At 42.9% G+C, this 59,571-nt stretch overlaps 1 protein-coding gene across 1 annotated transcript; it reads left to right on the top strand.

Annotated features, from left to right (window-relative positions):
* Positions 1 to 16,881: 16,881 nt before the first annotated feature.
* On the top strand, positions 16,882 to 51,099 carry LOC118834200 (zinc finger protein 420-like). Its single transcript, XM_036741646.1, has 6 exons — positions 16,882 to 16,911; positions 17,545 to 17,671; positions 18,086 to 18,181; positions 19,959 to 20,127; positions 20,438 to 21,491; positions 48,931 to 51,099. Exons 1-6 carry the CDS (start codon positions 16,882 to 16,884, stop codon positions 49,612 to 49,614), a joined length of 2,160 nt encoding a protein of 719 aa, XP_036597541.1. The 3' UTR covers positions 49,615 to 51,099.
* The last annotated feature ends 8,472 nt before the right edge of the window (positions 51,100 to 59,571 follow it).

The raw sequence follows: 59,571 nt of genomic DNA, 5'->3' as shown, positions 1-59,571 counted from the left end.
CAGGGCGTGCCGAGTGCGGAGGGGGCGGGGTAGGACGGGGTCCCAGCGCCTGGTTTAGCTGTCTGAGTGAAGGGGGAAGGGCAGGAGCGCTGGCGAGGAAGATGTTTGCGCGTGCGCAGTGTTGGCCGCCCGCAGCTACGTCCCGTATTCAGGGAAATGGCGTATCTGGGCTTAGGAAGAACGGGGTCTCAGCGCTGCAGCCAATCAGCGGCGCCACTGGTCTGTGGAGGCGCATGCGTAGTGTCCTAGGCTGGGTGCGCGTGTCTGTCTCCTTATGAACCTGCGCATGCGTGGTGCTGCGCCTTCTTAGCTATGCTGACCTCTTGTCAGGCCTCAGGGTCTTTCCGCATCTCCAGGGCTGGGGTCCTCAGGGGACGTTCTCGGTCCTGGGGCTTCATGAGAGCTGGGGGCCCCCGGGGGCGGGTCGGGGTGGGGGTGGGGGTGGGGGCCTCTGGAGGGCTAGGGCTCCTGGGGGCTGTTCTGGGTCGGGGGCTTTGGCAGGGGGACGGAGGTGTCTGCCATCAGGGCTCTGCAGGAGGAGCCCTGGGTATGGGGGCTGTCTGCAGGTGCGGGGTCTGGGGACTTCAGCGGGACCAGGACCTTTCTGAGCTTTGAGGCCGGGCGATCACACGTCCTTTTCCCTCCCCAGCACTGCCTCTTCATTCTGGAACGGAGGGATGGCCCCCAGGCCCTCAGTGTCACCCACCTGCCAGGTGAGCTCCGGGGCAAGGGTTGGGGTAAGCTGAGGTCCAAGCAGAAGGTGACCGGAGGAGGGAACTGCACCTGGGCCACCCTTGATGGACATGAGGGAGACTGGTTCTCCCGACCCAAGAGTGTAACTAGCCAAAGAAGGGAAGAGGCAAGACGTGCCAAGGCTGGAGGTTAGGAACAAGTGTTGAGTCAAGTCAGGAAGTACTGATGAAACTCTAGCTCTGTATCAGGCACTGTGTTAAGTGCCAAGGCTGCAGAGAAAGGCAGAGCCAGGCCCTCCTCTCAAGAGCTCACAGGGTCTTAAGTGAGGCAACATGAAACAAGCATGAACAAACAAGATATATACAAACAGAGGGATGGCTTTTTGCAGATAAAGGGACTTCAGCTGCTACTTGAAGGAAACTGGGAGGCAGACACAGAGGGAGAGATTTCCATGTTTGAGGGATAGCCATTGAAAATGCTGGGAGACGGAGTGTCCTTTATGCAGAATAGTAAGAAGGCCAGTGTACTAGATCACAAATTGTGTATTAGAAGTCCTCTATTTCATTAAAGATCCATTTTTTACCCTGCAGGATTATACTCAGTTTTTCTGAGTAAGTTATTCTTAGCTCTAAGCCTATATCTTTTGCCTTCCTGAATATTATATTCCAAGTTCTCTGCTCCTTTATAGTAGTGGCTGTTAAATCCTGTGTGACCCTGACTGGGACTCCTCAGGTTTTGAATTCTTTCTTTCTGGCCCCTGGCAGTATTCTTTCTTTGACCTGGAAGCTCCAGATTTTGGATATAATATTCCTAGGAGTTTTCATTTTGGTGGTTTCTTTCATGAGGTGACCAGTAGATTTTATTTCCACCTTATCCTCTGGTTCTAAGGGATTTGGGCAGCTTTCTTTTATGATTGTTTGTAATACAAGGACTAGGCTCTTTTTTTTTTTTTGGTGATAGCATAGTCTGATGATTCTTAAATTATCTCTTTTTGATCTGTTTCTAGGTCATTTGTTTTTATTAGGCAGGTGGGGCACCACAGTCACTGAGTGCTGGGCCCAGAATCAGGAAGACTTGAGTCCAAATCTGGTCTCCAGCTCTATGACCCTGGGAAAATCACTTCACCCTTCTTCTCTCACCCTTGGTTTCCTTGCCTGTAAAATGGGGGTTATAATAGCATCAACCTCCTAGGGTTGTTGTGAGGATCAAATGAACTGGCACCTGTAAAGCACTTTGCTTTGGAAATCTCAATCCATTGTATGGATGCCAGCCATTGTTAGTACTCTGAGCTACCTTACATCTTTTACTTTATGTGTTTTGATTTTGTTTTAATATTTCTTGTCTTTCATGTAGTTGTTATACCAGAAACGAGTGAGACACACCACAGAGTATAAGTTTTAAGTGGAGAATTTATTAGCCGGTGGCCATTGGGGAACTGCACCACAAATCAATGGCCACATTTGAAGCGACAGGGTAGTTTTTATAGGAAATTTACATGCCAGGTCACAGGGTGGTCTGGGGGTACAGGAACAAAGGCCCTGACAGATCACAGATTCTGATAGGTTATCGTTAAGTGGGAAAACCTTATCTATTGACATTCTTTGGAGGAGTCAGGGAGCCCAGGGATGTTTGCTAGACTCCAAAAGGTCTGAGTCCACTCTTTAATATGCAAAACTGGGGTGTGTAGTTAGGGGCTGGGGGCAGGGTTTTTTTCTAGCAATAGCTGGCTACTTAAGTATCACATCTCCCACTTCTTTTATGGAACATTTCAAATATTTGAAAAGGAATGACTCGATCCAGAGCACCTGAGGTTTGGGCCACTAAGACAGGGACAGAATTAACATGAGAACGAATAAGGTTGGAGATATGAGAAAGTAATCAGGAACCTATAGTTACAGACAGGATCAATAAAATGAGGGGACCAGCCAAAGTGCTAGCAGGGTGGTGAGCCAGGGGGACATTGGCCCCCTGAAAATCACTCAATATCAGCTTAGGCTACTGCCAGGTGAAAAGCTTGCAGTAAAAATTCCCTAAACGCATCCTGTAAAGCAGGGGTTTGGGAAGTAACTGAAGGCATGCATAAAGTAACAATAGAGGGCAAGGCTCAGGTAGAAATTCAGAGGCTTCTTCAATTAGAGTGGCTGTAGCAACCAGGGAGTCTAATTGTCTTTAAAACAGGCAACTGGCTAGGCAACTAAGGACTGCCTTAGGACTCCCAAAGCCTGTGCTCTCCCTTCATCAACATACCAAGTGAAAAGTTTGTAAAGACAAGAGTGTTGACAGGGGTCAGTTAAAGTATATACCTGTGAAATATTAAGCAAGGTGCTCCTCTCAGGATTAGGGTCTCATCCCTCAATGGCTAACAGGGGAAAAATACCCTTAAGTAAGTCTGATCTGGCCTTGTCGACAGAGGTAGGGGTATTTCCTGAGCAAAGTTTAGAGAACAAAGAAGCCCGGGTCCTGGATCTTCTTCCAGTTACTCATTAATTCAGGCTCTGGGTCTGGTCGAAATCAAAATACAAACGGTATAAAACGTTCCACATTTCCCCCTTTTGGTCAAAGGCAAACTGAAAGTTTCGCCTGAAGACCAATTAAGGTATGGAAAAACCTCTATCTTCCTCAGGGGTGAAGTTGGAGTCAGGTTTTTTCTTTTCTGTGTTTTGACATCCCCGGGGATGGGCAGAAATTGTAAACTAATTGTAAACAAGCAGAGGGAGCATAATAGCTAAAAATACTAAAAATACAGGAAAAACAGTCTTGGGAACACAAGGACTCAGAAAGGGAGCTGTCCTTCGTGCAGGTACTGGTCCAGATTCTCGGGAGGGGCTGCCTGTGTCTGATGCTGTCCCCTTCAGGCTCTTTGAAATCGCAGGGCAAGGTCTCCTATAGGCTCAGATGTCCACTCCTCAGATGTGACAGAAGGAGCAAGGAGTCGATATCCACCTACCAGGGGCTCCCAGAACACACGCGACTTGATGACTGAGAGAAGAAAAAAACACAACATAGGTCCCAGCCACGCGGGGCCAAGCCCAAACAAGTACAATAAGTAGTTCAGTATCCCAGCCACACAGGGCCAAGTTCAAACAATTACAATAAAGTTCTTCCCTCAATTCACAAAACTGCACAATTACATTGAGTCAGGTACAGACCAAACTACTTAGATAATTCATAATAGAGGGGGATATTTGTATGTCACATGTTTTACATTTACAAATTAGATAACCAAGAAAACTTAAACATGAACCATACAAAGTACTGCAATCATTATTAACAATGTTGACTAACATTAAATTCCTAGTAGTACAGCACATATAACATCATAAACCTTTTAGCCATGCCATGTCTTTTGATGGCATTTATAAATAATCCACAAACCATTCCTAACAAAACTAAAAATGTTTCTGATTTAATTCCAGCACTTAATAGCACATTTTGTATACAAGGTAACTTTAAATTACAGTCACAATGTCCATTCAAAGCAGTATTTTAATTCCCAGATGCCTGATTGCAGTTATCTGGTTCCTTGATAGTAAAGGAGAGTTCTGCTTCTCTGGTTCAGATCTAGAAATTCTCAGACAATTCTAACTTAATATAACTAGCAGATACTTCACGAAGGAGATATATTTTCACTTGTACCACTGTCTTATACAATTTTCTTGTGCTAGCATCCAAATTTAAGATCTTATTACCAAAACACACTTATCAGCTCGAATTTCCAGAATTGATAAATTTTGGAGCCAATCATACACATCTGTATTAATTCTTAGGGGAATCAATCTGATCCTATTGCCTCTTTCAAAATTTGCTATCCCTTCCTTTTATTAGACATTGATCGCATTACATCTTTGCCTTATTTGCTTTGTCTAATCATCTCCCCCCTTTGGAGGATGTTATCCCTATATTATTTCAATGTTTTATTTGGCCATGAACATAGGTTAAAATTGTAAGCTATTCATTGCTGTATCCTATTATAATAACTCAGAGATATTTCAATATTCAGCTATTACCTAACAGATTTAGCATAGTGCTTACAAAACTTCTTGTTAATATAAATTTGCTATGAAAGAAACGAGGGACAATGCATATATCTTAACAGAAGGAAAGAACTTCCTTAGCTCTGTTTGATTCCAGGCACGAGTCATATCTGATAGCCAATCTTATAGTCACCAGGTGCTGAAAGCAGGGCTTAAGAGTAATCAGGTGGAGACTTTCCTTTTCAGAAAGGAAATAGCAGAATTGGGAAATAGAGTCAGGAAGATCCTACCTAGGCTGTGTCCAAGGTCGTCTTCAAGACTTTTTCCCAGGCACAGACCTTTCAAGTTCTCAGCTTGCAATGCCTGCCAGTACTACTACTGGCTTCATGTGACCTATCCCTGTAGTCAGAGCTTAAAACAATATTAAATTGTAGTCCCATAAAATCTTAAATAGCAAATAAATATCCTTCAGATAAGACTGTCCAAATGTCATTGAGCAAATAATTATCAAATCAAGCTACATAACATTTCCATCTTCTAAATACTTCCTCACACTCTTTCCCAACTTGCTTAAACCATTTGAAACTATCATTCTCAGGACAGGGGAGGCTTAGCTAACTCCCGTTTGTCCCCAAATTTTCTTATCTGCCTTTCGTATCCCCTCAAGCTTTTATTTACCTTTCCAAATCTTTCATACCTATTACTCAGTCTCCCTTTACATTTCAACCATAAGACAAAACAACTCATAAGTTAATACTTCTACCGACATAACTGTGTATACTGGAATCCCATTCCAGCTTGCTTAAACAAGCAAAAGAGGTTAATGACTGACCTCACAAGTTGATGGATTTGTCCCTGTTAACTCCTTCTGGAGGAAAAAAGGAACACTTCAGGAATTAAGTCTTACACACATTGTTAAGCTCTAACTCTCGCTTAAAATCACAAAAACAATTTTCCAAAACACTTCTAGAATTGTTTACCTAAACTGAAGATGTCTCTGATTTAGTTGCAGTAATTAATTACACTATTTGTGTCAATACCTAATTGCTCTTATATCACTTTATAACATCTAAGAACTCTATTTCATATAAATACAGTATAACTTTAAAATCCCAGTCTTAGTCTATGGAATAATGATTCAACCTTACATTTATTAACAATATTGTCTCATAAAATTTCTCTTCCCTTTTTCCCAAATTGTTCTCATTAACACTTTAGAAACCATATTATCTTTCATTTGGCTATACATGAGTACCAATATAACCAGTCATTTGATTAAAACAACAGAATTTCACATATGTGTATTTATCCAATTTCCCATCTTTTAAAAACAACTTCTTTCACAATGGTAACAGATTCTGGCAGATAATTTCCCTTTTGTCACTACCTGCTTATTTCTGATTAAAGAGATCTGCCATCTCATCTCCCCCTGAGGGTGGGTTCTTTCCCTTTCAGATGGTGAGCTTCACTAATAAAAAACTGTATCCTTAAGAGCTACATCCTCCTTGAAACCCAATCTTATCCTAAAAACATCACCTTTGCTGACTTTAAAAAGCCAGGTTTGAGACCCCTACTGTTCTTTCTTTCAGTAAAAACTCAAATCCCAGTAATTGTTGCCTCTCCCCCTTCCTTCCCTTCTGACAGGTGGGCAAAGTTAGAACTCTTTCTTCTTATTTAAACTAGGGGGGAATGAGTAAGGAATGCAGACTGCTTCCTTACTCAAAAATGTAGAATAAGATACTGAATGGGCCATGCTTTAACCACCCTTCCCAAGACTTCTATAGATAACCATTAATTCGGCAAGTATAAGGTTCTCACCCAGAACTTGGAAACCTCACAGTAGTTTGAACTGCAACCAAATAGCTTACAGGTGGAAATTCAGCAGGCCTTCTGAAAATCATACAAAAAGATTTTACAGAGCATTTTTCAAAAGTATTTTCACTAAACTTTTATGAGGAAAATTATTTGGACAGCTCTAAAGTGAGATGAGTCTCCTTCTTAAAGCAAAATAACCTTCAAACATTTGGATTCATTCACATTCCCAAAGTGCCATCACCAGTTAGTTCATAAACCTCCAGATTAACACACATAAATACATCCTTAGATGATACAGGCCTGAAAATCATACCCTTATATTTTCAAAGTATTATAACAACTGAATTCTTTGTTATTACAGAATTTCTAGATATCACAAAATTCTTTAGTCAAAAAGATGTTGTAATGGGGTACCCAACTAAATTAGCCTTTATTACAATAACAAAGTTTACCAGGACCTTTAAAAATTTTTTTTCATAGGAATTCCTCTTAAATGGGACAGATGAGGGATGGTAGGTGAAGACTTAGCAGAAAAGAAGAAACACATAAAAAACTATGTCTTTCTTCCCTTCCCAAATGAATTGGTAAAGGCCAAGGGACTATAGATATGTGAGGGCCAAATTGCTATCAGTCTCCTTCCTGCAGCCTTCTCATAATTAGCATGATAACTCAAGGGAAGGATCACCTCGATTTGTATTCAACAAGGATGAAAGAATTTGGCCCCTTCCTCCTCTCTCTTTTCGCATCTTCCCTAGATTTTTGAACGCTACTTGAGGAAAGCATGAACGGTTTTTTCTAGTTCTCTGTCTAGTTCCTTTTAATTTTTAAGGCCCAAAACTTAGCATTGTAAAGAAATGATCATTGTCTACAAAGCCACAGTTTAACAGTTCACAATGTATCCTGAACTGACAGAGATCACAAGAGAACCCCAAAGGGCCTCTGCACAAATTCCTGACTTATAGCAAAAACAATTTCAATTGAACTTCCTTTTAAATAAAGACAAAACTTGGAAGTTTATAATTCTTTAAGTTACAGCAGTTGTCCGGCTTCTTAACCTAATGCAACTTTAAGCCCTAAACATTATTATGTGTGTAAAGTTTGAACTACTCATGTCTGTCTAGGTAAGTACATTCTAAACCAAATATGACAGTTTAAAATTACCAAATTCTCATCACATCCTTTAAAAGCACCCAATTCACATATATCAAACAACCGCATAAGTCTTCTCAAATTACAAAATCTAAGAATTTTAGAAATACAGAAACAATAAATTTCAGATTGCAATTCCAGATTATCACATGTAGGATTTATTGATCCTATTACTTCTGGTATTTCTATGTTAATACATTAATATACGTGCATAACATATATCAATACATTAATATCTTAAATACACTTTAGTTATTTAACTGTATATTCTCAATCAGGTAACAAGTTTCTTTTAGCTTCAGCTTCCACAGTCTTTCAATGTGGAGGGTGGGGGGAGGTATGTGGCCAGGAGCACATGGCAGCCAAGAGCAACATCCCCCCACCAAAAGTTTCTCTCTCTTTCTTTCCTAATTCTTGACCCAAAGCACCGCAAACATTTCAAGTGAATAATCAATTACATACTCTCCCAGCTTTTATTATTTTTAGAATCTAACCATCCCTTAATTCAGAGCCCATTTTATCAATTTAAGTGAGCGAATTTCTAGACCTCTATGCACAGAGAACCGTCCATCTCGTCTTTAAACCACCAGATATATGCTCATAAAAACTTTCTCTCATGGAAAGTGTGTTCTCATGGTTAATAACAGTATTATTAATTATTCACTTGTTACAACCACATATAACAGTTCCAAATTTTATCACATATAGAAATTATTCAACTTATTATTTTGGTATCCAAAAACTACTTCAAAGGTTAACAATCACATGAAATCAGAGAGATAATAATGTTGTGTCTAAAATATAAACAACCATCATTATTATTTCCCTTTGCAAATCAGGAAACAGGTCAAACAGAGATTAAAATACAGTTTGCGATTGGAACAAAAATGTGAAGTTACCTAGAGCAGAAGCTGGTATCCCAATGGTGACAATTCTGGGAGGCAGAAAGTCCAAATCCATCTACCTTGCCCTTCCCCCACGACCGCAGAAGTTACTGAGCCTAGGGCAGTTTGCAGCTGCTGAGGACAGAGTGGGCAGGATGCAAAGGACCTGGATGGCATTTCCAAGCTTTGCCAAAAGGGATGGGCTACCCAGGGGCACAGGAGTGACTGTGAGTCTGTGAATTTCTGTCCTTCTCCTCCTTTTTACCGGGTGGGGAAGGGTGATTTAAGTTTTCCCTACAGCTCTCCTGCGTTCTTCTAATCTGATCTGAGAGGAGAGGAGTTTGTTTTATCTGCTCTAACTTTTACTGCAGCCCTGAGACAGGACAACAATGGTGAAAAATCTCAATGAAGTAAACTTCACTCCTTGCTTACTCCTAAAAAATCTTTTGTACTAGAATCTAAGGGAGAAGATTCCCTCCTAACTGTGATCAGGGACAAAGACAAATGCGAGAGTCCCATAGAAAACTTTAGCAGAGGTTTTAGCCAGAAGGCATTCATTGGGAGGAGGTCTTTCAGCAAGACGAGCTCCTGGAATGAATTTACAGTTTCAGGAGTTCCCTCTCCCGGAATTCAACTAACCAATTTCCAAACTTTTTAACAATTAAAACCCAGAATTTGCCAAAATTTTAACCCTTTTTTTTTTCCATCGTGATTCCAGGTCGACCACATATAGAACCACAAGGGGAATGAGTTTTTGTTCCCCTAGTTGCAGCCTGAAATCTCTAGCTGCCTGCATTTCAGATTTTTTAACAAAACACAGACATTTCACAATTTGACATAGATACACGAACAGAGACGAACTCAAAACGTAACAAAAACACAGTGTGGATCGAACTGAAGGCTAAACAGGTTCCCCTCAGAGGAAAGAAAATGAACCAAATTTCCTCCTAAAAGGGTAATGATCTCCAATCTTCCCACACCCAACACAAAACAGAAAACCAAATGGCATGGATTGATTGAGGGCTAAACAGGTCCCCTTAGAGGAAAGAAAAGTGAACCAGATTTCCTCCTCAGGAATACGACCCCCAATCTCCCCACACCCCAGCAGGAAGAGGCTGACGTTTCAGCTCTTCCAATCTCTGTCCACCTTTCCCTCGTCAGGGGTGTCGTGATACAGAGACCAGAGTGGCTAGCCCAGAAACAGAAAATCTTACCTCTAGAGGCCTGAAAATCAGAATTCTCCGTAGGCCGAAAAGGGACAGGTCAGCAAAGGGCCCATTCTCTGAGACCATCTCCCCACATCAGAGTCCTAGGAAAAGAAAAAATTCAGGAGCCGGCCCTCTGAAGTGAGAGAAGGTGGATGGGGGGCGGGGCAGAGACTCCCTGTTGAGGTCCAGAATTCTGTGTGTGTCTCCAGGGCGGTAACACGAAATACCTCCTCATCTCGCTGGGGCCTCCAAAATGTTATACCAGAAGCAAGTGAGACACACCACAGAGTATAAGTTTTAAGTGGAGAATTTATTAGCCGGTGGCCATTGGGGAACTGCACCACAAATCAATGGCCACGTTTGAAGCGACAGGGTAGTTTTTATAGGAAATTTACATGCCAGGTCACAGGGTGGTCTGGGGGTACAGGAACAAAGGCCCTGATAGATCACAGATTCTGATAGGTTATCGTTAAGTGGGAAAACGTTATCTATTGACATTCTTTGGAGGAGTCAGGGAGCCCAGGGAGGTTTGCTAGACTCCAAAAGGTCTGAGTCCACTCTTTAATATGCAAAACTGGGGTTTGTAGTTAGGGGCTAGGGGCAGGGTTTTTTTCTAGCAATAGCTGGCTACTTAAGTATCACATAGTCATTGACTTCTATTTGGACCATTCTAAAATTTTCAGAGAGTTTGCTTCTTGGGCAAGGTTTTGTACCTTGTGTAAGCTGTTAATTCCTTTTACAATTCTTTCTTTTATAGTTCTCATTTCTTTTTCCATTTTTTTCCTTTAGTGCTTTTATTCTATTTATTAAAAAAAATCTTTTAAAACTTTTTTTTTCCAGTCTCTTCCAGGAATTCTAGTTGAACTTGGGCCTGAGCTATGTTTTTCTCTGAGGCTTTGCTTGTAGAGGTTTTGAAGTTGTTATTTACTTCTGTGTCTTGACCATCCCTGTCACCGAAATCTTTTTTTATTTGCTCACTCTTCTAGCCTACTTGGAATTTATGTTAAGTCCAAGGTCTGCATGCTTCTGGAAGAAATGGCCAGTCAGAGCTTGTGTCCTCTTAGGTCTTTCTGCTTCTTTCTTTTGATACTGAGTGTCTCCACCTTCAGAGACAGCTTGGGCTGGGTTTGTGCAAGCTTTTGTTTCTTTCAAAATGATCTGATCAGGACAAAGACTGATCCGTACCTCTTTGGTCTGAGCTCTGCAAGTTTTTGACCTAAATTTGGCTCTGAGCAGCATGTCTGTGGACTCTCCCCATTTGGAGTTCTGGGAGCCTGCTGCTGGATTCATTCTCTTGGCTTCCCAGGAGGCTCTGTTGGTTCAAAAGGACAGAACTACCGGCTCCCTTTGGGTCTGGAATTCCTTCCCCAGTTTTTCTGCTGCAGGCCTCAGACTGGTCTAGAGGCTGGAACTGACTGCAGTCCTGTTCCTAGTTTTGGAGTCAGTCTGCTGCTGCCTCTGGCTTCTAAACTCATTCCTCTATCACTCTACAACCTAGGGCCTACAAGGAGCTCCTGGACCTTAAACCCCACCCCCAGTCATTTTGCATCTATGACTGAGAACTGGATTGGGAGCCACAGAGCTGTCCTTTGTTATTCATTCTTGTGTTCTGCCCAAAGACCCTTCTAGACCTTGGACCACTCCCTGTGATGGCTTGTCCTGCTTCCCAGACAGACTCTAGCCTCAACATCCATGGACTTGTCTCAGCTTTTCTTCCTGTGGAGAAATGACTCTCAGGGACTTTTTTCCTTGGATTTTCCCATCCAAACCTGGCTTTGTTCATTTACTAGATCTTTCCACAGGAGTTGTGAAGGGGAGCTCAGTAGTACTTCCTGCTGTTGTGGCATCTTGACTGCCCCCAGGAAGATTGATTTGTCAGCTGGATGAAGGATGGGTGGACTAGAGGCGGGCAAACCTGCCCAGAGACTACTGCAATAGTCCAGGAGGTGGGGCTGATGAGGGCCTACACTTGGGGGGGGGGTGTGGTGTTGCATGTGTCAGAGGAGAGATGGTATGAAGGTAGAAAAGACCAGAATTGTGGACTGACTGGAGGTGGGAATGGGGGATGGGAGAGATTGAGGAGCTAATGGTGACACCTGATGCCTTTGTTTGGAGGCATCACAGGGCCCCTGCCCCCGGGGAGTGTGAGCATACTCCCAAGATACCTTGTGGAGAGGAGTCCTGATTGGTATTGAGAGGCTGCAGCTGCCTTTAGGTACCTCGGAGGATGGCCTCCTCTTCATGTACTCTAAAAAGGAGATGATGAACCACTCATTTCCTTTGCATCATCAGAAAACAGCATTATGGAGCAGAACAGGCCTGTGCCCAGCCCATTCTCTGCCCCCTGAGAATTTGACCTGTGAGGAAGCATTTCATCAGCAGCCTGGGAGCTGTTGCTTTGGCCTGAGCACAGAGCAGGGGCTTTGGCTGTGCCCAAAGGTCCTGAGAGTCTCAGTCATTAACAGCATTTATGAGACCCAAACCCTTGTATAGAGGAAGCAGGGAATATCGATTACTCTGGGCAGTGTCGTACCATAATGTTGCCTCCTGGCCTGATAATCCTGGACAGCACCAACCCAGGGTCATTGGGAATTCCTAAGGGTAAGTTTGGGAATCAGACCTAGAGAGAGCAGAGGCTTTCCTGATGCTCTTTGGAGAAAGAAGGTGCCCAGCACGTGCCTCCTGAGCACTGGGAAGGATGACCCAGTGAACCTTCGAGGACTCTGAGACCCCGTGGGGGAAAGCAGTCTCTCAGCCTGGTGCAGGGAGTCTGGTTCTCTTGGAGGGGGCTGTTCTTGGGCTCCTTGAGTGCTTGGCATGTTTCCTATCTGTTGATGGGCTCCTTTGAGGCCTGGAGTAAAGGCTGCCTTCCCTATAGGCATTGCCACCTTGATGGCCTAGGACAGAGCTGGAACGCTGTTAGGGCAAACTTGGAGAAATGTAGACATCAGTACCTTTTAAAGCTATTTTTAGAAATTTCCCAGAGTAGCTCCCACAGTGGACAGTGAACCAAAGAGAGAGCACTATCCCTCTCCATGCAGGTGCCTGGGATCAAATCCAGGCTGCATAAGCCCTGAAGCCTTGGGGACTGGGCCATGGAGTAAATTATAATAACATTTCATCTAGTTCCCCAAGCCCTGGTTAAGGTTTACCCTCTGCCTGGTGCTCCGCTGGAGGGTATGCACAGAGACAAAAGCACTTCCCAGTGTTAAACCTGAAAATTTGGTTGAAGGAAACAACAGAGCTAGGTGATAGAAAAATCCATGTTGTTTATTATTTTCCCTTAAAGCATAGCGGAGCTAGCTTACTTGTACGTACAAGGAGTCAGAGTATAAACTCTGGCTGCCTGAACAAAGCAATGAGAAAACTTATATACGTTATTTTAGCAGAGCTAGCAAGCCTGTATGACCTCATTTTTATGACCCCCATGTATGTTTAACCATGATACGAGAAGAGGATTTTCCTTAATGGAATAGATTGTAAATACAACAAATTAGATAGTTGACAGAGTGTCAGTTGGAATTACTAACCCAAGATCTCTGTGTTTAATTGGCCATTAACATTCCACAACATAGTATATGCCCATAAAATATTAAGATAAGGAAAAGTCACATAATTCAAGATAGTGTCTGGGGTCAAGGTTTTCACCCTTAATGGCCATGGACAGAGCAAGGAATGCTCCATCTGGATTTTGTTGATATAAGATAGAGATATCTCTGAGCTTACTCAGAGAACAAAGAGACTGTTAGGATCAGGCTTTTCTTCTGGTTAGGTAGTTCAGGCCCTGAGTCTTATTGAAATTACAAAAATGATATAAAATAGTATAATATTTTCCACACCAGGGACAGATGGAGTCCCTACCAAGAACATCTGGGCTTAATTGTCTGAAGGGTAAAGCCCTGACAAGTGGGGGGATGTACACAGGCCTTGTGTGGAGGTAGAACTTGAAGAGACACAGGGATTCTGCAGGGTGGAGACGAAGGGGGGGAGAGCATCGTGGGGATGGGGAGCACAGGGACAGCCTGGACCAAACCTTGGTAGCAGCAGGTAGCACCTAGGAGGTGACAGCTGCCACAGGGAGAAGTGGCAGGAGGAGCAGCAGCCGCTCTCATTGCCATCACTATGATGCTGTGAGGGAGGCCATGCTGAGAAGGGGAGTGACCTGCCTGAGGACCAGAGGGGCTGGGCCTACCAAGTGTTAGAGCTGGGCTGGATGGTTCCTTAGTGCCTGCACAGAGTAAGTACTTAGCAAACAGCACACACATTCTTACACACTGTCACACCCACAGATATGCTTGTGCATGTTGTCTCTCCTGAACTCCCCAAAGGCAGGGGCTGTTTTGCCTGGTGCCTGGCACTTATTAGCTGCTTGGCAAATGGCTGTAGGAGAACTGGAAATAAAAGATGCGGGTTGTTTGGGGAGTGGCAAAACAAGCTTTGGTACATGATTGTATAATGGGATATTCCTGTGCTGTAAGAGACAATGACCATGAGGAATACAGAGAAGCATGGGAAGACTTTGATGAACTGATGCAAAGTGAAGTCAGCAGAACCAGGAAACAGTAAACACAGTGAATACAACCACAAAACAACCCACACTGCTGGTTCCCTAGAAGAGGTCGGAAAAGGCTCCTCTTCCCCATCTTTGCAGCTGTGGGTGACTTTGAGCACAGAACTTCACACATGATGTCAGGCCTTTGGGATGTGCTGGTTAATCTTGCTGACCTATTCTTTATCATCAGGGATGGCTGCTTGGCAGGGGAGGGGAAAGGGAAACGTTGGGAAATGAAGGTGATGTAAAAGTCAATAAAGATGAACAAGATCCTTAATGCTTGTTGATGGATTGCTCTGATTTAACCTCCTGATTGTACAGATGAGAAAAAAATGCTGCCCAGACTGCTAAAGTTGCTTGCTACAAATCACACACAGGTAGTCTATGGTAGAAGAAGGTCCTCTAAGGTTAAATATTACGTTTTCCCTGTGCATCATGCTGCTCTCTCACTGGTATGAAACTCCCTCCATTTTTATTTTTCCCCCTATATAATAATATAACCAAAGGGGACCAAGATTAGTGGTTGAATAGCAAAACCAGGGCTCCAAGTAATTTGGTACAGGTATTGTGCATTTGTGAAAGGAAGATTGAATAGAAAGCTTGGAATGATTCCTTTTTTTTTCTGAGATATCACTCCCTCTTCTTGGGTTTATTTAGGATTTCAAATGTGCTGTAACTCACAACATTCCTTAGTGCTGTCAGAATCAAATTAAAATGCAATTGAGAAATAATTAACAAATAATGCTGTAAAACATAGATAATACTAACGTGGTTTTCTAAGTCAGTATGTAACCCACAAGGGTTCTTATATATGGTGTAGTGGGCCTCATTCTATTTGAGTTTGACACCACTGTTGTAAAACAGGTGCACCTTACACAGACTGTATATAGATTGTCAGTCTAGGAGCTGAGTGGGAAAAGAGAAGTTACTGCAAGACAGATTTCTTAGATGGCATCATAGTGTATACTATAGAAATCATTAAACTTGGAATCAGGAGTGAATGAATACATGAAAGACACACTTAGTGTGCATTTGCTACATGCCAGCACTGTAGAGATAGAGTCCCTGCCCTCTAGTGGAGAGAGACAACATGTACAGAGGAGCAGTGGCCTGGAAGGAGATATTTTGGTTTGGAAAATTATTTGTCCATTTTTGAAGAGGACAAATGACAAAACAGAGTGACGTCTTGACCAGTGTGTGAATTAGGTAAGGCAGAGCTGCCTGAAGTTGTCAGCCTCACTCTCCCTGAATCATCAAAGTCCAGTGGCAGGACAAAAGTCAAGATGACTGGCAATGGCCTAGGATGCAGTGGATGACCTTGGTGTCTTGGATGTTTGACCACACTCTGAGTGCTCCACAGCACCTGCTTCAGCTGCCTTCATGGCCATTAGAATAAATTGTTCTCATCCTTTCATTCTGTTAGGGGAAGTCTTCACATGGACCATTCCCTAACTCTCCAATGGGTTTGAGGGTTGTATGGGGTGTTCAGGGAGGACTAGCACCTCTGGAGCAAGAGCTTGCTGAGCCCTTCTCAGGGCTGCTCACCCTTCTTTGGTGTCTGCCTTATTCACCCAGCTCTCACCTGTGTCCAAGAAGCTATAGCATGGGCAGCGGTCACACTCTGGTAAACCATCTCGGCAGATGGGTTAAACCAGGTTCAGAAAGTTACTGGTATGGTGGTGTTGGGAGAAATGGGGACTAGATTGACTCTTTCCAGGAACGATAACAGTGCTGTTTGATTATAGCTCCAGAACAGGACTTGTGGGTCTCTGAGCACATGAAGGGTATGTGCATGAGAGGGCTGCTGTTAAGAAGAAGGCTAGAGCCTTCCTGAAAGAGGAGGTTACAGTTAGCACTGGGGCCTCAGCATGGGTGCGGAACGTCTCTGATCTGAGTGCATTGGCAGAGTGGCTGGCTATAGGATGGGCCTGGCAGGACTTGAGTCCTACCTCTGATACTTGCTGTGTGTCCATGGGCAAGTTACTTAGCTTTTCTGAGCCCGAGTTTACTCCTCCACAAAATGGGGGATAACAGTATCACTACTACTTGTGATGTGATAAAGGAGATTATGTTTATACCAATTCTTTGCAAACCTTCAAGACTGTATGAGTGTCACATCTTATTTTTGTGGACCTAAGGGTCTCATAGGATCCTTATAACACCAAGGTTCTGAGATTAAAATATAAATAGAAGCATGTGACTAAAACCTGTGGGCAAAAAAATACCTTTGGGTAATGAATTAGTTCTGTACTTTGCTGTTGTCTGGCTAGATTATGTTTGTAGAAATCAGGTGTTTTTGATGAAGGGGGAGCAGGCTGTATTGGAGATGCCTTAGCATTGAGTTAGCTAAAGTTGTACAAGTAGAGAACAAGTGACTAGGGAGTGTGTATGTCACATGGCGTCCTCAGGGGAGTGTGAATGTGGTGGCATCTCTCATTGGGCATTCGTGTTTTAGAAGGTGGATGACAGGATGGGGCCCAAGGATCTCAATAAGTCAGGTGATTACATTCACGGAGAGGCCTAGTATCCAGCCCCGGAAGAGGGATGATCCTGCTCTCATCAAATCATATCAGGAGTCTACTGCATTCGGGGATTTCAGGGAGTACATGGGGAAGCTGGACAGCTGGCAAAGAAGGGTGAGCAAGATGGGGAAGTGCCATATGAGGGTCAAATGATTGCTAAAGTGTATTTAGCAGAGAGAAGAGAAGATGCAGGGGCCATGACACACCCCAAGCCTCTTAAATTGCTTACTGTTCTGAGAATCTGTGATTCTTGGATTCATTTTCTCATTTATAAAATGGGTGATACTGCTTGTAATTCCTGCCTCGAGGAGCTATTGTGACACAAGTAATCTGTTAACCAGTCAGTGAACAAGCATTTCTTAAGCACCTACTATGTGCCAGTCACAGTTCTAAGCACTGGGAATACGAAGAAAGGCAGAAACAGTCCCTGTTCTAAGGAGCTCTCAGTGTAACAGAAGGCAGCATGCAAACAACTGCTTCAACAAGCTATAGACAGGATGAATGGGAGGTAATCAATAGAGGGAAGTCACCAAACCAAAAAGTTCAGCATACTTTTATGATACTAAAATTCTCATTTTGTTGCATCATTCAGAATCTAATACAATCTGCTCTCAATAAATGCCTGTCTTGGAATACCCTGGATGCTTAACACTGCAAGAAGTGGCCCATACAATGTCCACCAACTTTACCTCCTGAGTTTCATCACAGGGCTGTTCCCTGGGTAAGCACATGTATATTTGGTTTCAGGAATCAGTGACATTCAAGGATGTGTCTGTGGATTTCACCCAGGAGGAGTGGGGCCACTTGGCCCCTTCTCAGAAGAAGCTATACTGGGAGGTGATGCTCGAGAACTATAAGAACCTGGTCAGCCTGGGTGAGGATCACAGGCTCCCTAATCCCTTTGTGGTCTAAAGAGAGGTTATAGGGTTACCTGCTTACCTGTTCTCAGGTGAAGGGTCTTGGCTGCTGGATTGTGTCATCCCTGAAGTTACCCCATCCCCAATCTTGTGTTCCCTCAGGTCCAAGATCCTTCTTTCTTGTCCCAGATATCTTGACTATGTCAACAGTCTCCGTCCTCTTAGCAGGGATTGGGTCAAATGACCTAATGTTTTTTGAGCCCGGCTCCATGGTGGGGTCCATTCCTCCCTGCTTCCAGGCACAAGATCTAGAACATCCTTCAGTGGTCCTGCTTGTATTCCCAGCATGCTGTATTTCCCCAGAAGGGAAAAGGGACTAGGGTCAAGCTCTTTGGGGAGATTCTCTGACAACAGATCTTTTCAATGAACAGGCCTGGCCATTTACAAGCCAGATGTGGTCTGCCAGTTGGAGAGAGGGGAAGCCCCTTGGATGCCAGAGGGAGATGTCCCCCAGAGCAGCTGTGCAGGTGAGTCATGGTGACCGACGGTCATTTGTGGGGGAAATCCTTCTAAATGAGTGGCCAGGTAACTCTCCTGGGAGCTTCCCAGGCTTGAGCACCTTCTCAGAGCCTCCCCTTCCCTGCAGGAAATCACTCCTGACAGGACCCTCCTTGGTTTTGCCTCAGTTGGGACAGAACATTGGGGCAGCCTATTCTCTGGCCTCCCCCTCATCAGTTCATTCTCTCTTCATATACTTGTATTCCTTAAGCAATAGTAATCAAAAGGCCCTTTGGGTGGCTCTGTCCTTTAATTCTGGGTATAAAGTTTTGGTTGCTGTGTTATTTTCCCTAGTCACAGTTGTTGTACTTACTCTGATCCTGCTTTCTTCCATTTCCATAACTGACTGTCCATCCCCCTCATGTCTGTACTTTTCAGTGGTAAGCCTGTGGGGTTAACAATGCATGAATAAGCCAAACCTTGTTTAGGCACAACCCCCTCATCAAACACTTGGGTCCTCTCCAGGGCTCTCTTACCTTTCTCATACAGCCATTAGAATTATTTGTAGACTGAGGTTTTCATTTCCTTTCAGTCACTTCCTTAGGGGATGGTCCTAGCTGTGGGATCATTGAGTCAGAGGCTGTGACCATTTATGTTGCTCTTGGTCTGTGTGGCTGGGTTGCTTTTGACTTCAGGCTTCAGAAGGAGAAGGTTATGGGGCTAGAGAAGGGAATGGATGGGAGGCTGAATAAAGAGCAGGGAATTGTGAAGATGGCTTGGGAGTCTTGGGAGTAGTGTAGAAGGCCAGGGACTGAACTGGGGAAGCATAGATTTGGGAGAACTTGAAGGAGGTGGATTTAAGCTAAAGGAGGAGAAAGGAGTTCCAATCTGAAGGAGGGAAAGGACTGAAAGAGGATGTGTACTCTGGGGTAAAGAGAAGGTAGTTGGTAAGGCCAGGTAAGTGAGAAATACATTGGTAAAGATAAGGAAGGTAGTGAACATGGTTCTTACATTCTAATTCAGCTAAAATCCCACCTTATCCAGGAAACTTTTCATGATCCCCCTTAATGCTAGAACCTTCCTTCTCATGATTATCTCCAGTTTACCCTGTCAATAGCTTGTTTGTACATAGGCATTTACATGTTGACTTCCCCATTAGATTATGAGCTCGCTCTATGAGAGCATTGTTTGCTTTTCTTTGTAGCCCTAGCCTGACACTAGTAGGCCTTCATAAACTCTTGTTGACTAACTGACTGATTGAGTCATTGTGTTGATTGTTTTCTTGGCTCTGCTGACTTTCCTCTGCATCAGTTCATGGAGAGATTTCCAGGCTTCTCTGCATTCATCATATATAAATGAAAAATAAAAAATAGATTATTTTCATCATTAAAAATCTAAAATCTATCATATGAATGAAATCAGTGTAGCTAAATTAAGAAGTAAAGAATTAAACAGAGGAAAGTCTTTGTATCAAACATCTATGATCGCTAGTTAAACTGTATCTAGTGTCCAGTTCATATTGGGAACGGACAGAAATATGTCAGAACTAAGAGCCATTACCCAGTAGATTAATGGGCAAAGGATATGTACAAACTGTTTGCAGAAAAATTGCAAATCCCAGGCAACCATATGAAAAATACTATAAATGGCTTTGTAAACATAAGGCATTATCTTTTTTGTTCTACACTATAACCTTTTACAATCATATTTCCTGAGGTGGGAAGCTGCAGTACCAAATAAGTGGCAAGTAATTTTTTTCAAATAGGGGAAACCATATTTAAGCATATATATTTTTTAAATTTCCAGATTGGGAAGCAACTGAACCCAAGAAGTCCACTCCAAAGCTTGGTCCTTCAATGGAAGAATCTTCTCCTGAACAGCTCACAAGGAATTATTCCTGTGTCTCTAAGTGGGGAGAAGCTTTAGAACTTGATATCATGTTAAAAAGGAAGAAGCGTGATGAGATACAGTCTAGGCAAGTAAAATTCTCCCTGAGGAAAAGTCCCAATACAGTGAGAGGCCATGAAAGAAACAAACATGAATTGATTTTTAGTCTAGGGTGAATCCTTTTTTTTCACTGGAGAGTATCTGTAGGAAAGAGCTCTCCATAAATGTGATACCCAGAGGAAGAGTTTAAGTTGCAGTTAAGTTTATAATTATAAGTTTATAACTTAAGTTATAATTCATAACCTCTTAGATATGGTAGGATCTGTTTTTAAGAAAAAACTTAGAAAAGCAATGAATGTTGGAAAACTTTAACCAAAGATCATTATTTTCTCTCACAGAATTCATACTGGAGAGAAACCCCCCAAATGTGATGAATATGGGAAGGTTTTGCTCAAAGGCTCACAACTTATTATACATCATAGAATATATACTGGAGAAAAACCTCATGAATGTAATGAATGTAGGAAGGCCTTCAGCCAGAGGTCATACCTTGTTGTACATCAGAGAATTCATACTGGAGAGAAACCTCATGAATGTAAAGAATGTGGGAAGGCCTTCAGATGGAGCACAGGACTTATTAGACATCAGACTACTCATACTGGAGAAAGACCTTATAAATGTAATGAATGTGGGAAGGCTTTCAGCCAGAGCTCACAACGTACCCGACATCAGAGAATTCATACTGGAGAGAAACCTTATGAATGTAACGACTGTGGGAAGGCCTTTAGTCAGAGCTCACAACTTATTCAACATCAGAGAATTCATACCGGAGAGAAACCTTATGAATGTAATGAATGTGGGAAGGCCTTCAGCCAGAGGTTCAAACTTATTGTACATCAGAAAATCCATACTGGAGAGAAAACTTATGAATGCAATGGATGTGGGAAGGCGTTCAGCTGGCGTTCACAACTTACTCAGCATCAGAGAATTCATACTGGGGAGAAACCTTATAAATGTAATGAATGTGGGAAGGCCTTTAGTGTAAGCACAGGTCTCACAGTACATCAGAGAATTCACACTGGAGAGAAACCCTATAAATGTAATGACTGTGGGAAGACCTTCCGTCAGAGCTCTCAACTTATTGTTCATCAGAGGATTCATACTGGGGAGAAACCTTATGAATGTAATGCATGTGGAAAGGCCTTCAGACGGAGTTCAGAACTCATTCTACATGAGAGAATTCATACTGGAGAGAAACCATATGAATGTAATGAGTGTGGGAAGGCCTTCAGACAAAGACCTGGACTTATTGAACATCAGAGGATTCATACTGGTGAGAAACCTTATGAATGTAATGAGTGTGGGAAGGCCTTCAGTCAGAGGTCAAAACTTACTCTTCATCAGAGAATTCATACTGGGGAAAAATCCTATGCATGTAAAGAATGTGGGGAGGTCTTCAGTCAGAGTACAAAATTTGCTGTTCATCAGATGCTTCACAAAATCATAGAATCACAGAATCAACAAATTTGAGAGTTGGAAAGCAGCTCAGTCTCAGTGTCCTTACCTCTCTTATATGATAGATTATAACCTTAAATTATTCAAGGACCTCCCAATTACCATAGATTGAAAACCATATTGTTCCTCACTTTTCTTTAGGTATTAATATTCTATTAAGTATTTGACTCTTGAGCACCATTACTTCTGTGTCCTTTCTTCCCTCTTCTCTCTTTTTGGAGACCTCACACTTAGTTTTCCTTTCTCTCTGACTGCACCTTCTCTTTGCTGGGTCTTTTTCCCTCTCAGCCACTTCTTTTTGGGTATCTTCAAGAGTCTTCCTGGTGCCCTCTTTGTTTTCTCCTTTACTCTCTCTCGGTTGGGAATCTCATTAAGCTCTCTTAAACCAAGGTATTTAAAAAAGGAAAAAAAACTGTCAAGGAGATCAGAAGCCCAGAGCCTGCTCAAAGAAAGCAGAGGGCAAATTTGAGCTGGAGCCAGTGGTTCATGCCAAGAATTTTGACTTTATGTCTGGCCTCTTTATTTTTCTCTTTTGAGGAGAGGGGGGTTAAAGGAAGGATATAATATCTTCATTATAGCACCAAAGATCTTTATGTCCTTTCAGATTGGCCATTATGAGGGCCAAACATGCTAGGGACCAAACAGAGGAAATCAATATTAACTTAGATATGCCCACTGCTCTTGTGAATATTACTATAACTGGTAAAATTTCAGTAATTCCAGAGAACAAATCCATGATCCAAATTCTTTTCACATCCAGGATTAATGCTACTCACTACGTATTGTCTAAAATACATGTGTTGGGTTTTTTTCTTACATTAAATGTTGCCATTTTGAGATAAAACTCTTCTTCTGGTCTCATAGAAAAAATATTCAATGAAAACCTTCATCAAATTCTTTTTTATTTGTTACTTTCATTACTTCTTCTTTTGACAGTCATTTCTGGAGACTATCTTCCTCCTAAACCTCCTCATCTTCTTGTCTTCCCTATTTCTGCCAAGGGCACCCAGATGCTTCCAGTCACCTAGATTCCCAAACTCTGAGTCATCCTCAACTTCTCATTTTCCCTCACTCCGCACATTCTGTCTATTGCCAAATATGGTCTCTTTGCCCTCCACAGTATCTGTCACATCTCTCTCTTCTCTCCACTCATACCCTAGTATAGGCTTTTTCACTTTTCACCCAGGCTATGATAGTGGCCTCCTAATTGATCTCCCTGGCTCCAGGAGACTCTGCCTTCTCCATTTCATCCTCAGCCACCAGAATGATAGACCTGAAGCACAGGTCTGATGGCTTCCCTCCTCAGGTCAAGAACTTACAGTGGCTTCCTGTTGCCGTGAGGATGGAATTCAAACTCCACGTTGACGTGGACCTTTTCCTCACACAGGACACTCCATTCTCCATCTCTGGGACTTTACACTGCTTTTCCTTCATGCCTGGAATGCACATCTCCTTCACCTGCACCTTTTCCAATCACTTTGGTTTAAATTTTGGTTTGAGGGAAACCTCCAGGGGACTTTCCTTGATCCTGCCAGCAGCTAGAACCTTCCTCACCTCCAGGTTACTTTTATTTATTTATCTACATGTTCTCCCACTGAATGTAAACTCTGTGCCTCCCCCAACACCAGGCAAGTTCTGTGTACCCAGCTGGTGGATAATAAATGTTTAGTGACTTGAATTGACTATGAATTAGCTTCTTTGTGGAGAGTAAAACTCCCTGCCCATTCTGGAATTCATAATGTGGAGAAACCTGTACTTCTTAGTTCCCCTTGCTCCCCTTGGATGAAGACTTTGGCTAAGGCAGAAAATGCAGTGTACATCTTCAGCACCATTGAAATATATGCCTGGCTTCTTAAAGCCCTCTCTGGTGTCTTGCCCTGTAGTTTTTGGAACTACTGTAACATCACTCCAAATTCCATTTCCCAATGGATGGGGGAAGTTTGTGATATCTCTACTTTTCCCTCTTCCACCAGCTTCCTGCCTGAGATTGAGGCTGCCCATGAATGATCCTTGATTCCCGTCACTAAAGGAGCAGTGGTAGGAACATCTTTTAGCTTGATGCTCGCAGAAAGCCCTAGTCTTAACTGTCTCTGCCACATTGGCAGAGGTTTCAAGCTCCTGCCTGAATTGCTGCTTTAGGGGTCTACAGAGGATTCTTGGGACAGCTGCTCCTTCTGTCCAGATCTGACAAAAATGTGACATACAAATTACACAAGGATGTGATACACATTTTCTATCTGTGTTAGATCTGTTTCTAGATAGATAAGAGAGATAGAAGATAGTCATGTGTCCAAGGAATATAACTGAGAAACCCTTGAAAGAAGCAATATAGATAAGTAAGCACTTGAAAAACACTGTCAGATTCTCTGGTAATTAGAGAAGTACAAAATAAAACCACTCAGAGGTACATCTTTCCTTATATTAATAATGTATAATCACACTTTTACAGTGCAGTGAGATTTACAAACCTTTCACAGACTGAGTTGCAAAGGAAATCAGAGGTCTTTTAGCCTGATTTGACCTTGAAAAAAATTCCCCTTCCATTCTGCCTGCACAGTGGTCATCCAGCCTCTCCTTCAAGACCTGTTAATTCTGAAGTTTCACTCCACACTCGTCAAGTTGCCAAGGATGACAAAATATGGAAGAGCAGATGGTGGATGGGCAGTGGGCAGACAAGCTCACTGGTGCCCTGTTGGTGAAACTAGGAACTGATCCCAATGTTCTGGAAAACAATTTGTAATTCTACTAAGTCACTAAAGGGCACGTCCCTGTGACTCTGTGAGAAAGGGTCAGATGGGACTATCTTCTCAGGTCTCCAAGTCCTGCTTGTTCTTTACAATTCTGCAACATTCACTTTCATTTTTTTGTGTGCTGGTTCTCTCCATTTACTTTGTTGTAGTTGGTGTCCATTATTTTCTTGGCTCTGCTGACTTTCCTCTGCATCAGTTTATGTAGATCATTCCATGCTTCTGTGTATTCATCATATTATTCATTTATTACAGCATAGTAATACTCCACATTCATGCATTGCAGTATATTTAGACATTCCTTAACTGATGGGCATCTACCTGATTTCCAATTCTTTGGCTTCCTTGGAGTGTAAGCCTAGTAAGGTTTGAACTTTTAAATCACTTTATTTGCATAATCCCAAACTAGTGTGCCTGTTGTCCCACAACCTTTGCAGTACTGACTATATTCCCATTTTTTTTTTGTCATCTTTGCCAATTTGCAGGGCATGAGGTAGAACCAGAGGGTTGTTTTGATTTGAATTTCTCTTATTATTGGTGATTTAGAGCATTCCTTCATATGATTGTACTATAGGCTAGGAGATAGGAGGGAGCAGGATGTAATGGTGTCTGGTAAATAGTAGGGCCTTAACTGCTTGTTGATTAGTTGATGTCTCCACCATGGTCTGGACTCCTCTCCTCCCAGAGTCCTTTCAGGGCCCACATAATTTGCCCTTTCCTGATGGAATACCTGGTCCCAGCCCAGCATCTGTCTTCCACTTTATAGATACCAGGATGAAAGATGTGTTGGTCAGGGTCTTGCAGTGCCCAGGTTTCCAGGTCCATTCGCCACAGCCCCCTGCAATGGCAGCATTGAGGATCACTCCATGTGGTGGTCCTAGCAACAGAGAGCATAGAGAAGGCCCCCTTCCCTCCAAATCCTCGTCAGTGGGTGGCATAGAATCCTCTTAGGATCTCTACTGGATTCTGGCTTAGACAGCCAGAGCTGCCTCCCTCACCATCTCTGGACTCTGCAGGCTGGTTATGCCTCAGTCATGTGGCAGCAGGCATAAATGCAGGGGCCAGATCCAGGGAAGGGACAAACCTTCCCTCAGCCTAGGATGTCTGCCCATCCACTCTCAGTCACCACAGTGGTCTGAGTGGTGCTTGCTGTGAGCAGAGCCCTGTCCTAGCTCCTGGGGAGGGAGAAGCCAGAGACAATGAGATAAAAGTCCCGGCCTTGGGGTTTCCCAGCCTCATGTTGGACTTATGCTACTCCTATGCAAACAAAGTCAATGCTCCTCAGAGCAGACTGGGGGTGGAGGGGAATGGAGGGATGTTCCTGGAAGGAGCTGGGTGTGGGATCCATCTGAGGAGCTTCCTGGAGAAGGTAAGGGGTTGGTAGGATTGGGGGTGATCCAGGAAGGGAGGAGCATGCAGTAGGTTGGCCAGACTGAAGAGGACAGTTCAAATGTACAGCATGAGGACCTTTGGAGAGGGCAGACCCATGCCACAGACTAGGGGCTGAGGGAACCAGATGAGGTTCTTTGCTGCTGTATCCAGGACAAATTCAGGGGATAGGCCCTTCAGGCAAGAAGGCAGGAGAGGGGACTCTGGCTTGAGTCTGGGCAGGAGCTCATGGGTGGGGGTGGGGAGGTGGGGTCTACACCAGGGTTCTCACAAGGAATAGGGAGGATAGTGCAGACCTGAGATATGAAGGGGAGGCTGAATGTGGAGAGAATACAAGAAATGGAAGGGGAAGTGCAGGTCAGAGGCCAAGGCAGGAAGAGATTGGGGGGGGTGGGTAAGGTTGAGTGGGATTGGTGAGGACCTCTCATGAAATTGTGAAATCTAAATCTCAACCTTTCTGTAAATTGAATGGGATCAGCATGGCTCAGGGCTTCTGATTGACAGGTAGGTCTAAGTCTCGAGTTACTGAGAAATCACCTGACTTAAAGGAATCCAGAGTAGCTGGACCCACTTCCTTCCCACTACCACCTCAGCTTGAGCCTTGCCAAATAAGGAAAAAGCTGTTTTTCACTTCCTTGTTCCTGGGTTAGATTTCTTGCCAGATTGTGAGCCTGAACTCCACCAATGAGGGGGAAGGTCAGTGGTGGGAGGAGGATGGAACCTCTAAGGTATATAGTCAGGTTTCACTTCCTGTACTGGGCCTGTCCTACTAGCTTGCTGATGGTAGTGATGACGCCCTTTCTTGGGAGATTGTAATAAAAACGTTTTCTGTTTCTACCTGGAGAAACCTCTGATTTTTTTTTATTAAATGCTGGGTGGTTTCACCCCACACAAGATGGTGATGGAGATGATGGGAAGAGGCAATATGGAATGTGACAGCCAGTTCCTGGAATTTCCCCTGACTTCCATTAGAGCTAAGGAACCTGTCCCCTTGAGGGGGCACATGCAAAGGGGACTTGATTGTAGTTAATCCTGGTCCTGTTGGTGTTAATGCTGCAGTGTTTTTTCTCCACCCTGGATTGGAATCCTGGATATACACTGAGCCACAGAAGCTGTCATGGAATCATCTGCACAACAGGGGCCTTTGTGACCACAGACCTTGTAGTCTCAGATGAAGACTGTGATCCTTCTCCCCCGTTCCCGGGTTCCAGAGACAGCTGCCCCTGTATGTGGCTCCTCTCCCTGCCCACCAGTGGGGAGTACTGTGGGGCGCCCACTGCAGGACCCTGGATGCCTTCTGAAGACCCCTGATCCAGTCATCCCCACAGGTCTGGTGCCCTGGTGACTGCTGTGAAGGCCATTTCTGCTGGTCCCTGCTTGTCTTCTCTGGTGGGATTGCTCTGGTGGCTGCTGGATCTCCACTATGTTCCAGTTAAAGTGATCTTGAAATGGCAGCTCTGGCCTGAATGCCTTTGCACAGGCTTGCCCACTACCTGGCACATCCTCCTTCCACCCCTACCTCTTGATCTTCCTAACTCCCAGCCTTAGCTCAACTGATACCTTGTCTTCCTCCTCTTCCTCATTAGCATTTATGTAATGCTTGTTATGTGCCAGGCAGTGTGCTAAGTGCTTCTTACAAATATTTCTGTTGATTCTAATAATGGCTCTGGGAGGTTAATGCTGTCATTATCCTCATTGACAGCTGAGCAAACTGAAGCAGACAGATGTTGATTTGTCCAGGGTCATGGAAGTATCTGAAACCAGATCTGAACTTGGGGCTTCCTGAACTCAGGCCCAGTGCCTCTGATTCCTAGAGTTATTACTGTTCCCTCTCTCCAAAATTATTAGAGGTGGAAAAAAGAAAGATCCAAATGTGGCCTGGAGTCACTCTGCTGGACATTTTTTTTCCTTTACCTGTCCGGTTGCCCTTAGAGTCACTGTACCCTAGCAGGCTGAAGCTTAGACAGCTTGGGTGGCTCAAAAGGGATGAGCCCAGAAGACTGACCTTGATACAGTGACAACATTAAGGCCAACAGCTTCAGATGTGGTAGCATTGGTTAATGATGGAATTCAGGCTGCTCTAAATATTTGGGCATATGTGGGGCCTCTTCCTAACTTGGATCTCTTTGAGGACTATGCCTTGTAGTGAAATTTCTTTTCAGTATTTTTGAGGGGTCTCCTTTAGGCAGTCATTGACTTGTTTTTCATGGTTTTCTTGCATCACTCTCATTTCTCTTCCCAATTTTTCCTCTACTTCTCTAACTTGCTTTTCCAAATCCTTTTTGAGCTCTTCCATGGCCTGAGGCCCGTTCATGTTTTTCTTGGAGGCTTTTGATGTAGGCTCTTTGACTTTGTTGACTTCTTCTGGCTGTATGTTTTGGTCTTCTTTGTCACCAAAGAAAGATTCCAAAGTCTGAGTCTGAATCTGAGTCCATTTTTGCTGCCTGGCCATGTTCCCAGCCAACTTACTTGACCCTTGAGTTTTTCGTGGGGGTATGGCTGTTTGTAGAGTATGGAGTACTTTGTCCCAAGCTTGAGGGGCTGTGCTGTTGTTTTCAGAGCTATTTCTATACAGCAAGCTCTGCCACATCAGCACTACTCCTCCCCCAAGAACCTCCAACCCTTGCTGGACTCAGATCTAAGCTGGCTCTGCACTCCTGCTCAGATCTGCCACTTAATTCCTCCCACCAGGTGGGCCTGGGGCCAGAAGCAACTGCAGCTGTAGCTCTGTAAGCATCCTCAGAGCTGCACCACCTCCACTGTCCCCAGGGCGGTGGCCCAACCGCAAACTCCTTTCACTCTGTTCCAGAAGCTTTTCCCACTAACCTTCTCTGTTGTCTTTGGTGTTTGTGGGTTGAGAAGTCTGGTAACTGCCACAGCTCACTGATTCAGGGTGCTATGGCCTGTTCTGCCCAGCTCCCAGTCTGGTTAGTACGGGCGCAGCCCACGCTGGGCTCTGCTCCACTCCGCTCCCAGCTCCATGTGATAGACCTTACCTAGCGACCATCCAGGCTATGCTGGACTGAAGCCCTGCTTCCCTGTGCTATTCAGTGGGTTCTGCAGTTCTAGAATTTGTTCAGAGCCATTTTTTATAGGTGTTTGGAGGGACCTGGGGGGGGGAAGCTCATGCAAGTCCCTGCTTTCCAGCTGCCATGTTGGCTCCACCCCCTTTTTATTCTGTAGTGAAATTTCTCAAAGAATATGGACCAGGGGTGGGGAACCTGTGGCCTTATGGCCACTTGTGCCTTTCCAGGTCCAAATTCTATAGAACAAATTCTTTTATTTTTTCATTTTTTTGTTTGTCTTTTATATTTTTATTTTATTTTTAAAATACCAAAGAATAAAATAAGTTTCAATGAAATAATCCTCCCAGACTGACTGGTCCAATTAGAATATTAGTAAGCCATGAGGGCTGAGTTCTAACTTCTCCTGCCTTACTGTCTCCACTACTACACGAGGCTGTTTTGTGAGAATTTTCAGAGCTCGAATACTCCAGTCTGCTAACAGCTTTTGACAATGGTGTGCTGTGTTTCTGTCTGAAGTGGAATTTGTGAATAGTTGCGTAGCTCCACAGTATTTTTTTAATTGTCTGCTTAACAGCCCATGATGTCAAAGAAGACCAAGAGAATGCTGAAGGAAGAAAACAGATTTTTTAATGAGGATTGGTAATTTCAATATTATCTTGTTTCTGCTAAAGATAAGATGATTTGCTTGCTTTGTGATACTGCAATATCAACATTAAAAAACTTCAATGCTCATCAACATTACAACACTCATAAGGACCACAAATATTTTAAATTAGAGGGAGAGGTGTGAAACGTGCTGCAGAAATTAAATGAAGTAAAATGAAAAGCAAAAGCAAAAAGAATTCTTTCAAGCAGCAATAAGACCTAGAAATAATGCCGCTGAAGCAACTTATAAAGTAGCTTATATACTCAGGAAAAAAGGGAAGCCATTCTGTGATGTAGAAAGAATGAAAGAATCCATTGTCGAAGTTGTAGGATGCTTAGACCTGGATAACCTTTCAAGGTACAAACAAATGCCTCTTTCAAGGAGAACCATAACTGATCAGCAGCATGAATCAGGCTTCAACTTCATGCAATACTTCAAAAAGAAAACATATATTATTTAATCACTTTGTGTGAAGCAACTATTACCACTGACAGAACAGGTCTTATACTTCATTCAAGTCAAAATAGAAGATTTTCTTTGCCATAAAGAGTTACTTGCTTTGGGCACTCTGTGAGCAGAACACAGGGGAATAGATATCTTCAACAACTTTCAAGATAAATGGTCATGAAGTTGGACTGAATTTGGTAAATTTACTGAGTGTATGTACAGATGGTGTACCTTCCATGACAGGAAAACATGAAGGGTTTGTTGCACGGATAAAAAAATTATTAACAGATTCAGATGTTCTCATTTCTTTTCATTGTATCTTGCATCAGCAAAATCTCCGTGCTAAAGCTACTATTTTAAGGGACACTTTGCAACAAGTTATAACTATTATTAACTATATTCCACAAATGCAACATGGTGTCATCAGTTTTGTAATATGCTAAAGTTGAATGATGAGGTATTCAGTGTAGATTTGCTGTATCATTCTAAAACACATTGGCTATCCCAGGGACTGGTGTTAGCCAAAACTTTATCTCTGTGAGAACAGAAAGTTAAATTTTATGAAGAACAGAATCAGCAACATGAGTTATTGAAAGAGGATTTCTAGAGTTATGCTGTATTTCCACGTGATACCATGTCAAAACAATACAACTTGTATATTTCTTTGCAAGGTGTTTCAACAATCCGGCTAGCAGCTGTTGTGGGGGGTGAAAGACCAGCACAAACCCAACAACAAGAATGCTACCAGCATGCTGCAAAAGCACAGGTTCTTTTGATCTGCTTAGCTGAGCAAAGCTACGTGAAGGGGTTGACAAGCTTACTTTAATTCAGCATACAAATATCATTCACTTAGTTCAGGGGAAAAAGCCAGCATCCTGAACTTCAGAATAAAATACAAACAAATTACAAACATCAACAGACAGACCGTGTCTGATTCAAATCCCAATACATAGTTACCAGAGTTCAATAAAGTCTCAGCATCCGGGTTTACAAGCTGGAGGGCTCCTTAGCTGCAGCTGCCTGGAGTCTCTGCATCAGCACCATCACGAGTGAGAGCCCTAAACAAATTACAAACATGAACAGACAGACCAAATACAGATTCATAGTTACCAACATCTAGGTTCAGCCCAGGAGCTCATAATGAGGGCTGGCCCAGAGTCACTCGAGCCACCACTGCTGTGGGAAAGAGCTCCAAAGAATAGAAAGCCAACCCCTGGTTTTATATCTTTTTCAGCATCAGGGGTGAGTCACACCTGCGATGACCTAGAATCATCACAAAGAGGTGACTTAAACCCACGTGGTCTAAGAGCCTCTGATGTCCCAAACCTATCACTCAAACTCATGTGTAAAACTAGGCCCTCCCCTGAGTTAGCCCCACCTTGGGCCCCACCTTAGTTACCAATCCACACCCACATAGGTTAGGTTAACACCTAATAGGGGTTTGGGCCTGGGGCTTAGCACCTAGTAAGACTCAATGAAATACACTGAATTACTCAAAGGAAACAAACGCCAAACCCTTCAAGGGCACTTGTTGAACTAAGTGCTAAGAGCCCATTTGGCTTACCAACACGCAAGGTAATACTAAATCTATATAAGATATGTGGCAAAAAGTCCAAGCATTTTGAAAAAAACTATCTGATGAGCAGGATGATATATGTGAATCATTTGAAGGAGGGAAGGCAGGGCAATTTGGGTTAAGTGACTTGCCCAAGGTCACACAGCTAGTAAGAGCTAGTGGAGTCATCCTGACTCCAGGGCCGGTGCTCTACTTACTATGCCATCTAGCTGCCCCTATGCAAATCATCTGAAGAATATACAGCTGTTATAGACCTGTTAATTGGAGAATACGATGAAAGTTTCACTGACTTTGAGAATCATGACATCACACTCAAATTAGCATTTCAGCCTCACCTAGTTGATATCAACAAGGCATCCAAAGAACTACAGATGGAGTTGATTGAGCTCTCAGTAGATGGCATTTTAAAGTCATTGTTTGATGCTAAGAAAGATCCAAATGAAATATGGAAAAATGCAGTAGAATACCCACACCTTCAGCAACATGCCCAGAAAATGCTTTGTTTCTTTTTTTTTTTTTGAGGGGGGAAGGCAAGGCAATGGGGGTTAAGTGACTTGCCCAAGGTCACACAGCTAGTAATTGTGAAGTGTCTGAGGCCAAATTTGAACTTAGGTTCTCCCAACTCCAGGGCCCATGCTCTATTCACTGTGCCACCTAGCTGCCGCTAAATGCTTTCTTGCTTTTCAACCACTTATTGCTGCGAATCTACATTCTCCTACCTAACCCATATCAAGACGCCCTTAAGGACACAAATGACTGATACCCATGTAGAGGATCAATTGAAACTGCAGACCTCCAAGCTGCAACCAAATATTCAAATGCTTTCCAACAAAAAGCAGACACAACAAGTCATTTAAAGGTTAGCTGACTTTAAAATTAACAAATAATTTTCATTTTGTGGGGGGGCAGGGCAATCGGGGTTAAGTGACTTGCCAAAGGTCACACAGCTAGTACATGTGTCAAGTGTCTGAGGCTGGATTTGAACTCAAGTCCTCCTGACTCCAGGGCTGGTATTCTACTCACTGCACCACCTAGCTACCCCTCTAATTTTCATTTTTTGAAATTATTAAGTACATAGTAGTTAGATTTTTACAAAAAAAGTGTACATTTTAAAATATATCTTATTGAAGTTTCTTGAATGCAGCCTTATTTGATTACTGCTAAATATCGATAAGGCCTTCCACTCTAAAAAGGTTCCCCACTCCTGCAATAGACCTTTTATTCATTCCTCAGTACAACTTCACTCAATACCAATTCACGGCTCCACCCATAATATGTCAGCATGCTTGGCTTTTCATGCCTCTCCCACGTTTACTATTTCCTTCTTCTGTCATCTTTGCTTCTTTATTGGGTAGGAGGTAGAACCTCAAGCTTGTTTTGACATTCATTTCTCTTAATATTAGTGATTTGGAACAGTCTTTTATATGGTTGCTAATAACTTGGAATTATTCTTTTAAGAAGTGTTAGTACTATCTTTTGATGCTAGCCACTGGAGAATAGCTGTTGGTCTTATATATTTGTGTTTGTGGTATGGATGACACCAGCAGATACTATTTGTTTCCAGTGGTTTGGGACTTATTACCTCCTGCTCAGGCTCCGAAAGCTAGGGACATAACAGCTTCTGGGTGAGCCTGCTGGGAGGTAGGCTTCTGGGTGTCCCAAGGACATACTAGCATCAGCAGCAGTAAGGTGCAACAGAAGCTGCTATATACTTGGCTTCATCAGCTGACCCTTTCCTAGGTCCTGATACTGTGCTTGAACTCATTCTCAGTGGTTAGTATAATGTCCCTCCCCTTTCAGGTTCCTTATCCTCCCCGTCTCAGTCATATTGAAGCTCCAACTACCTCCTACTCCTGTCATCTCCTCATTCCCATCCCGGTCAACTTTATACCCCAGTTTTTCACCCTCAAATCTACCTGCTCCTTCCACTGTTTTTCATAACTTGTGCTCCAAAATCCACAAAACCTTTCACTCTACCACCCCATCTTCTTGAACACATGGAGAACTGTTTCCTTCCTGATGACATCATCATCAGCACTAGCTACATTTTTTCTCATCACCCTTATTCCCCAATCATTGGTCCTATGGGGGAGTTGGAATACTTCTTGTTTTCCATTGCCACTTATAGGTTCTCCCTCTATTGCCATCACTAGTAACCTCTCCTTGAAGGTTCACTCAATCCATGTCTAACACCCGTTCAAAATTCAAGTAGCTGTCATTTACCAACTGTTGGTAAACAAAATGGGCTCTTAGCACTCAGTTCAACCAAGTGCCCTTGAAGAGTTTGACCTTTGTCTCCTTGATTAGATTGAGAGTCCTTGGTGACCTCCTTGCCTCAGGGGAGGGCCTAGTTTACACATGAGTTTGAGTGACATGTTTGGGACATCAGAGGCTTTTAGACCATGTGCGTTTAAGTCGCCTCTTTGCGACAATTTTAGGTCATGTGGGTGAGTCACATGTGTGACTCACCCTTGACCCTGAAAAAGATATAAAACCAGGAGTTGGCTTTCTCTTTTTTGGAGCTCTTACCCACAGCAGTGGTGGTGCGCATGACTCTGGGCCAGCCCTTGTTATGAGCTCCTGGGCTGAACTTAGATGTTGGTAACTATGAATTGTATTTGGTCTGTCGATGTTTGTAATTTGTTTGTATTTGCTCTGAAGTTCAGGGTGCTGGCTTTTTCCCCTGAACTAAGTGAATGGTATTTGTATGCTGAATTAAAGTAAGCTTGTTAACCCCTTAATGTTGCTTTCCTTAGTAAAGCAGATCAAAAGAACCTGGGCTTTTGCAGTGTGCTGGTAGCTTGCTTGTTGTTGGGCTAGTGCTGGTCTTTTACCCCCACAACAGCTGCTAGCCAGATTGTTGAAACACCAACCTCCAGGACATTCCCCTTCCTTCCTCAGTGAATTCAGTGCCCAACTCCTGCCCTCATACCAGAGGACTTCGACATACATATTGAGACTGTTTCTGACCCTGAATTCTGTTGATGCTCCCTCAAACCCCCTAAACTGCCAGTTTGTCAACTTACTCATTTCCCATGAGCTACTCCCGCAGTCCACCTTAGCTATATAGAGATGGTCATACTCTCAATCTATCCATTTCTAACCCACAAGTAGACCACTTCTGTGTTCATGAATTCTGAAATTCCCTTATCTAAATACAGTCTGTTGTCAGTCCATCTCTCTTGACTTGCTCTTCATACATACTTCGTCTTCAGTCCCTCAACCCCTCATTAATTCCCCAGGCTGTCACCCCTGCACTGGCTGCACTCTCCTCTTTTGTCAAAACTTAAACTATTAACACAAATCAGAGAGAGAATATTTTCTATATGAAAAGAGCTGTTGAATAGTTCCTAGGTGTAATCTTTAAAATGTTTGAGAGATATTTCTGAGCAATAATTTTATTAATCGTGTTAACAATAATAAAAAGGGGTGACACTCTCCCCTTATGTGCACTTGGAAGAGTGGGTGTTCCTGAGAAAAACAATCAACTCTGATGGTTAACAATTAATGAGAGAAAATGAATATTACGAAGAGAGGTGGACCCATTCTAATGAGGGATTTGGGAAACATGACTTTGATCACTCATTTACTTCCAAATCACCCCCAGCCTTAGGTGATTTAATCAAAGAATTTATCCCCACCCAAACCTAAGTAGAACACAATGGGCAGGAATTCACTTAGATAAGAGGGTCTAGGTGGGGTAGATTTTTGGCAGAGATCAGTAAGGTCCTTCAAAGGATGGAATTGGAACAAGAAAATAGGACAGGGAAAAAGCCTGGATCTCCCCCATAGCTATTATTAAAAATCATCTCATAGGGCTGGTACCTTATATGAGAGGATGTCATCCAATTTCTGATGCATGAGAAATCTAAGAACTGGCAGCCCCTATGAGATGATCTAGGATGGCAAGCATTTTGATGTCCAGGTAGCTGGTGTAGGGTGTGTTCAGGGTTGACTGGTACCTCTGGTGAGATGGCTGCCAAGCCCTTTTCAGGATTGCTTTCCACCTTTGGTGTCTACCTGGTCCACCTAACTCTCAACCTGTGGCTCCAAGAAGCTGTGGCATGCATAGCAGCCACACTCTGGTAAACCATTTTGGCAAATGGGCTTGTGGAACATTTTATACCATTTTATATCATTTTTAATTTCAACCAGACCCAGAGCCTGAATTCATGAGTAACTGGATGAAGATCCAGGACCTGGGCTTCTTTGTTCTCTCTAAAAGTTTGCTCAGGAAATACCCTTCCCTCTGTCAACAAGGCCAGATCAGACTGACCTAAGGACATTCTCACCCCTGTTAGCCATTAAAGGATGAGACCCTAACTCCAAGAGAGACTACCTCGCTTAATATTCTACAGGTATATACTTTAATTGACCTTTGTCAACACTCTTGTCTTTACAAACCTATTCCATTAAGGAAAATCCTCTTCTTGTATCATGGTTAAATATACATGGGGGTCATAAAAGTGAGGTAAGATTGCTGGGTCTGCTAAAATACCATATATAAGTTTTCTCATTCCTTTGTTCAGACAGCCAGAGCCTATGCTCTGACTCCTTGTACGTACAAGTAAGCTAGCTTAGCTATGCTTTAAGGGAAAATAATAAACAACATGGATTTTTCTATCAACTAGCTTGTTTGTCTTCTTCAACCAAACTTTCAGGTTTAACAGGCTGAACCAGTTTGAGAGTAACCAAGAGGTCTCAAACCCATTGGTGAGTTAGGGGGGTGTCTACCCCAAGCATGTGAAGACTTCCCATGGTGGAATGGGATGATGAGAACAATTTATTCCAAGGGCCATGAAGGCAGCTGAAGCAGGCACTGTGGAGCACTTAGAGCTTGGTTAGACATCAAAGATGCCAAAGTCATCCACTGCATCTTGAGCCATCACCAATTGTCTTGATTCTGTCCTGACACTGGACTGTGATGACTCCGGAGGAGAGAGTACAACTTTGCCTCACTTCAATCCAATTTACACACAAATCAAAAGACATCACCCATACCATTTTACCATTATACCTATCTCAAAGTCCTGTGGTGACAGGCAAGGTGCGGATACACTGGTAGCTGTAGCCACAATCCTGCACAAGAGTGGCCCACACCGTAGGGTTGTTTCTCACTGGAAGCAGCAGTGGGATTTGGCAGCCCCCTGGGTGTCTCAGCAGCCTTTAAGGATTGCACCGCTTACCTCTTGGTGTGAGGAAGGGGCTAGAAAAGGTGCCCTAAAAACTGTCTGCTTACCCAACCCCGGCCTGATTACTGTGGCAGGCGGGGAATCCTACTCTGCGGTTGAAACAAAGAAATGTACAAATGTTTGCAAGACGATTCCACTCACCATCAGCACATGGAGTGTGTGCACACTTCTAGATGAACAGCTCTTGTTGCAAGAGAACTCAGTAGGTACGGAATCCAAACATCAGCCCTGAGTGAAACAAGGCTGCAAATGAAAGCCGGCTTACTGAAGTCGGAGCTGGATACGCATTTTTCTGGAGTGAAGGGGAGTGCCATGAAGCTAGCATAGGTTTTGCAATCAAAACTAATCTATCCAATGTATGCCTGAGAAAAGGAGTGAATGACAGGCTCATAACAGTGCAATTGCTACTTGCAATAAAAGGTCATGCCACCATCATCAGCGCCTATGCTCCCACCATGACGAACCCTGATGAGGTCAAAGAAAAATTTTATGAAGATCTGGAGACCCTTATCATCAATGTGCCAAAAGAGGACAAGCTTATAATTCTAGGTGACTTAAATGCTAGAATAGGCCCGGATTACCAGACTTGACAGGGAGTCCTAGGGAGGAATGGAGTTGGAAACAGCAACAGCAATGGTCACTTACTACTGAAGACTTGTGTATATCATGACTTTCTCATCACCAACACTGTCTTCTGTTTACCTAAATGCAATAAAACTTTATGGATGCACCTCGAAGCAAAAATTGGCATTTAATAGACTATTGTGATTGTAAAGAGAAGAGACAGACAGGATGTGAGAGTAATGAAGGCAATGTGTGGTGCCAAGTGCTGGACTGATCATAGACTGATCCTCTCCAAGCCAAATATTCACATTCAGCAAAAGCAGCACCCCCAAGGCAAAATGACTACCAGAAGAATTAATGTGAACAAATTAGAGCTCTTCTCTGAGCAGGAACAGTTTGTTGCTAACTTGGAGGGAAAATTGAGCCAACACAGAGTTGGCAATGGTGGAGCAGAAAAGGAGTGGGCAGCTTTCAGAGATTTGGTGTATAGCACTGCATTTGCTCATGTGGGTCAGAACACATGCAAACACTGAAACTGGTTTGATGAAAGTGATGGGGAAATTCAGAAGCTCCTAAATGAAAAATGAGAACTCCACAGGGTTTACCAGCAGGATAGCTGATCCATCTCTTAAGAAGGAAGCATTTAACTCCATCAAATGTAAAGTACAAGCAAAGCTTCCAGAGATGCAGGATTCTTGGCTCAGAAAGAAGGCAGATGACATTCAGTTTTATGCTGATAGTAGCAATCCGAAGTGCTTTTTATGCCCTGAAGGCTATTTATGGGCCAAAGACCTATGGTGCATGTCAACTCCTCTGTGCTAACAGAGCTACATTGATTAGTGATAAGGACATGATCCTGGAGAGATGGGATGAACACTTCCATAGTGTTCTCAACAGACCATCATCAATCAGTGCTGAAGCCATTGGCAGTTTACCTCAGATTGAAGTCAATCCCTCCCTAGCTGAAGTTCCAACTGAAGAAGAGGTTTTGAATGTCATTAGGCTCCTTTCATGTGGCAAAGCACCTGGTGCTGATTATATTCCAGCTGAGATTTACAAGGTCCATTGCTCATACAAAAGCTGACTGAAATTTTCCAGGTTATATGGCAAGAGGAAGTTATCCGCCAGGAGTTCAAGGATGCCTCCACTGTCCATCTCTATAAAGGTAAAGGAAATAGATTGTCCTGTGACAATCACGGGGGGGGGGGGGGGTCTCTCTGTTAGCCATTGCTGGCAAGATTCTTGCCAGAGTCCTCCTTAATAGGTTGATCCTTCACATGGAAGGTGGTCATCTACCTGAGAGTCACTGTGGCTTCATAAAGGGCCAAGGTACAATTGATACAGTTGCTGCTCAACGACTCCAGGAGAAATGCCAGGAATAGAACAAAGGTCTATATACAAAGTTTGTAGATCTGACCAAGGCCTTTGATACTGTTAGTCATGAGGGCTTATGGAAAATTGTGTCAAAATTTGGTTGCCCAGAGAAGTTCATCAGCATTGTACATCAACTTCATGATGGCATGCTTGCCCTGGTTCTAGGTAATGGAGAATGCTCTCATGCCTTCCCAGTCACCAATGGAGTGAGACAAGGCTGTGTGCTCACTCCCATGCTTTTTAGCATGATGTTTTCAATCATGTTGTCAGATGCTTTCAACGAGGATGAACATGACATTAAGGTCAACTGTTGTACTAATGGCAAATTCTTCAACTTGAAAAGGCTACAAGCCAAGACCAAAGTGGAGGGAGTGTTGGCACATGATGTTCTGTTTGCAGATGATTGTGTACTCAATGCAGCCTCTGAAGCTGAGATGCAATGAAGTATGGATCAATGCTCTGCTGCTTGTGCTTGTTTTGGCCTAATAACAATTAACACCAAGAAAACACAGGTGCTCCATCAGCCACTACCATACCATCCATATGTGGAACCATCAGTTATAGCAAATGGAGAAGTTTTGAATGCTATAGATAAGTTCACTTATCTTGGTAGTGTACTTTCCAGGGATGTACACCTTGACAAAGAGGTTGACACACGCTAGCTCAGTGTTTGGGAGGCTCTGAAGGGAAAGTATGGGAGAGAAGAGGTATTAGACTAGTTACCAAACTGAAGGTCTACAGAGATGTGGTGCTGACATTGTTGTGTGCCTGTGAAACCTGGACAGTCTACCAGCACCATGCCAGGGAACTGAATAGCTTCCATCTGAATTGTCTTAGGAAGATTCTTCAGATCACCTGGCAGGGTAAGGTACCAGGATAAGGTCCTTACTCCAACTAAACTGCCAAGTGTTCAAACTCTGCTTCAGAGAGCACAACTCTGATGGGCTGGCCACATTTTTCGAATACAAAATGTATGCTTGCCAAAAAAAATCTTTTATGGAGAACTCACACAGGGCAAGTGTTCACATGGTGATCAGAAGAGGTACAGGGATACTCTCAAGAACTTTGGAATTTATTGTGTGACATGGGATCCACTGGCACAGGACTACTAAGCATGGCATTCCCACATCAGAGAAGGTGCTGTGCTCTATGAGCTAAGCAGAATTGAAACAGCTCAAAGGAAATACTAGGAACAAGAAATTACTTCACCATTGCCTATATCCCTTCTGAAGCCCCAGTTGGCTACAGAACTTTCCTTCTGTAAACCTGATTAGGATGTTCAAGTTCTGTGTCTAGCTAGCCCTTCTTTACTCTCTGGGTGTGGCCTTTAGTTTATCACACAAACTCAGGATGCTTATTTGTAGGAAATAACACATAAAGGAGAATTAGATCAACATTTCCTTCAGCCAACTATGTTCCAGGCCTTATTCTCATCTTCCCAGATAGTAACAAGAGAGAAAACAGTCCTGGCCCTCAAGGTGCTTACAGTCTAACCTGTGGAGACAACACAGACACATATAGACAGGTACATGCAAAATAGATAAAAGGTGATTTTAGAGTAGAGTTTCTCAACTTAGGCTCTGTAAAGTTGCCTTTTAAACTTTATAACTATTTCAATATAATTATTTTCTTTTGCATTCCTACGAATTTTATTTTTTGTACTTAAAATCATTAATCTGAGAAAGGGTCTATAGCTTTTACCAGACTGCCCACAGGGTCCGTGACACAAAAACAAGCTAGGATCCTATTTTAGAGGAAAGGTACTGGTTAGTCAAATGAGCATTTATTAAGCACCAACTATGTACGAGCTGTTGCGCTAACTGCTGGGAACACAGAAAAGCAAAAGACAGTCCCTGCCCTTGAGGAGGCTGATCTAACAAGGAAGACAACATTCAAATAAATATGTATAAACAAGCTATGTACAGGATAAAAAGGAAATAATTGAGAGAGAAGGCACTAGAATTAAGGAGCAGTGGGAAAAGCCTTCTGCAGACGGTAGGATTTTAGCTGGGACTTGAAGGAAGCCAGGGAGGCGAGGAGAGATTTCCAAAGCCCCGGGGTACTTGGTAGCTGAGGATATCAGGCAAGGCTTCTTACGTGGGTGGCACCTGAGCCCCGAAGAAAGCCAAAGATACCCGGAGACACAGGGGAGAAGACAGAGGGGGCGGCCAGAACAAAGGCGTGAGAATCTTGCGTGTGAGAGACAGCAGGAGGGCTGGCTCAGCGGGACTGCAGTGTGCAAACGAGGAGTGGATACTATGTAACTAGGGAGGAAAAGGGAGCGGAGGAGTTTCTATTCGATTTTACAGGAGCAGACCGAGTAGGACGTGAGCAGAGGTAAGTTGAGGGTTCTTTCAAGCCGCCCCTTTGGTCGGTCAAGACCACAGTCTCAGAACTGGCGGAGTACGGTAAGTTGTGCTGTTCCGACCTAGGTGGCTGCTTGTAGTGACCCCATCAGAGCGCCCGCTCTAGGACGCAGGGACGTTCCCCGCTTCTTTTCAGCCGAGCACTCTGCATGGCGGGTAACTGGCACACAGTAGGTGCTTAATAAATGCATCTTGACTTGACATCTCCTCTAGCCTACCCCTCCTCTGAACCTTATCACGGATTCCCCTTACTACTACGGATAATCTCCTGATAATCAGGACTTAATTTATCTCTGGGTCTTCAATTAGACCCCTCTCCAATCCAGCCCCAGGATACGCTGCGACTACACTTCCCAGAAGGACTTGCGGCAGCGTCCGGCCGCTCCGGGAGGGGTTCCGACGCGATTTCCATGGAAACGCCACTTCCAACCCCTCGGGGACGCAGCCCCGCGGGGTGCTTTTTCGCGGCCTCTTTCGCGGACCTGTCGCTGGGGTCGCGGCAGGGCCCAGAGCCCTGTGTCCCAGGCCTGCGTGGGTGGAAGCCCGAGGCCCCGGAGCGGGGGTGGGGGTGGGGTGGAGGGGAGCCCGCAAAGCTTTTCGCCTCACTGCGAATCTTGGGCAAGGAGACTGGCTGCCCGGTCTGCACAGAGAAGCGCGTGCGCAGGCGCAGTACATCTCCTCGGCCTGCTGAAGCCACGCCCCTCCGGGAAGGCAACGCGCCCATTGGACAGCCCCAGCGTGGTGCCTGCGCTCCTTCGGCCCCGCCCGCAGACCCGTGGTCAAGGGTCCTTTTTTTTTTTTTTTTTTTTTTTTTTTTTTTTGGTTCCCGTAGGACTCGGCCCGCCTTGCCTAGAGGGGAGGGAGGCATGGCCCCTGGGCCAGAGGTGAGCGAGCTGGCCAGCCAAACCCCCGCTGCCCATCCCCTCTGCATGTGGCGCTTCCATGCCGGGAGTGCCCGCCCTCCGCGCCTTTGCCGCTCGGGATCCCCGCTTCCACGCAGCCTCTGCCAGCTGTTGTCTCCTCCCAGCATCCTGGGGGTTGGCCCTTGGGCGAGCCCCAGTATCCTTGTTGTTTCAGGGCTCCGTGACTTTCCAGGATGTCGCCGTGACCTTCACGGCGGGGGAGTGGGGGCGCCTGGCCGCCCCCCAGAAGGAGCTGTACCGGGAGGTGATGCTGGAGAACTTCGGGCACCTGGCCTGCCTAGGTGAGGACCCCTGCCCCCCTTCCCCACCCAGATTCTGCCCGGGGCTGGGATAGCCCCACTCCCGCTCCGTGGTGAAGGGTTTTTGGCTGCTCGGGCGTGTTGCGCCCCTCCCTTCCTTCCCCCAGGCTGCCCCTTCCCAACTTCATGTTCCCCTTGCCCCAAGACCCTCCCCTTTCACCTCCAGGATCTGAACCCATCCCCAGCCCCCATCCTTTTAGCAGAGGGTGGGTCGGATGAGCTGTTCACTTTTCTGAAGCTTTCCCGGCATGCCAGCTTCTTAAGAGAGAGAGGGGCTAGGGTGGAGTTCAGAGGGAGTTCCTTGGCCACAATAATTTTCCATATTCAATGAATAGGACTTGTAATTTCCAAGCCAGATGTGATCTGCCAGTTGGAGAGAGGGGAAGGTCCTTGGAAGCCAGAGAGAGATGCCCCCCAGAGCAGCTGTGCAGGTGAGCGAATGATAGAAACCTCAGCCCATGAATCATCAACTGCTCTTTGGAGGGGCCTCGAGGTATAGCAGAGTCTTGGACCTGGCCTGTGACTGTGACCCTGGGCAAGTCACGGCACTGCCTGCCTCTGTTTCCCCTTATGTAAAATGAACATCATAAGAGTGCTTCTCAGAGTTAATGGGAGGATCATATGAGGTAATCCACGTGAGATGCTTTGTAAACCTTGAAGCACCAGATAAAGGTCAAAGAATCAACTCCCTAGTGTACTGTGTGGGAGGTGTGGCCAGGCCTCTGTTCCTGGATGAAACAAGAAGGGGAAGATTTAATGGATTAAAAGCTAGTATTTATCCTCAGGGCATATCCTCATTTATCCATTTATCCTCAAGGTTTGTTTTTGAGTCTTTTTTTCAGTCATGTCCCACTCTTCTTTTGGGGGGCTTTCTAGGCGGAGATACTGCAGTGGTTTGCCATTTCCTTCTCCAGCTCATTTTACAGATGAGGAAACTGAGGCAAACAGGGCTAAGTGACTTGCCCAGGGTTACACAGCTATTATGTGTCTGAGGCCAGATTTGAACTCAGGAAGAGGATTCTGCTGTAGTCCAGAACCAGTGCTCTATCCACTTCGCCACGGAGCCGCCATAACGTATATTACATGTAGCAAGCCAACATGCTAATGCTGCCCACATTCCATGAAGAGAAGACAGATGTAGTCTCAGAACCCAGCCCCGGCTTATCTTTGTGTGCTGTGCTATGTTTATCCCTGTACTGGGCATCTTAGGTGTCTGTCAACAAGCATTTTAACAAGCGCATGCTCTTTGTTTATATTACATCAAGGCCTTGCTCACTCATCTTTTCGTCATAGCTCTTGGAGATAATTAGAGGATTACAGATTTAAAACTGGAAACTAATCCAGCCCTTTCATTTTCCATTTGAGGAAACCGGAAGATAACTGACTTACCCAAGATCATATAGGTAGTAAGCATGGGAAGTGGGATTTGAACCCAGTTCCTTTGACTCCAGAACCAAGGCTCTAACGCTTTATTATAATTAGATAGGAAATATTTTGTCAGTTGGAAGCAAGGGCTTTGTATCACTCTTTGTTGGGACTATGTCTTGCTCTAATTTCATACAGTAACATATTGCTGTTTAGGACAGGCACAGAAAACTTATTCAGCTGAGGTTAGACAAAATAACAAAGGAAATCAAATGGTGACTAAAATTTGAAGAGTAAAAGATTTAAGACTGAGCTTCAGAAATTATACTTAATGAATTATACTTATTTTTATGATAATTATACTTGTTAGTGAAAAAAAGATTAACCCTAATAATGAAACAAGGCAAATACAGCGCTGAATACAGCGCTCTAGTATTTTGAAAAGAAGATGCCTTAAACTGAAATTACAAGCCCTCTTTGGCTTACATGGCATTAATTGAACTAGCAGCCCCATGATGACAAAACAGGCATTGAAAATTGGCATCTGCTCTCACCATCATGACTGACTACATTCCCTCCCAACATTTAACAGAAAGTGTAAATGCACTGTAAGACCGAAGGGGGAGCTGGTGAGGAAGTCAGACTATAGCAAACCCCCTAGGGCAGAAGCAGCTTAAGAGAGCTGTTGAACATCTGTGGAAGGGCATTGGAAGATTATGTCAGCATATTGTGAGGACACTTGATAGAATGCCACATTGCTCAATTAAAAAGAAATTCCGAAAAGAATCTTTTTAAAAAAGCCTGTTAGAAATTGTAGCAGCTATTAAAAGCATAAATGAAAAAAAAGTTAAGCTGATAGAGCACAGAGAACAAAATAATCCAAAATTAATTAAAAAAAAAAAACAAAACTTGCGAAGCTTGAGAAAGGAAAGAAACCAAGGCAAGTCAGAACTCCTTCAGGAGGAGGAAGAGGTAGACAATTCCTCTTGTGTGAATTATCACAAGAAGTCCAACACAATGAAAAGGCAAGTTGGATCAAACAAGAAACAGAAGCTCGTGTACCATTAGTACAACAGATGACAGAATAGTTACATGAAGGGGGTGACTGGACCTCTGGCTTGTCTGAAAAACTGGTAATCAGTGGAGCTGGGTAAAATTCCTGATTATTGACCCCAGTGCTTCACAAGACTTATCCACTTCTCAGATGGAAACTGCCTTAACCGGGCATAACAACTGTTCATCCTTCATTTTGGAAGGGGGCCAATGACATCACAGGTTATGTTCTGATTTGCAAGTGAATACCATCTAAGTGAGTTACTGGACAAAAGGCAATGGCCTGGAAAGCAGTAGGTGACCTTAGTGTCTCTGATTTTAACCAAGCTCTAAGTGCTCCACAGTGCCTGCTTCAGCCACCTTCATGGCTGTTGGAGGAAATTGTTCTCATCTGCCCATTCTCCTGGGGGAAATCTTCACATTCTTGGGTCACAGTGATGGGTTTGAGGCCTGTCGGTTACACTCAACCTGGTTTAGCCTGTTTCCCTAGATGGTTCTACCAGTGTGTGGCCACTACATTTGCCACAGCTTCTCAGAGCCACAGGTGAGAGTTGGGTGATAGGTGGTTACCAAAGATGGATGAGTAGTCTTGAAAGGGGCTTGGCAAGCCCTCACAGGAGAGGTGCCAGTCTTAATTTAACACCCTATACACCCCCATAACACAAATATTATAAAAGGATAAGAATACCAGTGATATAGGCCACTTATTACATATGTAAATACATGTAAATAAATGTAACAAAACTTTATTTTAACATATAAAAGCCATTCTTAGCTTGAGGGCCATACTTTGCAATCTCTGAACTGGGCACTCCATTTCCTAGCATTTTCACTGGCTCTCCCCCAATTCTGAAATTCTTTCCCTTATCTCTACCTCCTCGATTCCCTCTTCAGAGAAGACAAGAGGCTTAATGTCCCATCTTCAAGAAGGCTTTCCCAATCCCCCTTAATGCTAGTGTCTTCCCTCTGTAGATTTTCTCTATTCTACCATTTGCGTATTTTGTTCATACACAGGTGTTTTCATGGCCCTCACCTGGCTGTGAGCTCCTTTAAAGCGGAGACTATTTTTGCCTTTTTTGGTATCACCAATGCTAAGCACAGTGCTGGGCACATACTAGGTACTTAGTAAGTGCTTATTGACTGATACAACAGTAGAATTTTCTCATTTTCTTTAACTGATCATTCCATCTACGTAAATATGTCCACACATAGTAAATTCACTCCCATATGATTAAAATGAATGAGAGGGCTTGAGTTCTGAATCTGCTGCAGATTAATTGTATGACCTTATGTAGGTCATTGGTCTTAGTTTCCTCATCTGTAAAATGAAGACATTGGACTAGATGATCTCAGGTCTCTTCTGCCCTACAGTGGACAGTGCTCACAGAATGAGTTTTTAAAAATGACATTTTTTCCCTCGGTTACATGTAAAGACAATTTTTAATAGGCATTTAAAAAATTGAATTCCAAATATTTTTTCTCTCTTCCTCAAGTCCCCTTTCCCTGAGATGATAAACAATTTGATATAGGTTATAGATGTAAAATCTTGACGATTTATATTTCCATATTAGACATGTTGTGAAAGAGGACACAGACCAAAAAAAAAAGTGAAAAATGTTTCCATCTGCATTCAGACTCCCCATCAATTCCTTCTCTGGATGTGGCTAGCATTTTTCATCATGAGTCCATTGAAATTCTCTTGGATTATTGTTGCGGAGAATGGCTAAGTCATTCACTGCTGGTCATTGTACAGGATTACTGTGTGCAGTTTTCTTCTGGTTCTTCTCATTTTGCTTTGTGTCAGTTCATAAAGTTCTCCTAGGTTTTTCTGAAAGCATCCTGCTTGTCATTTCTCATAGCACAATAGTATTCCATCACAGTCTTATGCTACAGTTTGTCCAGTCATTCCACAATTGATGGCTATCCTCTCTGTTTCCAATAGAATATGAGGTCTTATGTTAAACAGAAATTAAACTTTCTAGAGTTTTTCCAAAGTTGTTCTCATTCTTCATCTTAAGACTTAATAGAAAAGATTGCTGTTTGTTTGCAGAGATGTAGTGTAGTAGAATAAACATTGAATGTGGTAGCAAAAGACCTTGATTCTAGCCCTAGCTTTATTACTTATTGGGTGACCTTGAGCCTTTTCTCTGGAAAAAGAATGGACTTCCTTCCCTCACAAGATGGATACAAGAATCAGTGCTAAAGCTCTTTAGGAATTGTAAGTAGCTTTGCACACCTAAGGTAGTGTTCTTTATTTTGCCCTATACATTTTACAATTCTTTTTCTTCACAGAGGAGACACAAGGCAGGCCAAAAATAAACAGAAGTTACCTTTTTTTCTTGCAGGGGAAATAACTTTATCTCTTTCAGATTTCGAGGTGATATTTGAAACCAGGGAGTTAACTCCAAAGCCTGCCGGCATTTCTATGGAAGAATCATCTCTGGAAAGAATCAAAAGGGAACGGCCTTGTATCTCAAAGTTGGGAGAAACTTCAGAAGCTGAGGCTGGGTTAAAGAGACTGCAGAGCAATGAGGACACACATTCTAGGTAAGTTTAAAAAGTCGCCTAATAAAAGCCTAATGAAGTGAGAGACCATGAAATAGTAAACATGGGAACTGTGAACTGATCCAGCCATTTTGGAGAACAATCTGGCATTATGCCCAAAGAATTATAAAACTGAATACCCTTTGACCCAGCTATACCACTCTTAGGCCTGTTTCCCAAGGTGATCAGTCAAAAAGGAAAAGAACCTACATGTTCTAAAATATTTATAGCAGCTCACTTTGTGGTGGCAAAGAGCTGGAAATTTAGAGGATGCCCATTAATTGGGAATGACTGAAGTTGTGCTATATGATTGTGATGGAATACTACTGCGCTATAAGAAATGATGAACTGGCTGATTTTATAAAAACATGGAAGGACTTGCATGGAATAATGAACAGCAAAATGAACAGAACAAAGAGACTGTTGTATATAGTAATAACCATATTGTTTGAAGAATTGTGAATGACTAAGTTATTATGAGCGTTATAAATACTCAGATCAGCTACAAAGGAAGATGTCCACTTCCAGAGAAAGAACTGATGAATAGAAATATGCTTAGTATGATTTTGTGAGAGCAAGGAAGAGTGAGAATATGTGTGTGCACACATGTGTGTATCAGTAAGGCAGTAATAACAGTGTAGATGGTAATTGTCAAAATGCCTCTGTAGTTTGCAAAGTGTACAAGACTCTCCACATACAAGGTAGAAGAGGTAAACCATTTGTTCAGACACCAGAGAACCATATCCCACCAGCCATTTATCCAATCAGAGCAGTAAAACATTCAATACATAATATCACAACATGGAGCTTCGCCATCACAAAACCTCTCTTACCCCCTGCTGGGGTCTTCCCCAAAACAAACACATGGTACAGCTAAGTCACAGTCTGTTCAGCTCTTCCTATCACAACGGCCATTAGCAGCCACAACTGCTCTCTCCCTTTCTCTCAGCATTTCCTGTGACATAACTTCCTTTTCCTGTCAGGAAACTCCTCTCACCACAGTGACTTAGGCTTCCTGTGATGTAAGCAGGTCATATGGCCTATTAATGGATGGGAAAGATTTTCAAATCTAAATTGCTATTACAATGTGTGTGGGCATGAGAGAGAGAGAGAGAAATGGTTCAGGACGAGGAAAGAGGGAAGGAGACAGTTTGAAACTTAAAATGTAACAAAAAGTAAAATTAAAAAAATTAGTAAGTGTGGTAGAATCTTGAGTCTAGGGCCAATCTTTTTTCCACAGTAGAGTATTTTAAAGGAAGCTCTCTGTAAAAATGATAACTAGAAAGTTCCAGAGTCTGTTCAGAGCCCTATGTAACTACAGAAGAATCTCCTCAAAGTTGTTTTCTATGGCTAATAAGTATGTGAAATTATAAGTTAAAATTCAGAACCAATTAAATATTATAGGATATATACTTAAAACTTATAAATGTGATGAATGTGGGAAAGCTTTTAAGTACATTTCATCCATTATTTCCCTTTACAGAATTCATACTGGAGAGAAATCTTATAAATGTAATGAATGTGGGAAGGCTTTCTACCAGAGCTCACAACTTTTTGTACATCATAAAATTCATTCTGGAGAGAAACCTTATGAGTGTAATGAATGTGGGAAGGCCTTCAAACAGATCATAGCTCTTACTCTGCATCAAAGATTTCATACTGGACGGAAAAATTATGAATGTAATGGATGTGCAAAGGTCTTTACCCGGATCCCAGATCTTATTTTACATCAAAGAATTCACACTGGAGAAAAACCTTATGAATGTAAAGAATGTGGGAAGACTTTTCGAGGGAGCTCACAACTTACTCTACATCACAGGATTCATACTGGGGAGAAACCTTACAAGTGTCTTGAATGTGGAAAGGCTTTCATCCAGAGCTCACAACTTACTCGTCATCAGAGAATTCATACTGGAGAAAAACCTTATGCATGTAATGAATGTGGGAAGGCATTCCCTTGGATAACACATCTTACATTACATCAGAGAATTCACACTGGAGAGAAACCTTATAAATGTAAAGAATGTGGGAAGGCTTTTCGAAGGAGCACAGGACTTACTGATCATCAGAGAATTCATACTGGTGAGAAACCTTTTGAATGTAATGAATGTGGGAAAGCCTTCAGACGGAGCACAGGACTCACAGATCATCAGAGAATTCACACTGGAAAGAAACCTTATAAATGTAATGAATGTGGGAAGGCTTTCAATCGGATCCCAGATCTTATTCGACATCAGAGAATTCATACTGGAGAGAAACCTTTTGAATGTAATGAATGTAGGAAGGCCTTTACGCAAATCACAGATCTTACTCGACATCAGAGAATTCATACTGGTGAGAAACCTTATGAATGTAATGAATGTGGGAAGGCTTTCCATGGGAGTTCTCAACTTACTAGACATCAGAGAGTTCATGTTGGAGAGACACTTTATGAATCCCATGAATGTGGAAAGGTATTTCATGAGAATGAACTATGCATAAGAGAATTTGTAATGAAGAAAAACCTCACAAATGCCGCAAGTGTGGCAAGACCTTCAACCAAAACTTAGAACTTATTCTGCATCAGAAAATTCATACTGGAAAAAAACCTTATGATTGCAATGAATGTGGGAAGGCTTTTAGTCAGTTCACAAGATTTACTCAACATCAGAGAATTCATAATGGAGAGAAACCTTATGAATGTAATGAGTATAGAAAGGCTTTTTGTGGCAGTTCATAGCTTTCTTGACATCAGAGAATTCATACTGGGAAGAAACCTTATGAATGCAGATAATGTGAGAAGACCCTTTGTCAGAGTGTACAATTTAATCAACATCACATAATTCCTATTGGAGAGTAGCCTTTGACTGGTTAAGCCTTGATGAAGGAAATGAATAAGAAAGATTTTATCCAGAGTGTGTACTGAAATTTAGAGAAATTGAACTAAAGAGAAACCCTGTAGATGAAAGAACTCCATGCATAATTTCCCACAATGGCTTTTCCTTCTTTCCTTAAGTTCCTAGCCACTCCCCTTCTATCTCACGTTGAAGCTTATAATTGTTCATTAAGAATATTGTGGCACTTTCACCAGAGCTTCCTCTTTCAAACTCCCTTTTAACATTCTCAGAAATCATTACCCACTTTCTTCCAGTCCCAGAGGAAGGACTGTTCTTCCTCCTTTAAGTTATAAATCTTCTGCCTTTCCTGCTTTACCCAGTCCCTTTCTGCCTATCTAGGATCTAGCTCAAGCAGCCATTTCCTTTTATGCATCTTCAATCTACCTTCCTCTACACATGCTTAGGTCTCATCAGCACTCTTCTCTCACATACCACTCAAGGCCACTAGCCCTCAAGGGCTATCTGTAGTTCTCCTTGCTTTCCCGTCCCTGAATCTCCTTTTTCCTGAAAAATTCCAGAGATTTCATGTTTTCCTTTACTCCTTTCCTTTCAATTTGACATTTGATGCTGTTACACCTTTCCTCCCATCCCCTCCATGCTTTCTTTCTCCTTCTCAGGACTCAGGCTTGGTTTTTTTCCCTCATATCTTTATCTTTTCTCTTCCTTAGGGTTTGCCCTTTTCCAACCTTTTAAATTGAGTGTTACTAATGGTTTTGCCCTTGGCCTTTCCCCCCTTCTCTCCCCACTTTTGAAAATCTTTTAAAACCTTGATAGAACTAAGGTGTTATTTACGACAACATCTCATACAAAGTTAAAATAAAAACATCAGAAAGTAGGAGTCTGGGAAAAGAAAGGATTAGTTGAGTTTGAGCCACAGTTTCATTCTGCAGAATAGCACATTTACTTTTAGAGGATATTTTGGTAGAATCAGAAAAACTATACACTGATTGCAATAATGTAAATAAGGAGAAAAATTAATTAAATCTGAAACTTGTAAAATCATAATGACCAAGCTTGGCCCTAAAGAAGAAATATGAGGATGCGCCTCCCCCCTTCCCTCTGAAACAGTTCCATATACTAGTTATTGTAAGAGATGGTTGTCTGGGTAGAGGAAAGGCTCTATTGAGAATAAAATAGTGATGTAAAATTGAAAAAATACTAATAAATATTTCATAGAAACCAAAAGTGATTAAAAAAAACTTGACAGCTTCAGTTTTGTCTTTAGGGGTGTCTCTTTTCATTAGTCTTTTGTCAGTCAAACATTTGTCAAGCACCTACTATGTGCCAGGCACTATGCTTAGCACTAGGGGGAAATTAGTAGCTCTGTGGAGGATGGCTTGAAGAAAAGAGAGACTTAAGGCATGGAAACCCATATAAAGTGCTTGTAGGAGTCCTGGTGAAAGATGACCAGTGGAAGCAGCAGTCTCTAGAAGGAAGCATGGTTTCATCAAAAATAGACCAGGTCATTCTCAGTTCACCTCCTTTCCCCCCTCCACCCCATACACATAAGACTGGTAGGTCAGATGAATGCTGTAGGCATAGTTTACTTAGACTTTAGTAAGACATTTGACAAGTCTTCTGTGCTCTATGGACAAGATAGAGAGATGGATTTGGTGATAGTATAGTTTGAAGCTGGTGAATGACTTAAAGTCATTAATTGGTTGGTTGTTGTCTTTTGTTCTCAGAGAAGACCAAAATGACATCACTATGCTAGAGTCAAGTTTCAATGTGTCTGACTATGGCTGATCAGACGAATACGAGCTCAGAATGCTCTACCACAAGTCTGGCACCAATAGTCCATGTGAACATTTGGGGTGGATATTCTAAATTTGCACATCCTGCATTTCCTTTGAGCTGTTTCAATTCTGCTTTGCTCATGGAGTACAGCACATACATTCTATGTGGGAATGCCATGCTGAGCAGTCCTGTGCCAGTGTCTCCCATGTCACACAATCAGTTCCAAAGTTCTTGAGAGAGACTTTGGGAGTGTCCTTGTATTGCTTCTTCTGACCACCATGTGAATGCTTGTGAGTTCTCCATAAAATATTCTTTTTGGCAAGCGCATGTTTTGCATTTGAACAATGTGGCCAGCTCATCAGAGTCACGCTCTCTGAATCAGAGTTTGAATGCTTGGCAGTTTAGTTCAGAGTAAGGACCTCAGTGTCTCAGCTGATCTTTAGAATCTTCCTAAGACAATTAATTGCTTAGTGTCAACTTACAGGAAGACTCTTGATGGGGTGTCCTTGTGATCTGTCATCTTTAGCTTTGTATTGAAAAATTTTCCCCCCAAATGATGTGAATTGAGGCATAAGTAGCATTCAAAAGAAATGTGCAGATGACACAAAGTTGGGGGCATTAGCTCATGGATTGGATGAGGGTCAAGATCCAAAAACACCCGTGTAGCTGGGAACACTGGTTCAAATCTCACAAGGTGAGATTTAAGAGATACATGGAAAGTTACTGAACAAAATCCAAGACTTGGAAGGGCTCTGAGGTGATTTTATTTAGTCTATAAATGACCAAATATGCCTTCTATAACACCCCTGAAATGAAGCTGTCCAGCTTGTGTTTGAAGACTTCCAGTGAGAGATCCTCACTTCTTCCTCCTGTTGTACTTTTGTACAGTTCTAATTATGATGTTTTCCCACAGCATCCAGCCTTAATCTGCCTCCCTGTAACTTCCAACCATTGCTTCTAATTATGATCTCTAAGGCAAAGAAGATCAATTGGTTGGTTGGTTGTTTTCCTTTGTTCTCAAAGCAGACCAAAATGACATCACTATGCTGGAGTCAAGTTTCAATGTGTCCGACTATAGCTGATCAGACTAATACAACCTCTTGCATTATAGCACTTCAAATACTGTCATTCTTTCTAAATTTCCTCTTCTCCAGGTTCCAAAATAATGAATGTGGAAAGGCCTTCAACTAGATCATAGATCTTACTCTGCATCAGAGATTTCATACTGGATGGAAAAATTATGAATGCAATAGATATGCGAAGATCTCCTGGTGGACAGATCTTATTCTATATCAAATAATTCACACTTCAGAGAAACCTTAAATGTGAAAAATATGAAGGAGATCACAACTTTACATCTGAGGAATCATACTGGAGAGAAAACTCATAAATATAGTGAATATAGAAAGGCATTTGACTGGATCTGAGCTCTTACTCAACATTACTAGAGAGAAACCTTACAAATATGGGAAGACCTTCTGTGAGAGCTCACAACTTATTTGGCATCAGAGAATTCATTCTAGAGAGAAACTTTATGAATGTGATGAATGTGGAAAGGCCTTCTATGAGAATGAACAACTTAGTAGACAAATACTGGAGAGAAACCTTATGAATGTATTGAGTGTGGAAAGTTCTTCAGCCAAAGCTCACAACTTATTCTGTGTCAGAGAATACCTACTGGAAAGAATACTTTTGAATTTAATGAATGTGGGAAAGCCTTCAGTTGGAGTAGAGAATTCAGTGATCAGAGGCCTTTAACCGAATCCCAGAATCAGAGAATTCATACTAGAGAGAAGCTTTATGAGTGTTTTGAATGTGGAAAAGACTTCACCCAGATCACAGATCTTAGTCAACATTAGAATGTGTGGTGAAGAGAAGCCTCATGAGTATTTTGAATGTAGGAAAGCTTTCCATAAGAGTTCAATGCTCATTTGACATCATAGTTCATACTGGAGAGAAACTTTATGAATACAATGAACTTGGAAAGACTTATTTTACATCAGAGTATTCATATTAGAGAGAAAGTAATCGAATGTAGGAAAGCTGTTAGCCAAAACTCTCAATGTACTCAATATCAAAAGAAGTCATAGTGGAGAAAAACCCTTATGAATGCCTAATGAACATGGCAAGGCTATCTTGTCTTGTGACAGCTCATAACTTTTTCAGCATCAAAGAATTCAAATTGCAGAAAAACCTTATGAATATAAAGAACATGGGAAAACCTTCAGCCAGAGAGTATATCTACATCAGAGAATTCATATTGTGGAGGGACATCATCAATGTAAGGATTGTGGAAAGGCCTTTGCACAGATCACAGATTATATTCTACATCAGGGATGTCCAACCTTAGGTTTTTATTGAAACAATAGACAATATTTTGATTTGCCGTTTTAGTAAAAGCTCTATGGTAGCTTGTATCAACAATCCGGCTAGTAGCTGCTGTGGGGATGTCAAACCAACAACAACCAGAACACAGAATGCTGCAAAAGCCCGGGTCCTTTTGATCTGCTTTACTAAGGAAATCAACGTTAAGGGGTTAACAATCTTACTTTAATCCAGCATACAAATATCATTTACTTAGTTCAGGGGAGAAAACCAGCACCCTGAATTACAGAGCAAATACAATTCATAGTTATCAACATCTGAGTGTTCAGTCAGGGAGCTCATTACAATGGCTGGCGTGGCTCAGAGCTCCCAGAGAGAACGCCAACCTCTGTGCTTATATATCCTGTTCAGGGCCCGACCTCACCCAGGCTGGGTGTGGAAAAGTTCCCCACCTCCAGTATCACATCAGATACAAATCGATGACTACTCCCAATTGTCTCTGTGCTGAGAAATACAAAAACATCCCACTTTATCTGCCCCATTCAAACAAAGGCCAGAATCATTAAAGGTCAACAGCAAAAAGTCCCACCTTAATTACTATTACATAGCTTGACTTCCTTTACTAAAGCATTTATGTAAATTTCTATGCTTTTAGGTGGGCTGCATAAATCTCACTAAGGGCCACATGCAGCCTACAGGCCGCATTTCGGACAGCCCTATTCTACATAAAAAATTGATACTATAAAGAAACTTAATGAATGCTATAAATATGGAAAAGCCTTTAGCTAGTTCTCCTAACTTATTCTACGTAAAAACATAATGGAGAGAAACTTTGTGAGTGTTATAAATGTGGCAAGGCTTTCAGTCAGTTCATAATGCTCAATTATCAGATGATTCATACTGGAAAGGATCCTTATAAACGTAAAGAACATGGGAAGGCCTCATGTCAGAGCACACAGTTCATTCAACATTGGAGAATTCATATTGATGCCTTTAATGGGTAAAGCCTTACCAAGAAATAAATGTGAGGACAATTTTAGCTAGAGAATTTGAACTGAAGGGAAACCCTATAGGTGGAGATCCCTGTTTGATTCTTAATAGCACTTTCAAACTTTTTCTTCTCTCTTCAAGACTACAGTCATCTTTCTCCCCCAAACTATACACCAAGACCTATATTAGAGGAACTTACTCTCTAACTCAACTGCTCTTGAAGCAGCCTAGTCCAGTGCTAGGAAGCTTTTCCTGACATCAAGCCAAATTTCTTTGAAACGTCCACCTGTTGGTTGCTGAGTCTGTTCTCTGAAGTCAAACAGAATACATCTAATCTTTTCTTCTCTTGATGGCAACCCCTCAGTTGCCTGAAGATAGCCATTATGCCTCCACCCCTACCGTAGCCCTTCTTTTTGCCCTGCTGCTGCTCTGCCTTTGAAAGCAGACTGACAGACAACATTAATTGATTGTCTTGGCCGCTGTGCTAAGTGCTAGGAATATAGATAAGGGCAACCGAGGCTTCTGTCCTAATGGGAGAAGACAGTACATAAAGCAGAGCTTGAAAGTGAATGTGAAGGAACCAGGGGTAGGGAGTGAGTATGAGTCCTGATCTGGGGCAAGGGAAGACAAAGTCTCACCTATAAGAGCTGGAGCACCCAGAGGTAAGAGTCCAGGGTTGTAGGGGGCAGGGAATGAGGGTGATGGGCAGAGTGTAGGCAGCATGAGGGGGAGGTGGCTGGGAACTAATGTGGAGGCTGAGTTTGGGGGCAAGAGAAGGTGAAAGCTCACCTCTCCCTGCTGGTGACATGAGGGTTGAGGTGATGGTGGGAGGATAGAAGTCTCTTAATGTCCAAGTCCCCATTCAGGGTGCTCTCCCTATCCTGTCATGTCAACCAGTAGAAATAGATTAACCTATAGAAAAGGGTATTTACTGAGATTTCCATCTCACCAGTCACTTACGAATTTCCATTTCAGGATATTCATTTAAAATCAAGAAAGAATAAACATGGACACATGGTAACCAGGTGGACGATAGGGCAGCTACCCTTATTTCAACCACCATTCACCTCTCTTGAAGGTGAGGGGAGAGACAGAGATTGGCCACTGGGACTTTTTGTATGCATACTCCATTCCAGCTCAGCTTGTCTGGAATCATCAGTCCTTTCAGCTGAGGCCAACTGGAAGGCTTTTTCATCATCACATATTACTAATTCTGGGTCACCATGGCTTAAACCACTTCTAAAGTTCCACGTGCTGGTTTGACTGCAGGCAGAGCATATTTGCACATGCTTCAAGGACTGGGCCCTCACTGGTCAGTCTCTCTGTTACACCTAATAAAATAATAGCACTTATATAGTGCTTCAATGTTGCAAAATTTCATTTGATCCTCACAGTAGCATTGTGATATAGGTGTTAGAATTATCTCCATTTGAAAGATGAGAGAACTATGACCATTTAAGTGTTTGCCAAGGTCCCAATCAATGAGACAGGATTCAAATTCAACTTTTTTCCTGACTCCAGGTTCAATACTCTGTCCCCTTTGCCACCTAGCTGCCTATGTACCTCTATAAAGTATTTGACACTGTTGAGTATGCTAGGCTTTTACATAGCTTTTCCTCCTTTCCTCCTTCAAAGGCATCATACTTTCTCCACCTCCTTCCCCATATTTTTTTTTTTTGCTTTTTGGCAGGGCAATTGGGGGTAAGTGACTTGCCCAAGGTCACACAGCTAGTACTTGTGTCAAGTGTCTGAGGCCAGATTTGAACTCAGGTTCTCCTGACTCCAGGGCTGGTGCTCTACTGACTACGCCACCTAGCTGCCCCCTCCTTCCCCATATTTAAGTATACCTTTGCTAGGTCTTTGTCTTGATCACATGAGAGAATACTTATAAAGTTCTCAGCACAGTCCATGACATATAGTGGTTGTTTTTTGTTCTTGAAGAGGACCAAAATGATATCACTATGCTAAAGTTTCAGCGTGTCCAGTTGTGGCTGATCAGGCTAATATGAGCTCGGAATGTTTTACCACAGGTCGGGCACAAATAGTCCATGTATGAAATGGCATATAGTAGTTTTTTAATGAATGTTCCCTCTTTACCCAAGCCCTTAAGTCGAGCATTCCCCAGGCTTCCACCTTTGGCCTTCTCTGTGCTTTCTGTTCAGAACTTCATGCAAACTTTTAGGGTAACCAAAGTAAACTGGTAGTGAGGCAGAAGTTAGGAGCCTGAGAAAAGGAAGGACAGGGTGAGTGAGCAATAGCAGGTCTGGCTCTAAGGAATAACTCCCTATACTCCTAGAAATACCTTTGCTAGAACCTGACAAACCAAAGGCACAATGACTTCAACAGAAATGGAAAAACAACACCAGAAATAGAATTATAATAACCAAGCTTGGCCCCAAAGAAGTAGAATTCACGTCCCTCCCCGCTTTGAAGTAGCGTCAGAATAGACAGCTAGACTTGAACTTGGGAAAACCTGAATTTGAAAACTGCTTCAGACAAAATAGCCATTTGACCCCAGGCAAGTCACTTAACCTCTCATCCTTAGTTTCCTCATCTACAAAATCTGAATATCTCCCACAAAGAATTGCTGTGGGAGCCAAATGAAGTATAGAAACCCCTTCAGACTCAGTGCATATATCTGTTAGCTTTAATGATTTTTCCCCCTCTCTTTTTTATTCTTTGTTATAAGAGGAAAGATATGTTGGAAAACAAAGGTGATATAAAAATAGACTAATAAATTTTTTAAAAAAGCAAATAGTTTTGAGAGATTTCTTACCAGCTTCAACATTACCATCAAGGCTATCTAGCCAATTTTTATTTTTATTTATTTTTGAGGTGATGGGGGTTATCGATGTCTATTATGTCACTAAAGGTTTGAATATTTGTTATTTGAAAGAACCAAGAGACACTAAGGACAGGGTGGGTGGGATCATTGTTTGGTTAAGTATACCCAGTGCCCTTGTGGATATTTGCTCTAAGAGGTTTGTCAGTGAATTGAGACACTTCATTGTCAGTCCTCTTTTCATATCTGACACATGCCATCCTGGGGGACTTTCTCCCTCAAATACCCTTACCACTCAGTTCCTCCTCAATCCATTCACTTACCATGAGCTACTCCTCCACCCCACCATAACTACACACAAAGACAGTCATACCCTTGATCTTGCCATCACCCACAAATGTACCACCTTCATATTCAAGAATTCTAAAATCCCATGATTAATTGGCTTTCCACCATTTCCTCTGCTTACATAGCCCTACTCTTCATCCGTACCTCCAATCCCTTGACCCCTCAATTTTCTCCCAGGTCATTTCTCCTGCACCATCCACTCTCTTGTCTTGACTCTTTGGTGAAACAGTTCACCTCTACACTGTCCTCTCTTGACTCCTTAGCCCCCTTTACCATATCCCCAAGTATGCCCATCCAAACCTCAGCCTTGAATCCCACCATTTGTCACTTTTGTTCCTACACATGGATGACGATGAAGGTGAGGAAAATCACATAACTGTTCTTACTGGGTCCACTACGATTTTGTTACATAACCTCAACAGGGCCATCAATGAAGCCAGGCAATCCCACCTTATCAATTCACTCTTCACAATGGCTCTTCCAAACTGTCTTATCCCTTCTCAAACATGCCATGGCTTCCCCTCCCAATGTCTCATCTAATGCCTTATCTCATATTTTACAAAAAAAAATTGAGGCCATTGCCATAAACTCTCTTCTACCCTTTTCTTCATCTCCTATCACTCACACGCCTCCTCCTGCCACTTTCTCCTCCTTCACCTATTTCTCATGATGAAGTGGACTTATTCCTAACCAAGGTTAACCCCCACCTGCTCAAGCAATCCCATTCTATCTCAGCTCCTTCAAATTGCCCCTTTTGCCATCCTCATATCTTCATTTATTTTTAATCTCTGGATTAAAATTGTCCACTGGCTCATTTTCCAGTGCTTACACACATGCCCATGTCTTCCCCTTCCTCAGAAAACCCTAATTTGACCCTTCCATCCCTGCTAAGTATCATCCTATATCTCTTGTGTCCTTTGTAGCTGTTGTTTATCCTTCACATTTTGAAGAGGACCAGTGATATGATGGGATGATGTGTTGACTTGCACGTGAACTGGATTTAAGTGAGGCAGAGTTACAGAGTTATCAAGCCTCATTCTCTCTTCCAGAGTCATCAAAGTCCAATGGAAGTACAAAAGTCAAGATGACTGGTGATGGCCTGGGATGCAGTGGATGACTTTGATATCTTGGTTGTCTGACCAAGTTCTAAATGCTCCATAGCACCTGCTTCAGCTTCCTTCATGGCCACTGGAACAAATTGTTCTCGTCTGCTCACTCTGCCTGGTTATCTTCACATGCTTGGGGTGGACATCCTCCTAACTCAGTGACAGGTTGGGAGCCTGTCAGTTATCCAGGGCCTGGTTTATCCCATCTGCTGAGACAGTTTTTAACCAGGGTGTGGTCACTGCACATGCTACAGCTTCTTGGAGCCACAGGAGAGAGTTGGGTGATAGGTGGACACCAAAAGTGGATGAGAAACCCTGGAAAGGGCTCAGCAAGTTTTTACA

The sequence above is a fragment of the Trichosurus vulpecula genome, chromosome 1 (assembly GCF_011100635.1).
Source record: "Trichosurus vulpecula isolate mTriVul1 chromosome 1, mTriVul1.pri, whole genome shotgun sequence".
Taxonomy (NCBI): Eukaryota; Metazoa; Chordata; class Mammalia; order Diprotodontia; family Phalangeridae; genus Trichosurus; species Trichosurus vulpecula.
This window is presented reverse-complemented; position numbering and strand designations above follow the sequence as displayed.

What these genes read in the sequence shown, in the direction of transcription:
- LOC118834200 (XM_036741646.1), top strand. Translation starts at nt 16,882, where the DNA reads ATGGGGAAGCTGGACAGCTGGCAAAGAAGG. An exon ending in TGGACAGCTGGCAAAGAAGG is followed by an intron (nt 16,912 to 17,544) that starts GTGAGCAAGATG and finishes ATTTGGTTTCAG; the next exon opens with GAATCAGTGACATTCAAGGA. An exon ending in CATGTAAAGAATGTGGGGAG is followed by an intron (nt 21,492 to 48,930) that starts GTCTTCAGTCAG and finishes GAATGTGGAAAG; the next exon opens with GCTTTCATCCAGAGCTCACA.